General features: G+C 39.9%; 6 protein-coding genes and 1 long non-coding RNA gene across 12 annotated transcripts in view; 3 read left to right on the plus strand and 4 right to left on the minus strand.

The window, feature by feature from the left end:
• The first annotated feature begins 5,630 nt into the window (after positions 1 to 5,630).
• On the plus strand, positions 5,631 to 8,734 carry LOC124202628. The gene is made up of 6 exons (XM_046598974.1): positions 5,631 to 5,776; positions 5,855 to 6,485; positions 6,546 to 6,774; positions 6,836 to 8,231; positions 8,291 to 8,446; positions 8,544 to 8,734. The coding sequence occupies exons 2-4, from the start codon at positions 6,022 to 6,024 to the stop codon at positions 6,935 to 6,937; spliced, it is 795 nt and encodes a 264-aa protein (XP_046454930.1). The 5' UTR covers positions 5,631 to 5,776; positions 5,855 to 6,021; the 3' UTR covers positions 6,938 to 8,231; positions 8,291 to 8,446; positions 8,544 to 8,734.
• Positions 8,735 to 15,852: 7,118 nt separating this feature from the next.
• On the minus strand, positions 15,853 to 38,740 carry LOC124202748 (filamin-C-like). 2 transcript variants are annotated; one of them, XM_046599151.1, is made up of 47 exons: positions 38,392 to 38,740; positions 35,789 to 35,913; positions 35,538 to 35,668; positions 35,250 to 35,463; positions 35,060 to 35,177; positions 34,802 to 34,989; positions 33,533 to 33,688; positions 33,166 to 33,294; positions 32,874 to 33,092; positions 31,542 to 31,764; positions 31,084 to 31,227; positions 30,872 to 30,973; positions 30,126 to 30,623; positions 29,943 to 30,050; positions 29,632 to 29,832; positions 28,685 to 28,823; positions 28,076 to 28,155; positions 27,840 to 27,979; positions 27,499 to 27,526; positions 24,907 to 25,308; positions 24,701 to 24,840; positions 24,486 to 24,513; positions 24,279 to 24,425; positions 23,949 to 24,167; positions 23,669 to 23,842; positions 23,455 to 23,604; positions 22,384 to 22,608; positions 22,114 to 22,281; positions 21,818 to 22,045; positions 21,606 to 21,743; positions 21,372 to 21,545; positions 21,079 to 21,309; positions 20,899 to 21,014; positions 20,632 to 20,830; positions 20,379 to 20,564; positions 20,081 to 20,302; positions 19,834 to 20,007; positions 19,384 to 19,767; positions 18,997 to 19,313; positions 18,646 to 18,925; positions 18,203 to 18,556; positions 17,999 to 18,137; positions 17,782 to 17,924; positions 17,472 to 17,606; positions 16,960 to 17,142; positions 16,643 to 16,824; positions 15,853 to 16,389 (listed from the first exon to the last, which is right to left on the minus strand). In XM_046599151.1, exons 1-47 carry the CDS (start codon positions 38,738 to 38,740, stop codon positions 16,258 to 16,260), a joined length of 8,862 nt encoding a protein of 2,953 aa, XP_046455107.1. In that variant the 3' UTR covers positions 15,853 to 16,257. The 2 variants fall into 2 exon arrangements, with proteins under 2 accessions (XP_046455107.1, XP_046455108.1); XM_046599152.1 differs by lacking the exon at positions 30,872 to 30,973.
• A 2,631-nt stretch (positions 38,741 to 41,371) lies between these two features.
• On the plus strand, positions 41,372 to 44,536 carry LOC124202749. Of its 4 annotated transcripts, none has more exons than XR_006878326.1 (8): positions 41,372 to 42,408; positions 42,479 to 42,534; positions 42,660 to 42,802; positions 42,875 to 43,098; positions 43,528 to 43,607; positions 43,720 to 43,860; positions 43,944 to 44,053; positions 44,333 to 44,536. XR_006878326.1 is itself a non-coding variant. In XM_046599155.1 (8 exons), the coding sequence occupies exons 1-7, from the start codon at positions 42,336 to 42,338 to the stop codon at positions 43,983 to 43,985; spliced, it is 759 nt and encodes a 252-aa protein (XP_046455111.1). In that variant the 5' UTR covers positions 41,372 to 42,335; the 3' UTR covers positions 43,986 to 43,995; positions 44,399 to 44,536. The 4 variants fall into 4 exon arrangements, 3 of the variants coding, with proteins under 3 accessions (XP_046455111.1, XP_046455110.1, XP_046455109.1); XM_046599155.1 differs by having other exon boundaries at positions 43,944 to 43,995; positions 44,399 to 44,536; XM_046599154.1 differs by having other exon boundaries at positions 41,372 to 41,805; positions 41,923 to 42,408; positions 43,944 to 44,536.
• Positions 44,537 to 47,259: 2,723 nt separating this feature from the next.
• On the minus strand, positions 47,260 to 48,571 carry LOC124201717 (eukaryotic translation initiation factor 6-like). The gene is made up of 6 exons (XM_046597901.1): positions 48,347 to 48,571; positions 48,172 to 48,257; positions 47,953 to 48,077; positions 47,659 to 47,886; positions 47,406 to 47,590; positions 47,260 to 47,340 (listed from the first exon to the last, which is right to left on the minus strand). The coding sequence occupies exons 1-6, from the start codon at positions 48,451 to 48,453 to the stop codon at positions 47,331 to 47,333; spliced, it is 741 nt and encodes a 246-aa protein (XP_046453857.1). The 5' UTR covers positions 48,454 to 48,571; the 3' UTR covers positions 47,260 to 47,330.
• A 218-nt stretch (positions 48,572 to 48,789) lies between these two features.
• On the minus strand, positions 48,790 to 53,285 carry LOC124201716 (integrator complex subunit 4-like). Its single transcript, XM_046597900.1, has 18 exons — positions 53,020 to 53,285; positions 52,794 to 52,952; positions 52,550 to 52,678; positions 52,399 to 52,482; positions 52,249 to 52,311; positions 52,012 to 52,170; positions 51,769 to 51,908; positions 51,513 to 51,705; positions 51,226 to 51,400; positions 51,026 to 51,113; positions 50,841 to 50,958; positions 50,654 to 50,776; positions 50,455 to 50,590; positions 50,246 to 50,379; positions 49,838 to 50,166; positions 49,608 to 49,772; positions 49,399 to 49,543; positions 48,790 to 49,321 (listed from the first exon to the last, which is right to left on the minus strand). The coding sequence occupies exons 1-18, from the start codon at positions 53,068 to 53,070 to the stop codon at positions 48,857 to 48,859; spliced, it is 2,856 nt and encodes a 951-aa protein (XP_046453856.1). The 5' UTR covers positions 53,071 to 53,285; the 3' UTR covers positions 48,790 to 48,856.
• A 4,768-nt stretch (positions 53,286 to 58,053) lies between these two features.
• LOC124201884 lies at positions 58,054 to 59,158 on the plus strand. Of its 2 annotated transcripts, XR_006877737.1 has the most exons (4): positions 58,083 to 58,101; positions 58,164 to 58,272; positions 58,335 to 58,431; positions 58,499 to 59,157. It is a non-coding gene; the product is annotated as an uncharacterized LOC124201884 (long non-coding RNA). The 2 variants fall into 2 exon arrangements; XR_006877735.1 differs by having other exon boundaries at positions 58,054 to 58,272; positions 58,499 to 59,158.
• Positions 59,159 to 67,307: 8,149 nt separating this feature from the next.
• The window catches only part of LOC124202956, a 3,014-nt gene continuing 1,274 nt past the window's right edge, over positions 67,308 to 69,047 (minus strand). The window contains exon 3 of the mRNA XM_046599478.1: positions 67,308 to 69,047. This exon is cut by the window's right edge and continues 333 nt beyond it. Coding sequence (XP_046455434.1) covers positions 67,308 to 69,047 — 1,740 coding nt within the window.

Raw genomic sequence — 69,047 nt, forward strand, 5'->3', positions numbered from 1 at the left:
AATATCTAGTTTTTTACGCTTTTCAATTTGGTTCGATCTACGGTGACGAGCATATGGTTTATAATGTTCATTGCCTAATTCACCTTGCTGATGATTGTATCTATTTCAAATGCTCTCTTCACGAATTGGCCTCATTTCCATTTGAAACCCTGCTTGGTAAACTAAAGCGCATGATAAAAAAAAGAGGAAAGGATCTTGCATAACTCTAAAAAAGAATGGGAGAATTAAACAGCAACCCTGCTATGTTAAGGAAATCCAAATTTGATAATGTCAATGCAAATCAATTTTGGATTAATACTGTGAATCATTGTATTTATCCAAAATCTACCCGTGATATTCCGATATCATTTGTATGATATCCGAAAATTGTATTGTTGAAGTAAAATCTACACACATTCAGTTGTTGGATATGAATGTGCTCTCGAAGAAGAGGATTCCCAATTAACTTGTTTTTATAATCGATTTTCAATACTTCCTTAAAGCCACAGTGTTGGTGTGTTTGTTTCCCTTGGTGTTTCACGGCAGGAAAAAGGCCAAAAACATGATGAAATTTTGATTTTTAAGATGAAAGGGTTGACACTATCTTTAAGCATGCACTATTGTAAATTTTGGCTGCAATGGAGCAACCGAATCAACAAGGGCTCCAACCGGGATGGTGAATAAACACACTTTGAAATAGATACAAGTCAAATAATTGCACGAATTTACCTGATGTAAAATAAATTGCACAATAATCTGAGTCATTTATGCTCTCACTCGAGTTTACTCTCAGAAATGCTGACATAAAATCTATTCGTGCATGCCAAAAATTTACTTAACATCAATTGGCCACAAAGTCCAAATCTGAATGTTCACGATGCACAGTATTAATTATTTTGCAAAAATAGAGCAATTTAACTAAAGGGTGCGTACTTTTAACACAAAAAGCGTCGTAATTTTATACTTCCTTACGACGCCTCGATTTGTTCCTCGTTGTCGCCTTGTCCTTAAGTACAGTTGTACTTCATGACATCTATACAAGTATACAATCTGTACTTCATGGCCTTGTCGTCTGATATGACTTGCAGCTGTTTACGCTAACTATATTAACCGCCGTTACTAATGCGATATTTTCGAAATGCTGTTAAATTCTATTGGACCATTTTACTACTGTCACATTTATTTTTTAGACACGAAGATTACTGTAACGAGCATCATTAACAGTTAAAAAATTATGGCCTAATGTCTGGAAGTTTCGGAACTGTTAATAGGGAAGGGCAGACGCCTTTCATTTCTAGTTGCTTCTTTTTAATTGCTGGTATGCCTGTAGTTGAGGGCGTAATTGAGCTTCTTCCGGTTGTTGTTTCTGGTCGGAAAACAATATACGGTCGTTTGACCCCTTTTTCAAACTGTTCCTGGACCACAGCATTTTGTATTGGTTTATCTAGTATTAGAAAATGTAACGAAATATTCATGTGCGAGATGTAATTAAATTTGTTCTTACCAAAAGAGTTTTGTGATTTCCAACGCCATAACTCATGGATGTGGAAACCTTTTAATTTCGTTCTGTGCTGGGTGTCGTTTCTTCTTCAGAATCAATTAGACTAAGTAAAGAAGAAATTTGTGATTCTAGGACACCAAATCTGATCCGGAATTTGGATTTGAAGAAACTGTAAATCCTGGTCCAACAGAGCAATGTTCAACACTGTAGTTGGATGAAACAGCTTTAGTGATGGTTGGTAGTACGTCTGAATCAAGTACTGAGAAGCGATTCAAAGAAATGTTTGATTCTGCAGCTTCAAATATATTGTCATCTGTCGAGTAAAATTTCTCTTTTTCGCTTTCTGACACGCGATTTTCTGTTTGTAAAAGTTGCATTATAAATTATTGGTTAATGCAATTAAATGAAATATATCCCGTTATACTTTTTTCGATAATTTTTCTTGAAATCACATTAGAAGTTGATGTATTTACACCAGCAATGACTTCGTCAATGGTTTCGCCTACTGTGTCATTTCCCGCGTCTTGAGAGCAATCATCTGTAGAATAGTCATCTGCAAGACATTAGTCAATGTGTTCAAGGATATGTTTTTCATTTATGCCCCCACTCCATCAGCTACAGTGAGACGATAGCCAATGAGTTTTAGCTTTGTTGTTGGATCCTCATCTGTCACTTTTGCGTTACGTAATACACGACTAAACATGCGAAAGTTGACAGCTTTGGCACGGGCATAGGGAAGAGGGATTTCTAACATTCCCCCCTTTCCATTAAAGAAAGCCAGGTAGTCTACAAGAGGAGTCCAACATTGAAGTTCCTGACCTAATTTTCCGCTTTAGTTTGCTGTTTTACCAATATCAATAAAAAAATTATAAATACCTTTGTGGCAAAGGTATATCATTTCACTGTCATCTTCTGTATCAACCTTTTGTTTGACAATTTGGTATGTGTCATCTTTTCTTTAATTACAATTTTTTTTCTTCTCTTCTCCAGCAAGGAAGAAGTCGTGTTGATCAGGAGCTATGGTGCATTTCAGATATTCTCTGTATTTTTGCGTTATTCCACTATTGTTGGTGATTGATTTTTGCTTTGAATTCCGAATAGATGTCCTACAAAAATTTCAAATTTAAACAACTTAGAAATTGTAAACTTATAAATTTATTCTTAATATTTTGACTCACCAAAAATGCGGAGAAGTTCTACCTACAATGGCGCGGTCCTGAACCAATGTATGATTTGTGCGTTGATTACTCACTGCATGAATAATTTTTTTTTGCAAATCAACGTAACTTTTCAGATTTCCACGTTCCATTAATTTATATAAGGTAATTAATTTTGTCATTACAGGAAAATCATCATTGTCATCGCGTAAATACGAAAACCACATCTAAATTGATTTCAACTTTTAAAAGTGATCACAAACAGAAATGTTTTTCAAAAAGAATTACCTTTGCGACTACTTTAGTACCAGGACTGTGTACTCCAGCAATGGAAGGTCCCACAACTAAGTCTGTATCATTACGTTTTTTAATTGAAACGTAGTTGTCGAGTAAGAGTTCCGTAAATACACCAGCTATTGTTTGGCATTTCAGGTTTTCAATTTGAATAAACAAAAAATTTTGTCTTCTCTTGCTGTCCTTTCCGCTTCCTCCTCCATTTCCCTTTTAATAATCCAATTATGTTTTTGTTAAATGTTAAAAATATTAATATTATTTGAATTTAGGCCTACATGTATTCATAAATTAATAATGCTGTCAAAAGTCTTGAATCGATATCATATTCAATGTGCGCATTCGCTTTTAACCTAAACAGAGTAAACTTTTGCAAGGTGGGAATAGACATTTGTTCAAGACATAAACAATGCGAAAAAAAAGCACCGAAAACTTCATTTCGCCAAAGGTATAATAGGGAGCTATATAACTTTGAGCATTGATAAATGAGTTAAAGGGTGGGAGTCTTTAAATTAATAATTCTGTCAAAAGTCTTGAATCGATATCGATACGGTTCCGACTGGGTCGCGTCAACCAGCGGCATTTTTTTTTCGATGAGGAGAAAAGATGCCTAAAACGGAAAAAGCCTGTGCCTACTGCATCTCAGTTAGCCACCCTAACTCCGGTTTTGGATACCTTCGGCATCATTCGAGTAGGGGGCAAACTGCAACATTCGTCACTTCCTGAAGACGTAAAACACCCGATTGTTTTATCATCAGACAGTCAACTGGCTATAATGGTAATCAGCGACATTCATAAACTTGACCTTCATTACCTTCATACCGAACCAACTCTACACTATATACGCGCCCAATACAATGTTCTTCACCCGAGAGCTACCATCAACAAAGTCATCTGCCATAGTTTTTCGTGCAAACTCAAAACAAGCCAACCAGATCCTTCTCTGATTGGCGCCTTCACCTCCAGGGAGTCGTCTGAAGTCTCACCTTCCGCCTTTCACCAATGTCGGAATTGATTTTTTGGCCCTTTATCATTCGTCATGTTCCGGAGAACTGTCATGCGTTATGGTGTTATGTCTAACTGCTTGGAATACCGTGCAGTTCATCTCGAGATCGGAGATTGGCTCGACTTGGAATCATTCGTCAACGTATTTTCTCACAGATCGCCGTTGTTTTTCCAAGTTGTGCTACAGATAATGGCACTAATTTGGTAGCAGGAGAACAAGAAATCAACATAGCACTATCATGATGGAAACCGCAAGAACTGGTTCGAAAAATTACAAATTGAAAAAACCAGTTGACTGGCATTTTAGCCCCCCCCCCCCCCGCAGCAGCTCCACGTTTGGGAGGCTCCTGGGAGCTTTCAATAAAATCTGCGAAAACCGCTCTACGTGGCATCCTTTGGCTAGAGAGCCACAGGCATTGCGCCCGCTTTGTCTGACCCATCCGATCCGACCCCCCACCTCACCCCACCTCACCCCCCCCCCGCCCAGCTAAAACCCACAACGGACAAAGCGAGGCCCAATACCTTAGGCTCTCTAGCACATAAAACCTTCCAACGACTGCTGCGTTGCCGCGATGGACACAAATGTGAAAAAGCATGTCAAACAGCCCTATCCTATCAGAGTCATCAAACCTATGGTTACTGCGCTCAACTTTGAATCCTTCCATAAGCCTTAGATGACCAATCAAGCAAAATCTAGCTATTTAGCCTACACGGGGGTCGGTGGCTGTGTCATTTACTAGCTGGTAGGGGCTTTTCTACGAATTTTTTCTAAGTCCTTTTGTCTGTCGCTCTTTTCCTTTTTCCATAGTATTAAAATTATCTACGTTAAGAACGATGGGTTTGCTTATAAAAATATTTTCATTTTGTATTGATTAATCAATTTTTTTTTAAATTAAATAAAACAAAAACAAAAATAGACGGTGCGCGAACAACGTATCTCCCCGTACCCCTATCGTTATAATCCAATGCTCTATCCATTTAGCTACCGATTCCGGATGTATCCTTAAAAAAGAACAAAGTGATGTCCCTATGTGGTAACACAGACTAAGAATAGAAAGACGACTATCTCCTATACAGCCAATGAGGATCATGCTCGTGGCTCCCGCTGCGGCGCTGCGATCAATTTAGAGGAGACTTTTCGGTGAATTTTCCTTTATCCCTACTGATTAGAGTCTTCACACACCTTAATTTTAAAAATTGACTTTTTGTGCTAAGTTTTTACTTTTTTACTTTGTTATTTTGTTCGTGATTTCTTGATTATGCAATAAAAATGTCAAATAGATTGGTTTATTTATTTGTGCCGTAATAAATTGGTTTTATAGACACCCTTTCTCGCTTAATTTGTGACGAATTATTTATGAATCGTGAAACGCTGGATTCTTGTGTCATTTGGAATTCAGGAAAATTTAGGCTCCAAATAGTCTTATAAGTAGTGGTGGTCTTAGTCTTAGTATGCCGTACCATGGCAAAGCAGCTAAAATAGAATAATAGTTTTTACAAATGTGTCGTGATTTAAGGACAAGAGATGCCGGAATATTGTTTCATTCAAGGTTGTCCTAATCATTATCGTGGGAAGAAAACCTTGGGTGCTACTACTAATGTAACAGATCCCAAAAAATCACGATTGTTTTATGTACCAAAAGACTACATTTTAAAGAATATCTGGTCTGAGAAAATTCCTATCAATGGCACTGACTTAAAAAAACTTCTAGGTTGTGTGAATTTCACTTTAAAGAAGAAGACATCGTAAAAGAAGATAAATTTATCATTGATGGACAAGTGAAATGTATTCCACGACAAAATTGGACATTAAAAAAGGATGCTTATCCACAGATTTTCCCATGTAAGAAATAATAACCATTGCTAATTATTATAACTTTTTTGTACATAAACCTTACATATGTTTTGTTGCAACATACAGTCACAGATACAGTGCAGAGAAAACCACCAGCTGAAAGAAAGCCACTCAACGACACAACCAATACTTACAAGGGACTAACCCCTTCCAGATCAAGAACGAGTAAAGAAAAATTAAGAAATGAAGCTGGCTTCAAACCAACCAAGAAAGTGGTAACACACATACAAGAAATGATTCCCAAAGAACCAAATGAAGAAGCAGTTGATGTAGACCCATCTTTTGAAGCTATTACTTGTCGTACTGTAGAAGAGAATCCCCCACTCATACAGCAGGAAATTGATAGCATTATTCTACCATCATCATCTTGGAGAAGAGGAGATTTTTCTGTCGAAGGTTGTATTAATTATTTTGAAATCCAAGAAAAAGAAAAAAGTGTTGCTATACAAAAAATAGCATCTGTTGATTTTAAAAAACGGACATTCTCGCACACTATACTCAATCGTGACATCACCGAAATTGAGGGGAAAAACGGCGGTACTTTCACGTCAGTGGCAGAAGTAGAAGACATGCTAAGAAAACTACATGAAGCAAGAATCTGCCCAGGAATAGTAAACAATCCTGAAAAGTATCCCCAACAAAATTCTGGATTGGTTCGTAATGGGAAATTGGTTGATGGAATTTGGAGAGCTTATAAGTAGGTTAATTCCTTGTTCATATCAATAACTATAAACTCATAATTTTTTTAATTTCACAGTTGTAGTCTTCTTCTATCTGATACTGACACAACCAACAAATGCACCTGTTGCAAATTTCTACATAAGGCTTTGCAGATGCAAATGAAAAGGATGAAGACGCTGAAGATGCATACAAAAGTTAATCACAAGTATTTAACCATGAAGCAGCTGTCCCACAAAGTAGCTGCTAAAGCCGAAAATGAAGCAAGGCGAAAATCTATACTGAAAAAGAAAAAAGAAGAGATAGCAGTAAATTTTAGACTGCAATTTTTGGTTATCTTAAAATACATTTTATATTCGTGTATTGTAGGCACTGAAAGCAGAGATAAAAGACATGCGCATGCAGGTTGCAACATTGAAGAACGACGAAATAAATGTTATATTAGACAAGATTAATGATGAAAAGGTATAAGATTTGTTGAATTCTTCCCATTTTAACTAGTGAAGTCTATTGCTTCTATTTGTCTTATGCCTTCGTTTTTACATTTTCTATTAATTTTACGGTAGTAACAAAACAACCAGTAACTACTAACAACCTAAACATGTTACGGTTATTTCCATACAGCCCAAAACAATCCATGTTCCCCTATCCGACATTCCTTAAATCACCATGAGTTTGTATGTGAACATAGTGCTGTAGTGACCCCATAGTGACGCCTATATGACGAATTTTTCTTTTTTTATACTGAAAAAGTATGTAGTATATTCAACAATTCTGTATCCCCTAGCATTCACCTACACATTCCCAACATCTCCCATAAATAAGTATCGGAAGTACATCACCTATTTTACAAATTATACTTGCGTACTGATTAATTCAACTATTTTAGAAAGGTAAACTTAACTTTAACGCACTTTTTTGTCATTTATAGGAAAAATTGGTTGTGAAAACGATTATCGCTAAATCAAGATGTAAAGATAAGTACAATAAGGATATGCGTTTCGAGATGGAATGGCTCTTGGAATGTCTTTTGATAAGAGTGAAGAGTCCGGCAACGTACGAACATCTCAGAGTAAATAACATCCTTCCTCTTCCCTCGAAGGACACTTTAAGAAAGATGATAAGTAGTCTGTCACCGGAATTCGGTTTTAATGACTTCGCACTACAGTGCATAAGAAGAAATTTGAAGAATAAGTCGCTACCTGAACGATATGGATCACTCATGTGGGACGAGATGTCGATCACACAGGATTTGCATTTTGACAAACATACCTTTAAATTTAAAGGATTTACTTATCTACGTGCCGATCCTTCAGATATTGAGGAAGAAGATAGCAACATTTCTGCCCTGGACGATTCTTGGAAGGAAGAAGAAGAAAATTCCGTCCCCTTAGAGACCCCAGAGTTAGCCGACCACGCTTTAGTTATCATTTTTCGACCCTTCAAAGAAAGATGGATTCAACCGATAGGCGTTTTTGCGTCCAAAAATGCCGCATCTGGCACTCAATTGCATAAGCTAATATTAAAAGCAATTATTTTATTGGAAGAATGCGATGCACGAGTACTAACAACCGTATGTGATGGATCGCAACCAAATAATACGGCTTGGAAACTATTTGGAATTTTTGGATGTAACTCCGATACAGCTGCGTTAAATCACAAAATGAAGCATCCAAAGGCTGATGGTGATATTTATTTTTTGCGAGATGTTCCACATCTCTTTAAATGTATCCGGAACCACATTTTTAACCACAAGGAAGTCCAGGTATGCGTTTCATGGAAGGTAGTAATTATAAATTTATAACCAAAATATTACTATTTCAGGCTTCTGTGAAAACAATAAGATACTCTGATCTTTTGAATTTATTTCAAAACGACGTAAAAAGAGGAAGCACCGGATTAAGTGTAGTGCCAAAGTTAAGACCAGTGCATCTGTCCCCGAATAGTTTTCAAAAAATGAATGTCAAGCTGGCTGTACAGGTAGTCAATTTTGTTTATTTTTGCATCAATACTTACTAGAATCACGCTAGAATGATCATGTGTTTATTACTCATTTGCCTATTCCATGTAATTGTAGGTTCTTTCCAAATCAGTAGTTGATGCTCTTCAGCTATACCGGACACATGAGAACGAGGAATTGTCTGCCCAATTTTCTGGTACAGAACCATTGGAGAATCTTTTTAGACAACTGGATGAATCTTTTGACGTTATGAATGCAAGGTGTCCCATTGATGGAATTACACCGAGAAATTGGAATGGATGAGAATGTGGACGACGAGCAGTATATATACAACACCTGATAACAAATTATTAGTTCTTTTCTTCATTAATTCTGATTTGCATTATTTCTAGGTACTATCAAATTTATTCAAGTGTCTCGAGGAAACGGAAGAAGCCGCTTTCGGAATATTACCAGACAATTTATTGGAAGATGAAGTACTGCTGCAAGATACAACAAACGTTGGCCCTCAAGATATGAACATGGCGAAACCCGCTGAAGAAACTGTCATTGATTTAGAATGCTATACGTGGAGTTATGCAGTATGCAATGCGGATAGTGATCCTGTATTGAAGTCTACAGAAGGAAATTCTACGGAAGATGTGCCTATTATTTATGAGCCGTTTCTCTCCAAAGTAACTCTTGACATTCTCAGGGTTACGATACTAAGGACCATTGACGTTGTTGAACTTCTGTTCCAAGACAACTACAAATACGTCCCGACAGGAAAATTTAATCAGGATTGTATAGAGGTACGGAATATGGACAACATTTTTTTGTTCTTAACAGTCTATTATCAACTGTTGAGACACCTAAATTTTACAAGTTCTTACGTTCTCAATTTTTTACTTTTTTAGCGTTTCTTTGGCATCATTAGAATGAGTGGGAGATGTGGCGATAAACCAACAGCCACGTCCTTCTTGGAACTCTTTCGGCTTCTCTCGCTCTACTATCCAACTAAGCAGATTTTGCGTGGTTCAAATTGTGATGATAAAGAAGAGAAGCAAGTTTTGCTAACGTCTTACACTTCGTGGATGAAACAACAATTCAAATGCAACAAACAAAAACTATCAGAAAACAAAAAGTATTTCGATGACATTTTATTGAAGGGAATTGTTCGCGAAATTCAACTTAAAAACGATTCTTCCCATGAAGAACCTACCATATTAGATGATTCAGCAAAAGGAAAGAAGCTTGATGTCCTAGACTGTGATGTAATATACTATATCTGTGGATATATGGTACACTCGTACAGAAAGAAGGGAAAAAGACAGAATTCGTCATTCTGTCAAGATTGCCTAGTCACTGTCGACATAAGTCCAGAGGATTTACCCCCGAATTTCACAGCGTCAAAACCTACCAACATCAAGAAACGGGGAAGATTGATATTCAGTTCATACAATCTGTTTAAATTGATTTGTGTCGTAGAGGAGTCATTTTTGTCGTTGGCTGAGAAAAACAGAGTGTTTTTAAGAGATGCCTTTGAGTCAGTTTTGGTAGCAGTTGCTGAGAGAAACTTGCCATTGATGGAGTAGTTGGACATCCTGCGTTGTGCATTCTCCGCAAATGCGAAAATCTCATTTGTGTCCAACTCGGTCTGTGTCGCCTACAGCGTCTTATGGGAAAACCAACTTCTCCTCGGTAAAAAAATTGTTTTCTTATCTATGACTCTGATTTTCCCCCCTTTTCTTCCTAACAGTGAATACTTTATTCATTTCTCTATTACCTAATTTTTATTTCTATCCCCAATTCAATCTGGTTAATTTTTAATTAATTTTTGTTTGTGACTGGTTTTTTTGTTCGTCTCCTGTAGCAGACGTTTCTAGACGTTTCTAGACAGAATCGACCACGCTACGAACGAAATTCTTCTGCTACAGGAGACAACAAAAAAACCAGTCACAAACAAAAATTAATTAAAAATTAACCAGATTGAATTGGGGATAGAAATAAAAATTAGGTAATAGAGAAATGAATAAAGTATTCACTGTTAGGAAGAAAAGAGGGGAAATCAAAGTTATAGGTAAGAAAACAACTGTTTTAACGGGAAGAAGTTGGTTTTTCCATAAGACGCTGTAGGCGACACAGATCAAGTTGGACACAAATGAGATTTTCGAATTTGCGGAGAATGCGCAACGCAGGATGTCCAACTACTCCATTGGGTGTATTAGTCACCAAAAAGAAATGATGACAGCTGCAATTTTCCAATATCCCATTTTACGTTTCAGGTGTTTTTCAAAAGCGAAATTCATTGAGATCGTCGAACAAAAAAAAACAGAATCACACGCTCAGATGAAAAAAAAAAACTTGCCAAATTTGTTCGGCGTTAAAATTATTTCATTTCTACGATACAATGTTGTGATAAAAGTTGATAACATATGCGATATGTAAAACAGTCAAAATAAATAAAGTCAATTTAATGATAAAATTCGTAACATATTGATTAATTTAATGAATAACATAATATTTCTGGGTGTTGTTACTTGATTCGTACAACATAAATATCATAATTCACACATCGCGCCTAAATTTTCCTGAATTCCAAACGACACAAGAATCCAGCGTTTCACGATTCATTATAAATCGTCACAAAATAAGCGGGAAAGGGTGTCCATAAAACCAATTTATTACGGCACAAATAAATAAACCAATCTATTTGACATTTTTATTGCATAATCAAGAAATCACGAACAAAATAACAAAGTAAAAAGTAAAAACTTAGCACAAAAAGTCAATTTTTAAAATTAAGGTGTGTGAAGACTCTAATCAGTAGGGATAAAGGAAAATTCACCGAAAAGTCTCCTCTAAATCGATCGCAGCGCCGCAGCGGGAGCCACGAGCATGATCCAAGACGGTTGCTCTCAGCCCTATAGGGACGATCGTGGTCTTTCCCCTCTTAGTCTGTGGTGGTAATAAAGTGGCAAAAATAGTCGAATGAAGTTTTTAGTTTACTCGCTAGATGGATAATTAGATCGCGGAAGTTGGAGGCGGAATAGAGTTTGCTGGAGGAGTGTACTCGCTAGATGGCTAATTAGATCGCGGAAGTAGGAGGCGGAATAGAGTTTGCTGGAGGGGTATGGCTTCCAGACCCCGTAAGAAAGTCATCGTCTCTGAGAGAATTCCCCGCCATATGGCTGCAGTAACCATAGGTTTGATGACTCTGATCCTATGTGATCTGATTTGTGTTTGCGCGGATACGATGATTTCATGGGATTTAGGTAAATTGTGTATTTTTCATTTTTTTATTTTTTTATTTTTCATATTTTTCAAGATCCGGCAGTGCAGAGGGGAATTTTTCCTTCCTGGGGTGCCGCCCCCAAAACATTTTGAAATAAATAGATAATGAAGTGAAATACTTCCAAAAGTCTAGCGGAAATTAACAAAAACTCCCTATTTTCCCTTTTTGCTGGGGAAAGTTCCAAAAAATGGTTCAGCAACCACACGTAGTTGTCGCACAACGCCTATAATAGTGTCAGACAACATACGGTTGTGTGAAACCGCGGGGCTTCGCCGCGCCATCTCATATCTCAATAGTTGAATTTTCCACCCACTAGATGTCATCACGCCAAGGACTGATTGTACAGGGTAGTTTTCACGGCTGACTTGCTTGCTAGTTTTTCCAAAAAATCGTTTTGATTAAGGGCGCTATCCGCGGCCTCTCTTAGCACTAATTAGCTAGTGGCTATAAAAGTAACATTCCATCTCTTCCTTTTGTTTTCCTCCCCCGTATAATTCTCCTTCTTTCCTTTCCCTTTCGTCTCTTTTTACCCCTCTTCAAACATTTTTCCCAAAAACAATAAAGATCTTCCCTTTTCTTTTTCCCTTTTCTGCTAGGGAAAGTTCCAAAAACGTTCCAATGCTGCACTGCCGGACCCTTGATATTTTTTTCGTATTTTTCATATTTTTTCGTATTTTTTCGTATTTTTTCGTATTTTTTCATGTTTTTCATGTTTTTTGTATTTTTTCATTAAAAATACAGATTGGGGGTGGGTGTACGAATATTTTTTTCGAGTCGACCACCCTCGATTTGTTTGGGGTAACTTCCTTTTTTGGTCCATTCTGACTATACCGTAACGAGTCTACTTGTGAGCCTAATTCAGATAGGGCAAGCGTTTGAGAATAAAATCTTGTGAGGAGTTGGCAAAGCATGTGTTAATACAGGATTAGAGTAAACGAAAAGTGGCAGCAGTTTGAAGGATCCGAAGGTCCTGAGGATAAGGAAGTATAGGTTAGATTGAAGAATGAGTGACTCCGTAGGAATAGTTTTGAAGGCGCTATCACACGGTAAATGGCACGAACATGTTATCGTCAAGGACGATTTAAAAAAAGGGATGATATGTGCCGAAAATGAAGTCAACAAGAGCAATGTTGTCGCGTCTAATCTAATTTAAAGTTTATAGCTATTCGAGGTATACCTTTAACCAGTTAGGAACTTTTATTGTCAATATGTGATAATTAATTTGTGTTTTGAACAAGGGCAATAATTTTCGCATTGAATTTTGAAATGGTAATTAAACTTGAGATGAAAACCGCATCAGTGACTAATGCATTGTCTACAGCATGGATTTCTTGTGATGATCAGTAATATTCTGGGTCATCCAGCTGAACGAAGTTAGCTCTTTGGTGTTGTATCTTTGCAAAAAGTTTGTCCAACAGCTTAGTATCGGCATTTGGAAGACGTAGATGATTGCTCGCCGCCTTCTCATAAGGAGGATGTTTGGTATCCTTAATCATTGACCTTTTTCTGCCGCAACCTACGGAAAATGTTATATATTATTGTAAAAAAGAATATACTGACAAACTTTGAATTCTTTGAAAATTATTAGTACGTTGAAGATTAAGGTAGAGAATGTTCACGGTTAGCAAAAAAAAATAAAATAATCTATGCCAGCCTTGCAAGGAAACTGCAACTTTCAGCTAGATTATATCTTTTCCCCTCGTAACCATATTTTAAGAATACTGCACCTGCAAAAGCATTGCAAAATGGCCTTTTCTCTTTAAACGACCACTGTTCTATCTCTTCCGCCGAATCAGAGTCGTTCTGGTTATTCTTTAGAGGCTGGGACGATGATGCGGAAATGTAAAGAGATATGATCATCCAAGCCAACATTAATAGACTGTAAAACAGCGGTCGCGTCATACCTGCTGCAGACACATGTTTGTTGTAGAATAAATTATTATTGCTGTCTAATATAAATAAATTAATGAACTAACAAATAAATAGGAACCAATTATAGCACATCTTTGTATAATTTTATGCGTTTTTAAACAAAAAAAAATGGTGATCACAATATTATTTCAAAGTTTCGCTATGTCAGCCACGAATCTTGCCGGACTAACCTGATTCAAATTGAACTACAGTAAGAAGAAATTGTGTATCGTCAGAAATCTGAATTCGTTCACTATCGAAAGCAGAATGTCCATCCAAATCACTTGAAGTGTGCTGAACTCGTATGGGTAGGAGCAATGGACTACCTTTCGTTTCGTGACTGGCGTTAATCTTGCTTCGTGAATCGGCAGTCTATAGACGTCCTAGATAGGGATTACGTCTGCTTTTATACGCGTTTGATGTAGCTCCGCCTTCTCGCCTCCTCCTTTCAGTCCAACCAAACAAAGTTTTCTTCTCAATTGTATCACAATGACATTGTTCCATTACTGACTGACATCCTTAGCGTTGTTGATGTCAACGCGTGAGGAAGACTATTGGAGAGAGAACTTTTCGCAGACATTTTTTCAGCTGGGAAAATGACTCACACAGTGCTCCGCGTGTTGTCATACGGCTTATCCAGTATCTATCAAGGTTTATGTAAATAATTATTTGCTAAAATCTTCAATTAGTCGTAATTCAGTAATTATATCTTTATGACTCGAACTACAAAGAACAATTTAATTATGTAATAAGGAAAGTGGTTTTTATTTAATGTATATCAAATAAGTAGGGTAATGTGCGAATAAATAAAACCAAAGTGAATAGCCAACAGAGTCGGGCGGAGCGCGCTCTGAGCTTGAGCGAAACAGGAGAGCGCTCGATTTTAAAAAACGCGAGCTTGAGCGGAGACCTACTGAGCGGCTCGCTCGAACGCGAACGCCATTTCTATTAGTCAGAAATAAAAAAATTTGGTCCAAACTTAGTGCGCTATCAATGAACACAATATTTTTTAATCTTTTCAGCACTACGGGACTCATTTTTGTTCCAAAACGTTCAAATTTATCGGACAGTAATTTTGACAAACTTGTGTTTTTGAAAAAAAAATGGAATATCTTCTCGAAACTGGTAACTTTGCCCATCAAAAACTAGCTAAAAGCTAGCAAGTTGAACCCTTTTAACTTTTTAAGTGTAGGAATTAGGAAGTTGTAATACCTATAACCTACTGTTATCGCTTTTAAGAGGAGTAAGAGGAGAAAATACAAGTTTTTGACAGAGATTTTTTTGTGTGAAGAGCGCGAGCGGAAAACGAGCGCGAGCGCGCTCGCTTTTTTTGGGGTGAGCTTGAGCTAGAGCGCGCTCACTTTGAGGAACTGAGCGGAAAGCTCAGAGCGCGCTCGCGTTTCAGTGAGCGATGCCCGACTCTGATAGCCAAAGTTTTAATAAAAGATTAATTAATAAAGTAGCTTAAGTTTTTATTGTAGTTTTCTTTATGCTTTATTTACTTTGTATGCGATATTTTTTCATTTCAAGTTTTGTTTTTAGATTCAGTTTGTATGTTATTATTACTCTTTAAAAAATACCGTGCACGGGGATCGGGGGGGGGATTCATTTACTGAAGCAAACAAAAACCCATTATAAACATAATGGGATAATCAGAAACCAACAAGAGTGCCTTTTCTTTTTGGAAACCAAAACGCAAGAACCACTTTAGCCACTATATGGAGCCAGCAACGTCACCCGTCGAGATGTATTTGATTTCTCCATTCAGTCCAGATGGATTCTCTCTGCTTATGAATTGTTAGACACGCTTGAACGCTAAGTAAAGGACTGAAACAATAGGTGATATTTCTTGTTTCTTTTTCCATTTTTAGACCATTATATACAGCACTTATAAAAAAGAACCATACTAGTATTTTCCCGACCCTTTTAACATATATCCCCCGCTTTTTTATTGTTTTAATTAATTTTGACGCAATCGATAATAGTAAGTCGACGTTGTTTAGTAGTGTAGACAGCGTATGGTAGGAGGAATGTTTAGTCTACCACTATGAATCATTTTCCTTTCCATGACTGTTAAAAATAAACATTCAATATTTGGAAAAACACATCTTTATCGGATTATTATAAACTCTGTTAGGCTACTATGTTATTATAATCCGTGTTAAAAGGGAAAAAAATTTAGGTTTCAACTAAGGTTCAAAAATAATAATAAAATAAAATAAAAAAGATAGACAAAAAGTGTTGCTGATTTTAGTCGATTTATTTCATTCCATTTTTTATTCACTAAACAGCGACGCAATGTTAGGGATAGCTAGAGACAACTAACCATGCTTTGGTTACGATTATATCTATTTCAACATGTGTACCAAAGTGCAAGTGACCTTATTTATAATTACGACAAAGTTTGGTAATGAACAACAAGTGGAGTTGAACCCAAAAAATAAAGAAACACATGATGAGAAACGGATCGATAAGCTTTTGTCATCAAATAGAGTTGAAAGGATAATTTGTGGAAAACACGTTGATTGGAGAGCTGTAGAAAAAGCAACGCACAAATAAAAGCTGCGTGATTGTAGAAATCATGATTAGCGACAGAATGATAATCATTAATCACCATACAATTGATTATTTCAACGATAGAACATTTTACAGTTGCGCCTGAGAACCTCGCCAAGAAACTGCGCTTAGATTCATCTGTCCGAATCCTGTAGAATATCCCATACTCCCGCCATAAAATTCGCTCCCAACATTGTTCCCTTGTTGAGGAGAGTAGCCACCCTGAAAAAAAAGGAAGTCAAAGTTAGCATGGTTAACTTGGCTCACGATTATTTTCGTAGCTTAATTTTGTTTTTGTTTTTTGCAATACTAGAAACGAAAAACATAGTCGTGCAAACAGTAAGTAATCTGGATTTTAAGCGAAACGTATCCAGTTTTAAAATGAACGGATTATCAATGTTTATTATCATGTTAATTGCTCAACGGCTCGCTAAGGAACGTGGAAAAATTTTCAACCATTTAATGATTTTACTACCTGAACAAATCGCCCGAGTTCTTCTTGCGTGTCAAAAATCATGACGTTGAAAGGAGAACCCGGGACATGTTCTCCGGACCAGCGCACTTCAATTCGGTAATCTCCCGGCTCCGTCGGATCGTATTTACATACTATCGAACGATCTTTCTGGTTTTCTCTTTGCATTTCAACTCGGAATGCACCTAGTAAAAGAAAAATGTAATTATTTTTGCAATCCTAAAATGATTGATTATGATGTTTTGTATACGAAAACTATTACAAAAACTACGCTAGAGCAACACCAACAGATAATATGGAATAAAAAAAGAAATTACTACCTTTAGGCCCGCGCACTCGAACCGTTAACTGACCAGCACCAGCTCCTCGGGTATCACACAAGAACCGGCTTTGAAAAGTCGCCAAAACACCATGCTCAATACCTGGGCCATGCACTCTCACTTTTGTTGCGTCTGGGGCACCCATTACACGCAAATTGAACGGACTTCCATTGACAGGTTGACCTTTAAACAAATACAAAAACAAATACAAAAAAAATGCAAAAAAAAAAAAAAAACATTAAGAATCACTACTACATCTTGAAACTTTTTTCGACGTTTTTTGTTGCTCGCAAATTAGGAAGATAGGCAAATTTTTACTTTAATCGGATTTTAGTCATTTTATAAAGGTTTACATTTTTATGCGGAATTTTTAATAAAATCGAAACTATTTTATTACTACGTGGACAAGTGTAATAACAAAATCTAGCATAATTTCTTAGGTTTTCAAAAAAGAATATTTAATTAAAAATAAGAAAAATACTGAATGGAATGGGGAAATGAGTAGTTAGTACCTCCGTATTTTATGTTTAGGGTGTGACGACCGTGCTCTTGTGGTTTGATAAGTAAACTGTAAGTTCCGTCGCAGTGGTCAAACAATTCACAAAAAGCCACTTTATGTGGGCCAACACACTGAGCGGCAAGTTCACCTGAAAATTAACATAAAAACACAAAACGTCAAAGAAAATAATAATTAACAAATTTAATAAGATTAAAAATGACTTCTTCAACCGCACTTAGAATCAGAATTTCCACTCGAATGTTTCCTACCTATTAATACTATAGCTAAAAGATAGTTTTAATGAAAGACTAGCAAAGACTTACCAGGGCCAGAGTTACGCGTGTCAATAAAACTCTTGATTTCTCGGCCCAAAATTCCCCATTTAAGTCCTTCGCCGGAGCAAATAACTTTAGAGGCATCCACAGTCGAATTGACAGTGACTTTCAGAGGGCACCCCTTGACCTGTCTATATTTCATAGTGTAAGTACTCAAATTAAACCCGCTGCACGATGAAAAAAATATAATAATCGCGTATAATACCTTTCCGCCCACATGACGTTCAACAGGTAGACACCAACAGTATCTGGCGTGTAACTAGCTCTATACATGTTGTTGCCAATCAAAGTTAGTGTCACGTTCAAATCCGTTTTGATACCAGTCATTGTTACTTCGGGAATTCCTTTTAAAAACCGAAATTCATTCATTGACATCGCGCAATAAAAACTATATCAATAATGTGAATACCTGGGCCGGCCCGTGATCCGTCGATAGTAAATTCAGCTTCGGTGTCTGTGATGGCTTTGGCTAGGCCTTGGCCCGTCAGAATCACCTTATGATCACCCCCACTACTCGAGCTGCTGATGCTGCTGGCCCGAGATTTGTTGTGCAAGGTGCGATTATTTTCCTCGGACGGGAGATCGATGCTGATCACTCCCACAACAGGGGAGTTGGGTAAAGGTACGCGGTTCCAGGTGAACTTGATGGAATATTCACCTACTTCCATCGGAGTAAAACCCACTCGCGTCCGATGAGGCATAGGTGTTTCGACATTTGTCTTAATTAGGCCTGACGGACTCCTGATCTCAGCCAATAACATGCCTATAGTAGCGTTTGAAAACAAAACAAATAGGAAATATCCGAGAGTAAAATAAAATACCCAAAATGATATTTGGATTTGTTTAAGCAACCTGGGCCAGCGTCCAACGTATCGAAACTAATTTTTTTTTCTTCGCCTAAAGTGAGAATCAATTTGTTTTTGCTATCTGTCAGCGACTCCCAGCCACCGATGACACGCACTTTTCGCGGATTGATTACTCTCGGATGAAAAGGTGAACCGTGAATATCTCGGCCGTTCCATAAAACCCGAACGTCAAAAATGCCGACTTCTTGAGGTGTATAACTCGCTCGAAACACACCGATGCTTTCTTGTAAAACTTGACATTTGCAGATGCTATCCGGTCCGTCGATCTTAAAATTTACGAAACGTTAGATATTTAGTTTGATCAATAGATTCATTTTTTTTTTTTTTGTTCACTCACCTGGATGGTTGGTTCGCCAACAAGTCCCCTGGCGTCAATCGTGAACTGAGAAGGCAATCCTTCGATACCATGAAGTAAACCTTCGCCGTGGGCTTTAGCCAATCCTTCTTCTTCGGCGACGAAAATGAAAGGTGATCCTGGAATGGCTTCGCCGCCACAAATGACGTTGAAACTATATTTTCCGGGAAGAGTTGGGTGGTACTCTACCAAATCCCCTTCGCCGTTTTGAAGCGATTTGACTTCAAGTGGCAACTCCTTCGATGTAGGTGTCACCACTGTTACGTCGATGGCAGTCATTCCGGCTTCTCGTTTGCGGACTAATTGAGGAGAATGAGACACATCCATTATCACTCTCACTCTACAAAATCTACACTAAATTGTCTTTACTTTGGAAAGATATGGGCTCGTGAACCGATACGTTAGCACTCCGCACATTGTCGACCGTTACTTTCTGGGCGTCATAAGCCTGAGCAGTGAAAGGCGATCCGCGAAGTGGTTTGCCATCATAGAGGACATCTATCCGATATCCTCCCGAAACGGGTGGTGTAAACTGGGCCAGTAGGTTGCCATCTTTCTGCTGATAACATCGAACTGGAACAGCCATGTCTTGAGGACCGGCTACGACCACGTCAAACAGTTTGGTGCTACTTCCACGCGTGTCGATAATGAAAGAGTTGATGTGACCGGTTCGACACTGGTACAAACCCGTTCCATGAGCCAGTATTTCTTTGCCCAAATATGGATTTTTCACTTTCAGTTCAAAAGGGCAGCCTGTTTGACACAAATGTAGTTGAACAGATATTTCAACATTTTTGTTGACGGTGTAACACTTTTTACCTGAAGCATGAACTCCGCTATATCTCAAATCCACTCGGTGTGGTATGGGCAGTTTTGGGAAATAGATTACTTTTAAAAGTCCATTGCCAAGATTTTGGACGTTGTGCTTGACGCTTTGATTCGCGGCTCGAAGAGCTACGTGCAATGTTCCACGACCCGCTTCCGAAGTGTCAACTGCGATTCACAAAATACGGAAATTTGAATGTTACTTACAATTGATGGCAGCTGAGAATTTTTAGATTTTTACGGATGAAATAGCTTTCTTTCCCAGCATAGGCTTCATGGACCTCAGAAATACGGACAGAGGCTGGATCGGTGACCTCAACGTAGAATGGGTGTTCGGTGATTGGCTTGCTCTGATGAGAGATCTCGACACGATATGTACCAACCACTTCGGGTTCGTACTCTACGCGATAGAAACCGTTTTTCATTCTGGTAATCTGGCTGCTGATTATGTTTCCACCAGGTCCTTTAAAATAAATCGCAATTCATCAACTAGCTCAATGGAGGACATTTGCGTCTATTTAAAAGAGTTGAACACTTACCAACGATTTTGACGTCGACCAGACCATCCATTCCGTTCGTGTCTATTTCAAAAAATGCCGGTGCTCCAAGAGCAACCTCTTTCAAACCATCTCCGTTGGCAGTTGCCTGCTTCGTTTCCTGTGGTGCTCGGATAGCCATTCCAACGGTTTCCCCATCATCGGAGATCTCACACTTGAAAGGGCTCCCTTGAAAATAAAAAATAAAAGTGAATCTCGGCCAAAGTAAAATGAAATGATTCAATTCGTTGTTTACCTGGAACGTCTTCATCGTTGAAGGTAATGTTGACGAAATGAGGAACGGCTTCCTGCGGGATGAAGGTGACGTCATAGAGACCACGACTTCGTGCCCGGACGTCGGCTTTAACCGAGGACTTTGTAGTTGTCACAACAAGTTCCAGAGTGCCTTCGCCAGCTTGAGATGCATCGACGGTAAAAGTAATTGACTGACAGATCTGCAACAAAGTTGCAATACAAATGTTGAGTCACATTTCAAATATTACAAACAAAAATCGATGAATACTTTTGCAGAACCCAATCCGGTGACTAAGACTTTCGACACATCGTAGATATTACAGACGAACGGACTTCCTCCAACCGGTTCATCCCCATTCATCATTACTGAAACTGTATGGGGACCTGGTAAGACCAAAATTCATAAAACTTATCCGTTGGAAAGTTGGTCGTCGAAGATTGCACTCACCAACTTCAAAAGGGAGGAAATCGGCTTTAAATTTGCCCCCTTCAATGACTTCTAGGTTGACAGGTATATCTTGGCCGCTAGTTGAAATGACGCTGACTTTACAGTCCGACATTTCAGCTCCGCGTGAGTCGATTAACAAAGAGGCGGGCTTATTTAGCGGCGACATTTTGACGCCAGCTCCCGACACCAGAATTTGATTAGCGTCTGTCACTCTGCAAGTGAACGGTGACCCTAGAAAATCAAACACGAGTTATAACAGTCACATTTTAGATAGAAAATAAATGTCAGTTCACCTGGAACAGCCTCTCCATTGAATCGCACACTCAGCGTGTGTGGAAGGGGCTCTTGAGGTTTGAAGCTAACTTTGAATTTTGCATTGCCTTCCGATTGAACGTAATTCGGAACGTGTCGGCCATTAACGGAAACAATAATCTCCAAGTTCCCGGCTCCCGCTTGACTGGCATCGACTGCAAAGAGAAGAATCGTTCAAAACTGTTTTTTTTTTTCAAGTGGCATTAAAAACTTACTACTGAAGAAAACAAATTTCCCAACAACTCCGTTGTTGACATCAGTGACACGGACTTTTGCCGAATCGTAAGCTTTGACGGTGAACGGACTTCCATGAATAGGAAGATCCGCGTATTTGATTTCAATATTGTGGTCACCTAATGGTTAAATATTTTGTCTGAAACAATAGTCTTCAGACCGAAGGTGAAATATTTACGATTTTGTGTCTTACCGACTTCGTTGGGCATGTAGGTCACCGAATAACGAGATTCTGTTACAGTGTCAATCGCCGAAGGAACTACACGGCGTGACGGTGAAAGGACGCGGACGTCCAGAGTGCTTGGCTGGCCTTGAATGTCAATAAGGAAGGAGGCTGGGCGGTTGACGGATGTTTTTTCTAGTCCATCACCAGTAACGCGGACCTGGCGTGAATCGATTACTTGGCAAATAAATGGACTCCCTATTGAAGTAAAATCAAGAAATATTAGCAACTTTCTTTTAACTTGCACAATTTCTTTTTCTTTTGACCTGGAACGTTTTCTCCGTTGAATTTAAGCTCTACTTCATGTGGCTTGGGATCTTTAGGCGTGAAAGAAATGGCGTAAGTATGTAGACCGTGTGCTTGAGCCGACGTAGGGACCTGGCCACCGTTCACGGTAACTTCCAAATTGCCGGGTCCGGCTTGGCTGGTTTCAACTTTAGCCCATACGTGGTAAGAATCGAATTGAATATTTAATGAAATATTCATCCAGTTGTAAAATTCTCATCATAAGAAAAAATATAAATGTTGGAATTTACCCAAGAAGGTGACCGGCTTTCCTACTACGCCTTTTGCAGCTTCTTTGACCTTAATGGCCGTCACATCGTACACCTTGCAACTAAAAGGTGATCCAGCTACAGGCTGTCCCTCATAAAGGACATGAATGCGATGCTCGCCGGCCACTTTGGGTGTGAATTCCGCCTGGAACGTTTGGTCTCCATTGTCTTTCACTTGAGCGGCCACCGTATTTCCCAAAGATGGCCCTGCATATAGTCGTGCACAAGCGTCGTACGTATTAACGTTGCATCTTTCATTAAAACGTAAATGTCTCGTTTCCACGTGGGGTTTAATAGCGGCAAATAGTTTGGTAATTTATAACACCACAATCTAAATCGACATCTGCGAAGTAGTTAATGCAAAAAGCGTTCAAGCACGTAAAAAAAAATTCAGGTCATATTTGTCAGTCTCTCTTTTTTTTTGGCCACGCGTCACTCGATATTCTTTTTAATAAAATAAAAAAGGATGCTGGGAAAGTCTTGGATTGCAAAATAACGATGAATATAAACTCGACAACAGTTAATTCCTGAAAGGGTAAAATATGGACAGACCACCAAGTTACATTGGTAAATAAAGGGAGTAAAAAGAATAAGAAAAAGGGAAAGTAATGCAAGAAAGGTTGTTTTATGCCTAATGAATATTTGGGGAGGGGGGGGATAAGTAGGAAATAAGAAAGTCACGTCAAGGTCTAATAGTCTCTCAGTCGGTACGGAGAGGATCCTGGAACAGAAAAGAGAAAGAAGATGCTAAAACTGGATTCTGTTCTTCTTCTCATCTCCTCTAATAATCAGAGATGAAGACTCTATAACGATAGTCAAATCAAGAAATCGGCTTTTCCATCCATTAATTATGAGCTGATGAAACACCTTTTCAGGTGGTGCAACTGACTAAAAAAGATTATAGACATTCAGCAATTGAGCGAATGAATTAGAAGATGTTGACGTCTTCTGAAATGGACAGTAACTTGAAGGATACATCAGCGATATTTCAAATTGAATTTGATATCAATCAAATATGCGTTGTGCATTTTTACTCGATGCAAAACCACAAACCTTCAACGTTAATTTCAATATCCTCGACGCTTCCCGTGACGTTGCTCAACTTGAAATACGAAGTTTTGCCAACAGCGGAAGAAGCTAGCGATTGGCCACTGACGACGATGCGGTCAGGTTCGGTGAAAACAGGTGCATTGAAAGGCGATCCTGTTGGAATTTTAATGTTAAATGATCATCCTATGAGTTAGCGAATGAATTGACGTCAGCTCACCTGGCACTGCTTCCTTATTAAATGTAATGGTGATGACGTGATCAATAGCCTCCAAAGGAACAAAGCTGACTGCAAAGCGAGCACTTCCCTGAGGATGGACTTTGGTTGGAATGTTGCGTCCACGCGCACTAATGGTGATCTCCAAATTGCCTTCTCCAGCTTGACTGGCGTCCACTGTTAAATAGATTTTAAGTCGGCTGAGCTTTTTCTTTCACTTAACTCAACACAAAGCGTATCCCCCCCTCCCACAGCGTAATTTGTCCAACCCAAATCTGTTTACCTGTGAATTGCAAATTCTTTCGAAGCACGCCGGTTGGCATTGGACTAACGTAGACCTTCTTTGAGTCGTAAACTTTGCATACAAATGGCGTGCCGGTGACCGGTAAGCCGTTGTAGTCAACGCTAATTGTGTGTGAGCCAACCTCGCGTGGGCTGAATTCGGCTGTGAAAGTATTGCGTGCACCACCCGATATTTTCACCGGTAAATTTGTAGTTGGACCTGGTCAAGAATTACCAAAATGATAAGATACGACGTGCAAGTTGAATTCATGTTTAATCCTTCGCTCGGATTCTTTTTTTGAGAAAGAGACATGTTCTTGTAAGGACTCACCTTTGACAGCCACAGCCAATTCGGAATTAGCAGTCCCATCAACGGTGATTTCAAACTGAGCGACTTCTCCCGCGGCCACTAGTTCCATGTTACGCAAAGAAACGGAAACTCTACTGGTGTCGGCTATCTTGCACACGAATGGACATCCTGCAAATGAAAAGTGATTATTATTTCATTCATTCAAAATCATCTCAACTTCTTTTCTACCTGGCACTGTCTCTCCATTGAATTTAATCTGTTAAGAAAATAAAAAAAATAAAAAAAAATAATAATAATAATAAATCAAAAAATCAATTTCCACAATTTCCACACAGGCACCACATACAAACACTAAGGAAATTATTTTCTCCCTTGCAGGCATACTGTTATTATTGGCTTTAATGAAATAGTGGGTAGGAATGTCGTGTGAATGATTGGCTTACCTCGATGGTGTGAATTTTGGCTATTTCAGGTGTGAAACTAACTAAGCACTTGCCACCTCCAAGCACCTGGACGTGATTAGGCACCTCTCCGTCGTTGATGGATATTTCCAACTGACCCTCGCCAGCTTGGCTGGCATCCACTAATGAATTCGAAATTTTCGATTAGAGTCAAGTGAGAAAAATGTGGAAATGCAATGAAGACGGACCTCTAAATTGGCATGGCTGACCGACGGCGCCATTGGTAACATCGGTGACACGAATGAGCGAGCTGTCGTAGGCTTTGGCCACAAAGGGGCTGCCCTGGATCTTGAGTCCGTCGACACTGATGTCTATTAAATAGCTGCCCACTTCGGAGGGATTGAATTCGACGCGGTGCACTTGGCTGGTGGGTCCGTCGACGAGACGGGACGAGAGTTGTCGCTTGGAGGGACTGGTGATGGAAACGGCGGCCGCGTCTCGGCTCTTGCCGTGCAAATCCAAATCGAACGAGGCGATGTTGCCCGCTGCGAAATGGCGCACTCCTTCACCTCCGATGACGGCTGGTTTGATGGCGGCGTTTGACAGCATCGTTGTAGATCCCTCCGACACTTCTACTTCCCATGGGCTCCCTGTTGGCGCAAACATCACATCGTCACAGACGGTTCCAATCAAAACCAAATCGGACGAGATCAAAACAAGCGGGATTTCTCCTAGATTAGATTCGGCCTAGATTTCTGTATGGGACTGCTGCTCTAGACCTGTTGGCTTCGTTCAACACTTCAGGGCCTGTCTGTTCCACAGAGTAAATGGAAGCAAACAGAGCGAAACCAATTTGGTCACGTTACCGTTTTAAGCAGTCTTCTCGAAATCGGAATGTACGTTGATTTGTGATGGACAGAAAGTGCATGGGAAAATTGGAACTGATTTTTTCTTGCCAAAGTGGAATAATAATTTGAGAAACCGAACTGTTTGCGGGTAAACACAGGTGAGTGAGTTGGTTCGTCTACTTCCCAGAAAAGGGCAGCCAGCTGGGGCGTGCGGCAAGTCACCATCGATCTCGAGCTGCGCTGCTACATAAGCGCATCCTGACCCACAAGAATCGCTGGAGAATGGAAGACATGAGAAGAAAAAAGAACCGTTGCTGCATACCCTCCGGCCATTCCAGCACACACACACACACACACACAGGTAGGCTTCACTCTTTTTCTGGTGCTGCCACAATCTTTCCCCTAGTCTTCACGTATATACTCCACACAGCAACTTTAGCTAACGGGTCGGGTGGGGCTTCTTCGTCCTTAGACGAGGTATAACAGTCCCCCAGGTTCACAATAGCAGGTCACTAGAAATACCTTCGCTCATTTTCTGAATGCAAACAATATTTTTTGTTTCCCTCCCACCGGTCCTTGATGATAAATAATAGTTGACAAAAATACATGTTTACCAGTATTTACCAGTGTTATCTGGTTGGATTAAGGAAAACAACTAACTGGAATAAATAAAAATCCCGGAAACGGTGGTTTTTCACGCAAATGCTTTCCATGCTCCGGCATGAGGAAAGAATTTTCGTTCAAAAAAGAAAAAAGAAATAAATAGCCGACGTGACTGGCATATCAAAATAAGTATAGCTCGCAGTCGGCAGAGCGGTCAACCGATTGATTTCCTCTTTTCAAAAAAATGTGTTTTTTTCCCTCTATTTCTTAAGCTTAAACTAACTGTCTGGTTAGCCTTTTTAAATAAAAAAAAGAGCACGTCCATATCCTCGAATAAAAAGGTCAATTCCAAAGACCTTTTAAATTCCAAAGTTCAGTGAATCATCGAGCCCCACACGAGCTACAGATTGATAGTCTGTCTGTTCCTGGTCCAGTAAAAAAAGATAGCTCGATTGTATAGTTGCATTATATGCTAGCAAACAAAGTTTTTTCCTACTGCCGCCATTGTCGAGTTCAGTGTGGGTTGAACAAAACGTGAGTGTACGTGCGTGGACAGAATTTGGGAGTTGTCAAAATCGTAACTTTATTACCTGTTGAAGAGAGAGAGTTATTCGTCTGCTCCCGACAGATCAAATAATTTGGATAAGTACGTAATCCGTTAGAAGAGTGCAGCACGATTTCACTGTGAGCAGCTCGCTCAAATTAAAGCCTTAATATCTAAACAAGTAAACAGCCGAAATTCACCAAACTATTTCCGTATGTCTTGTTGAACTCAATTTGGCATACGGGTCTTGGCTTCAGTGTAGCGGTGGCAGTAAGTCAACAGAGACTGGACTGGGTTGGAACGTCAAACGCTAGCTAGAAGCAATAGACTTTTTGCTAGAAAACCGGTGAGTGTGGGTGCAGCCCCTCTCTACTACTCCTCCTCCCCTCCCCCTCTCCCAAAACAGAGACAGGTACGTAGAAAGGTGGATGGAGGAACAGGAAGGAAAAGTGAGGGGGAAAAGAATAGATAAATAGGGCAAACCAAAGGGGATGATGAAAGCCGGTGTAAGCCAAACAACTAAAGAACTCTTTTTTTCCAAGAGAAGAGGTAGACTTGTGTAACAGCAACTGCAACCCAATTGGGATACCTCCTCTTGAGGCGTATTTTAAATTTACCAGAGGTATTATAGCCCCCCGAAACACTTGCAGTCTAAAAAAAGGGATTTTAATTGACTCATTTCAAAAACAAAAAACATGATCGCCAACATTCGATATTGTTGCGCCGTATTTGAAGAAAAAGAATGAATCAGAGGAAAAACTATTGTTCCATTCCAAAAACCTTTGTCTACCTCTCAACATCAATACAGTCTTTTAAGGTGTTGTGTGTTAACTGCTTTTACATACCTCGTACGGTTTCGCCGTTGAATTTCATCTGAAAAACAAAAGAGAAAAAGGAAATGCAAATTCAATTCTTCATTTGGAAACGCAGTGAACACGGTATTTTGAAATACATGATGGACTTGAAAAGAATTGTAATTTCATTGTAAATTCTTAACTCGGTTCAACCGAGACAAATGAGCTTTCCGTTTCAAATTAGGCTAGTACTGTAAGTACTCCTATGCATTTAGTCAGGCCATATCAAAGCAAGACATTTACGCAGAAAAATGTCTTGCACAGATTTAAAAGCCAGAAGCTATAAGGGAAAATTCGGAAAATGTGATTTAGATCGCTCTTAAAAAACATACCTCAATTGTGTGAACGGTGCTTTGATGAGGCACAAATGAGGCCAGGAAGCATTGATCTCCAAGTTCACGGACGTAACTCGTCACATGTCCTCCATTCACCAGAATCTCCAAATTTCCTGACCCGGCTGTCGAACCGTCAACTGTTTAAAAATTGGAAAAAAAAAGAGTACCAGTATCATTTTTTCTGTCACGTCATATGATCGGGGATATTGAAATGAGACAAAAAAGTCACATACTTTCAAATTCTACGGGCTTGCCAACGACGCCACTAGGGACTCGTCCGACGCGGATTTCTTCTGCGTTGTAGGCGAAACATCTAAAAACCAGAACACAAATGAAATCTTTTGGGATAGTCTCGATTGAGATGGCAGTATAGCTGCAACCTAAAAAGCGACACCGGAACTGAACGCCATTCCCACCGATAATGACGCTGGAAGCATGCCTCACCCAACAAGCACTTGTCAATGTTTTCTGGAGGAAATGCGACCGCCAGTAACCCAAATCATCTCAGCGGCGTGTGATCTATCCAAACCCGCTCTTTTCTTTTGTAAGCTAAGCGGATACTATGCACGAGACGTTTGGCTGCATTAACCATGAGAAGTTGAATTCGATCAAAACAAATTAACCATCAGCACAACATGCACTTGGGCTTGCACAATGTGGTAAACGTAGAAGCTCAGGATGCTAAAAACACCCAGAGGATATCCGTTTTCCGGGGAAATACAAATGAAATCCTTGAGCCTCAAGCGGTACCTAAATAACTTCTCGGTGTTCCTCACCTCTCCTCTCCCTTTTAGCAATACACAAAGTAAACAAATGAAGCTTCATTGTCACATGATACACACCTGAATGGAGCACCAGCGAGACGTTGATTCTTTACTTGAACGTCAATGGTGTACTCGCCAACTGAAGTGGAGCTGAAGGATACATTCACGCCACCAGGCGCCTTTTGAATCTGAACAGGAATGTTGCGCTGATTCGGACCTGTCATTTAATAATAATAAATCAATGTAGCTAGTTTGCCTTTGATAAATTCACGAACGGTTTTCATTGCTATGACAAAAGTATTTCATGCAATCACTCAAATTCTTTTCAGTTGCCCATGTCCTGTAAGGTACCCATCAAATATATTTGGTGTGTTTATACATTAAGTATTAAACAACTGGTGCCAAGTCTGCCAAGACCCAAGCTATACGCTTTTCAATCTATCCATCGGATCCATGGCCGCTAAACTCGATATGAACTGGTGCGTAACAGCAGAATTAACCGGTAAAATTGATACGGTACTTTCTACATCAAAGAAGAAGCTTTCCGCCAATTGTTTTCTGTAGGTTCTGTGGGTTCTCAGCTCGATTTATTTGTCTAAGAATGTAGAATAACTGATAAGCAGGGAGAATGGGATTCAACTGAAAATTCACCGAGTCCTTTTTTTTCAGAATCTCCTTTCCACTACATTAAATACAGTATTTATCTTTTGAGTTGTCGTCATTTACACCACACAATTCTTTCTGCTGTCAAATGTCCTATTTTTTTCCCAGGAGTTGAGCTAAATAACAAAACACGTAGGAGGAAAATATAACGTTAGATAAACGCTATATACCTACGTGACTAATCGAATCAAACTCAAAGCAATGGGGCAAAATTATTAAAATTCGAGATAGGGAAACGCCTCTTTGTGCGCTAACTATAGGCTGCACTGATCTGAATTGCGGTGGAAGTGGAAGTGCCGGAAAAGTAAAACGGCTGAACTATTTTCTGTTGATACAATAAAAATATGTGACGCTGCTCTGACCTGTGATTTTGACGTTGACATCATTGGCTTCCATGTCGCGTGACTGGATGGTGAACGTAGTGACGCGTCCAACTGGCGCCAAGTTCAAACCTTCGCCGGTTACCGTCACGTTGGCTACATCGAACTGGCGAATGGAAGTTAAACGTGAATGGACGGCGTCTGATTCATCGTGCACCGAGTCGACAAACAGGTTACGGGCAACTGTCAAATTCAATCAGTCAATGAGTCAGAGTCAACTCTCAAGTGGGTAATTTCAGGAAAAGATTAGACGATTGCAGCAGTGGATTAATTACAAAACGGGTTTGACTTACGAGATGAGCTGTTGAGTTTATCATCGGGACTGAAGCCGATTCCTGTTTTGGCCATTGCATCCCACGAGTCTCGACGATACGGCGTGGCACCCAACGCCATAGACGAAACTATTACACGTTGTCATTATTGAATTGTGTTTTCATTTGTATTTTAAAAGGAAGAAACGTGGTTATTCTACGTACCTTTGACGTTTGAAGCGCTGTCTATCCGGTTGCTTTCGCTTTTGTTTGTCAGGACGTGATTGATGGGAGAGCTGATTTCGTTGGAATTATATTCGTGTTTGTTGACGCTTGACAAGTGATTGGACGATCTTGACTCGAATGTCTCGTTGACGTAGCGCCTCGATTCGTTGGTCGTGAATTCACGCGACATTTTGGAGGTTGACCTTCCGTTGACTTCCTCTGCGTTGCTGGACTGGAAGAGGGAGCTCAACGGTTGTGTCGGGTGCGTGACAGCGTCGGCTCCTGTTCCGGCCGAATTTCGTCTCAACGACAAGACCTTCTCGGGCGACAGGAGCTTGTTTTCCCGCTCCACTGAACTCAGCCGCTTGTCCCGGCCCAAACTGGCGTAGAGTTTCTCTTGGTTCAACTCCGTTAGATGGCGACGGTCGCTGGTTAGAGTGCTGTAACCCTTGTCTACCAATGAGGAGACATTGGTATTCACCGATCGGTTGGTGACATCTATTGGAAATAATCTTATTAGGTATGTCAAGTTCAGTTTCATTTTTAAAAATTGGCTGCTGATGCAATTTCATGTCAGAAAAAGAATTTTCAAGGAAACTATTGTCACACATTGATTTGAATTTCAACGTACACACCATGCCAACCTTTTGCTTCCTGGAGCTCAGGGTTTAATTCAAGATTTCAAATAAAAAAGACATTAATAAGATGTGTTAGAGTTAAAATAGGTCAGGACTGTTATTAAGTACCTGAGCCGAATGAAACACCATGTCCGTGACTGTTTTGATGTTGATTGAATATCGAGTTAGCTTTGCTGCGTTGATGGTTAGCACTGATTTGCCTCAGAATCTCTGCAGTTAGTTTAGCACCAAGATTCAAAATCGTTGAAGTTTGTCAGGTTAGAGAAAAATAAAAGATATGGCCTATGGCTCGGTCGAAGAATGTAAATTTCTGTACTCACTTTCGGCCGAAATGTCAGTCGTTGTATCCTTCGTTTTGTTGAAACTGGCCGTGTTGCTGGCTCCGTACTTTGAATCTCTGGTGTGATTATGTTTATCAGCACTGCTACTGCTCCCGCTGCCCACACGTAAACTGAACGGCGAGCCTGTCATCGCCCATACAATATATAACAGTTGAATGAATTTCATTTGGATTGCATTGCAGCGCATATATTGGTTGGTCACAAGTTCACAAGCCTTAGGCATTGGACCGTGCGGCTTTTCTTTTTGTGTCTTCGCCGAAGGGAAACCGACGAATCAAGAAATTCCCATCGCCATCTATCAAAATGTTTTGCCTTGTGTTATGACATCTCAAAGCGCTCGGCCAAGTTTGTGAGTGCCGGCGGTTTCGCACGTGAATAAATTTGAAAAGCTAAAAGAGAGAGAGAGGCGGATGATTTGCATGAGCGTATTATTATACCTTTCACTTCAATGCCGTTGTAGTAGACGTAGACGCGATGCTTTCCGCGCTCTTGTGGCGTGAACGTGATCATGTAGATGCCCTTCTCCACCTCGCGGACAGTGTGTGGCAAGGAGCGGCCACGATGGACCAAGTCGAACTTGGCCTCGCCCCATCCGGCTTCCGACGCATCGCACGTGAACGTGAATTTCTCTCCGGGGATGGCTCCCGTAATGTCCAGCAACTGATCAAAATCAATCAAATTCAATTCATTAGCGTCTTTAGATCATTCAAAATTGTCAAGACCACTACATGGCTTGCTTTTCCGGGTTTTCCCTTAATTTTTGATTTTCACCAGGCTTCACTTTCGAGCTGGCGCCACATGTTTGTTGGCTATACGGAGAGTCTCGATAGTGGTAGGGTGTGCTAGCGTGGGAAAAGTGCAACTTTTTAACATTTCGTGTAGTCTGGCAGGTGTGTGGTCAGTGAGAGTCGTTTTGGGGGAAGACTTGTTCACACCCAAAATAATCTCGACCGTTGGAGAAAAAAAAGAGGAAAGTGTTGATCGATCCTCCACCGGTATTCACGCCGGTTATAAATATAATACACACCAGTGGCGTGATAAAACGTGCCCGTGTGTACTTTCAAGTTAGGCTAGCTTCGGCAACCGAGTCATTTTAGGGATAACAGCTTTTGTCTGGCTCTTTAAGCCGTATTGCTGTAGCAATAGAAACAATCAACAATGACAATTCTAGCGTGTTGACATAAAATAATGCGAGCCCTTAATGTTTGTATTTTTCCCTAAGATTTTCTGATTTTCTTTGGAAAATGCGAAGGCTTTAATCGGATTTATTGGGGCCTCCCAAACATTTATTGATATCGCTTTGGGATTCCAACGTCGGGTATTACTCATTGGTGGTTGAGGTAAATATTCCTTCTACATTTAGGATTTGCACTTTTCGACAATTTTTTTGTAATTTTTTTACCGATTAGCCGTATGAAATTCTACATGGTAGACTAATTATTCGACGAAAGATTAATTTCATCCTTAGAGATTTAAATAGGAAGGTTGAAAGTTTGGTATCCGGATATCGCCCTTCTGCGGGGTTTTCACTTTTTTTCGTTTAATTTTGTAATTGATCGATTCAGTATGTGATATTTTGTTTGGTGGTTTTCGCCATGAAATTGAATTCGTTTGTTTTTTATTGCATTGTATAGCCTACTCGACAAATGCGGGTAAAATTCGCGGAGTGTAGAAATGCGTATTTGACGGTGTTAAAGTGCGAGCTTGAAGTGCGCAGTGCGGGGACCCCGTACTTTATAGATTGAGTAAGAAATAATGAATTCGTTTACCTTAACGGCATGCGGATCGAAGACGAAACATGTGAATGGGCTGCCTTGGATGTGCTCTCCCTCGTAGGTGACGGAAATCTTCCATTCGCCAGCTTCATCCGGCTGGAAAGTGGCCGTGTAGACCCCGTTGTCATTGGAGACAGGACAGTTGAGTATGCGGTCGGTTGGCGATTTGGCCTCCACTTCAAGAGACCCTCCGCCGGCGCCATTTGAATTAATCTAATTTCCAGAAAACAGGTGTTGAAGCGATTCATCTCTAATCAAGCTGTAGTACCATATTGGCCAAACGTACCAACACTTCGACGATTGAGCCGAGCGCACACGGATCGATTCCCGAGAACATGATCTGCGATAAATCCGGTAGGGCACGGATGCGAACCGGGCAGCCGGTGACTACTTCTCCCTCACAGTAGACGGTCAACTAAAAAAAGAGGAAAGAAGACAACAAAAAAACACACGTCCAAATGAATAAACGAACAGCCTTTCAGTGAAGCTGCTGGTAATCAACTGGCATTTGACTAAAAACTCTCATCGTCGTTTCGAACGAATCGTAGGACGCCATCCGAGACGATCGACGAAGAGGTGGGTGCTGCTGTGGCTGCAGCGGACAACAGCTCGCTCGCTAGTATATCTACCACTCGTGAGAGAGTCATACGAACCTCATGCATCCCGACTTCTGTGGGAATAAACGAGCCACTTCCACCCGTGGGAGTCAAGTTAAGGCGACACTCAACTTCGCCGCTGGGCCCCCGCACCTCGGCTGTTATCTCCTTGATGTCAACGTCTGGAACCAGATATTCGATTTTGAAATTCGCCTAAAAAAAGTAATGGCCAGATTAATAAACATCCTGCCAACGTCAGAATCAATCGTTCAGCTTAACGTTACTAATAAAAATTGTATTGCAAATAGCTAGTGAAAACTAACAGACGGGAGAAAATGCAGAAAACAGCATTTACAACAGAAGAGTGAAGAAGTGGGATAATATAAATATAATATGCGATTTGCGATAATATGAAAAATCCCCGATTATTTGGATGGACTCAACCGGCCTTTTAAAAAAAGAGTTTGAAACTGAGCGTTAATAAGTGCGGGGCAACAGTTACCTCTCCCTTTGCTGCGAATGGTCACTATTGCGTTCACGGCTGCGTGAAATAGCCAAGTACTTTCTACATGAGAATTTTCAGTCGATTTGTTTTTCTTTCTTGAGGTTTCCTTTCCTTTCCTTTCTCTCTACTTTACCTCTACTTCTCCTCCTACCATTTACTATGTTGCATCAGGCTCTTGTTGGCTACTCTCCTCACCTGGGCTTCCGCTTCCCACCTGGCACGGAAGGCTTTGGCCGTTTCATTAATGCTACACTATTGGAACAAAGATTTCCGCACCAGTAAAAACCAAAACAGAAATAAACAAGAAATCCCCGTTGTCTTGATTTCGGCATGGAGAAAAGCCGCACATGACGGCAATCGTGTCATGCATCAGACGAACAATTTATTTTACAAATGATGCGGAGCTACCACATTTGCAAGCGGAATAATCCCACAACTCCTACAATGTACACAATTATCAGCTTCGCTTTCCTTCCACCAGATTTTGTCAATAATGACATATTTCAGACATATTGGCGCTGAATAATAAATGCCAACGAAAAAAAATGCAGCATAATAGTGCCGATGATTCAAAACATTCTTGTTTTGGGACTCTTGTGGAATTAAAGGCACTTCCACAAGAACGACACTGAGACGAGGATGTATCTTCATCCATCATTCTTCGCGATTTCACTAGGATATTTTGCTCGACACATTTGACTCAACCACAAAAACTCTCATAGCCCCCCTCCCCTACTACTTTCAGGGAAATTTCCTTTTAAAAGGAGTTAACATGAAGTGGTTGGCTGGTTGCTGAGTATAGTAGTGTTTCTTTTTCTTACCGGATTATGGACGCGAACAGTTTTGCCATCGGGAATGATTTTCAAGCGGTCGCATGGCTTTGGACGGGCTTTCACCCACTGGAAATAGGCAGCGTAGGCCATGACACCTAAATGTTCCACGTTGGGATCGGCCATATCGACAGCTTTGAGCACCGGCTCCACGTTCAGACGTTCACCTCCGTGGATTCCTGGTCCACGCACGGCAGAAAATATTAGTTTTTGTATCATTTGCCAATGAAACATTTCGATCTTACTAACCCAATTCAAGATTGCTCTCCCAGTTTTCAGGATCGCGCGAGAGATTATTAAATCCTGGAACAGGTCCTCCGAGCGAGTGGACCAACGAACAAACGGCGACGCCGTCATTCCAATTTGACTGCGATGAAATAGCAATACAATGAATTCACTAAATAGGAGTATCGTACTATATAGCCTAGTATGATGTTACCGTGAAATTATTAATTTTCATCTGAGGTATTTGACTGTTAACCCAGCGCAGCGTGGCGAAAAATCCAGGACTGTTCTCCTTCATGAAATAGGAGAGATAAGTCATTCCAGACAAGTCATCCAAATACGGCGAAGCCAAATATTCTGGCTCCAAAACCATCGGAATGTCAAAGACTTTTTGGGCCAATTCCATGGCACGTCGACAATTCTCCACACTAAACAATCAAACAGCAATTCGTTGAAAAAACGCTGGAATTAAAATTAAACATTTTTGATCATGTATCATCACCTATTCCTTGGGTCGAGCTCACGCCAATTGGGGAAAAGACCAGGTTTACAATAATCCAACAGGGCAGCTAATCGTATTCCGCTGTTCCAGTCGGTGGTGAAATTGTGGACACCCGTCTCTGGTAAAACGGCCTACAGCAAAACAGATTTAAATTCCTTAAACGGTTTGATCTTACTATACGAGACCAGCATTAACGGAACAAAAAAAAGGAGAAATCAAAGGAAAAAAACATATCTAAAACAAAAACTAACCTTGAGCCATGCTAACATCAACTTTTTGGGCGGGAATTTGGAACGCCCGATTTGGTAATGGACAATTAGTGACCAGATGAGGCCTAATATTAGTTTCAAATTCCCGTTGACAATGTCGACGTTACCTGTTAATGGTAGAGAAAAAACAAAGAGTTAAACAAAACTGGCTTTTTGGCCGAACGTTAAAATCACGAATCGTAGATGGATACGCCTCAAGAATATCAATTTCACCATTGACTTATTTGGTGCAGGTGGAGGACATTCTTTTGGTCAATTGACTATTGGGACTCTGTGACTAGCAACAGCTGTCAATAATACAGTTTGCTGGGCGGAAACGTGAATTCACGAAAAGAACACGCCATTAACAACGTAAAGGGGACGCCTAGAGTCCTCGAGAAGCCTTTTTGGTGCTACGCATATAGTGGCCCTCCCAAAAGAAAAAGCTCATTTTACTGCATTTTACGCTTCTTGTCTGGATAGTCTGGCCTTAAATCAAATCAAATGTGAATTTGGCCTTATCTAGTGTATATATTTGCATCCCTAGAAAGGCGAGAAGTAGGGCCCATTTTGGGGCGCACTGGGAGGAGTACGCCCGCCGTTGGTTCCGCTGACTGATGTCATTCCCAATCAAAGGAGTTGGGCCAGCTCCGTGATCATAACGAATTCCAATCATGCCTAAAGACGGAAAGTATTATTTGGCCAACGGCGATTCACGGCGGCCTTGAAATCGCTTGCCTTTTTAGCTTATTGCCAGGTATAGGTGATACTTTTGTGTTTAGCAGATGCCTCGTTCTACCTCCGCGAGGTAGCATAACATTTGGCCGATCAATCATTCAAATTCAACATCAAATGATGACGAGAGTTTCATTGCATATTTTTACTGTGACAATCTGGGATGCCTATCGAATGAATGGGACAATTGCATATGGTAACCATAGGCAATGAGTTAACTGCTAAGTGACAAAGTGTAAGTGGGGTTGGCGACCATTGGGCTCGTTGAAGTTACTCGTTGGCCTCAGCACTTTGGCGGACCCTTTTGGGAATGGCTAAAGGACAAACGATCAGGAGAGAAAGCTGCAAACTCGAAAGCTGTTGAATTGTTTTCTGGAAAGGTCGTTCTACATGCTATCATGTTGCTCTTTCTTAATCCTTAAACGGCGTTCCACTTTCACCCTCACTACCATATTATAGGCAGACTCCCGAAAGAACAGAGAACTCTTATGGCGAAAAACTTCTCTTTCCTTGTATAATCGGCCGGCTCTTTTCTCTATTATGCGGTTTCTCGAATAAAGCCCAGAAAACTTGTCCCGCACCTGATCCCGGTGAATGCAGTTTACACCACGCTTTTTTTTTCCCATGCAAAAGCAAAATAATTCAAAGAAAAAGGGCTGATTCGCAGATTCAGTCTTTGACGGCTAATAAATATACAAGAACAAGACAAACGTCTCGTGATGATCATTGGTCGTTATTCGAGCCTAATGGTGTGATATTCCTCTAGTTGTTATAGTGAAACATAAAAAACGTGTTTATTCTTCACAGCATTCTAAACGGTTGGCACGCGCAGGCACACATGCGGTACAAGCTATCTACTACTGTAAGGTAGTGCAGCATGCAATAATGACTTCATTGAACTACAATTTAGGAGGCAGCAGCTTTTGGCAAACCTGAAAAGATCTGGGCAACTAAATGGTTGGTGATTAGTGTGTTTTCAAGTTCAAATATTTCCTCCAAAGGGGAGTAGGGGAGTGCAAGAGGGAGTGAGCCAAGTAAGTCAATCAATCAATTACAAGAGCTTCTAAAGTCTCAAAGTCTTGGCCGCCCGACTTGAGTCAATTGACTGAAACTGGCAGCAGCGCAGTCAACAGCAGCACGCCCCTTGTGTGTAGTAGAACCAAAAAAGGCTCGGGCACACCACCATCAACGTGAACTTTCGCTTGGTATCACCTGAGAGAGCCCAGCAGCAGCGGACGAAAAAAGCTGGAAAAAAAGGGAAAAGGGAGAACGAGAATGTGTGTGAGCGCTGCTGCTGGCTGCTGCATAGACGTGAAAGTGAAGGTATATACGTGTAAAGAAAAAGAGGAGAAGGAAGAAGCAGAGATGAAACAAAGGAGAGAAAGGGAGTGTCGGAAATGGAAGAATCTACACAAACTATAACAACTCGACAAACAGAGAAGGATAGCTCATGTTGAGCAGCTCCAACCGAATATCGCTATTGTTTCTCAACTATTTTTTGCAGCACGTCCCTTCTCAAACAGTTGATTACGTCACTGTGCCTCGTGCAAGACGACGGTTAGAATGCGAGAGCATCAAGACAAGCCTTACCATATACGGTAAGAGAGTGAAAGTGGATTTTTGGGAAATTTTTTTTTTCTTTTGCTATCCACAGCGGATGGTGCGTCGTGCCACATCCACTGACTATTTTTTCTTTCTTTCTTTCTTTCTTTTTCTTTCTCAGACACAATCTCACGAATTTAGGTCGTGTGGATGTTCCGTGGGCGGGGCCTACAGTCCATTTTCTTGTCTAAAAGCCTAGCTACTCCACGTTTTTTTTTTAAACAATTGCCCCATCATTCTGGCCGAATATTGGAAATATGAGTGTATACCAATGTTGACAAGTTTGATGCCGTCAGCGGTGATAGCGTTGAGGGCGGTGGTTGCGTTTTCCAGCATCTGGTGCTGATTGACGGGCCGGAGAACGTTGCGCAGTTTTCGCTTTTGGAGGACCTCGATAAGGGCCACTAGGCGGACGCCATCGCAGAGGTCGGTGCTTAGATCGCGCACCTGGAAGCCCGTCTCCTTGAGCATGTCGTTTACCCAGTTGCGGAACGTGTGGGTCTGAATCTCCACCCAAATCTCTTCGTTGCCTTTGATGGGCATACTGGTGGCAGCGTGCCCTTGCGGGCTTCGAGCCACTAGGCCACTGTGCGAAATGTAAGCGCTTTCGTCTTCCATCTCCGACTCTTCGTTTCTTTCTCTCCAACGGGCACCACAGATAAACGGCGTTGATCAAATCAAATGTTTACTTCGTCAACAATCCATTTCTTCACTGACTTACACTCCTGCAAAGTTATCGTGCAGATGGCCGGCCTCACTCTCGACACACAAACCAACCAACCAAACAACTATAAACAAGAGATACACTTGACGTTGATTTGGCCAACTAATTTCGATGACACATCAAAAGGTTCCGTCTCTGTCCGATGTATCAACTCACTAGACACTGGCGTTCGTTCAGCAATGGCAACTGAGCTATCGACTCGTTCACTGCTTGGCCGTCACTCGACACAGGGACGGCCGAACCGCCGAATACAAGGAAGGCGGTAGGCCACGCAACCACGCAGGTTGAAATCGAAAGCGGTTTCTCTTTCGCCCTCTCCCAACTGCCTCACGCGCCACAACCAACCAAGCAGCGGCGTTTAGTTCCCAGCTAGTCGCTCCAGGGCTAGATTCACGTGTGTGCACTGTGTGCTGTGTGTGTGTGTGTGTGTGTGTGTGTGTTATAACGTTGAATTCGTGATACGGTCAGAAGCAAAGCCCCCCCAGCGCAGCTCAAGAGAAAATGAGAGACTCGCCTTCTGCTTCGGTTTACAACTTGCGGGAGGACGCACGACAGAGTCTGGTGAACACAGATTGCTTTTGACTAACTCTATTTCTCGATGAAAAAATATCGTGTTTCTTTTAATTATAAGCATTAGTTTTGCAAATGCCAGCCGATGTTTGTGTTTGGGGAGCCGCATACCAGGGTGAACGTACACAGATGATGGTTTGTCATCGCTCTTTTCGTCGTTTCTCATTGGTAGAAAGTTGACATTTTTGCTACGGACCGATTCTTTCCCGTGACGCGCGCTGTAATTAACCATCTGTAAAGAATTTCAGAACCGCGATGTTACGATCAAACCCAATGTTTACCTTATTTCAGTTTCATATTAACCTTGATTAACCTCTTATTACTGGTGATTATTACCGTAGTGGTAATCAGTTGTTCTCTGAAATAGTATACAATAGAAGAAATAATGATAAACATGCGCAAAAAAAAAGAAAAAAAAAATACTAAATAAACGTTACGTACTAGTCGGTACTAGTCATGTTTCCATTGTAAATCGTTGTTGGCCTAGCGTTCCGGAAACGGATGTTAATATGTTAAGGTATCACAAGGTGTTGGCTGAAAGGGTGAAACTCGCAATAGCTCTTGATTTCGTAACACGAAACAGAAATGTTTCACACGCGAAAGCAATGAATGATAAATAAAACGAACCGTGGCAGGGATGAAGCTAAAAGGCAAACGCCGCAAGTGATGTGGATGGAAGAAAGTGGCAAAAAGAGCATGCGATAAACAGTGTTAATTTGACTACAGATGGAACATTTATCGGTCCCAAATTTTTTTGCGCTACGTATTGAATTAGGCTAGTTATCCGCAGCAAAAATACACGCCGAGTAAAAGTAGAATTCAATGAATGGGAATTGGGACAGGAACTGGCTGCTATGTAGTGGATTGCATTAAACGATGTTACTATACAATACACAATACAACCATTACGCCCTCCTCTGATGTTGTTCAAAAACAGGTTCCACTTCAAAAAGCTTTAATAACAACCTTGCTTTTTCAGAATACATGTTACTGCAAGAGTTGTGATAAATTATTACAAAATTCAATCACATTGGGATTTCAAAGAGGAATTTTTATACTCTCTAAGAAATAATGTCGGTAAAAATTTGGTAAAAATATTGAAGATTACACCTCGGTAAAATTGTACCAAAATATTTGGCGCTCTTTTATTATGTTTCTTTTTTTATTAATTGTTGTACGTTTATCTCCGTCGTTTGATAACGCAAGACCAACATAGATTTAGGATTCTCATTGAACTTTTGTACTTTGATTCCAGTGTCCCCCCACTCCGGGTTCAATACCAGAGTGAGACAAATACAAAAGATCTATGTGTGAAAGGAAGCTAAAGAAAGAAAAGTTATTCATTTTTGGTGGGGTAAAATTCGGGATCGGTGGGAAAAATTTTTATTTGGGGGATTCTCTCCCCAAGTCCCCATCTTATAAAAAAAAACCCATGCCAGACCTTGCGAAAGAAAAAAAAAATGAAGGGGCAAGTATATCCGCTCTGAAGATGGGACAAACCAAAACAGGAAGGCGCAAAATCGACAGTGTACTGATGTTTGTAAAATCTCGGTAAAAGAAAACAAAAAAACCCGAAAATGTATAAATAGCTTCATGATAAGATTTAATTTTTGGGTGAATGTAAAATTTTGCAGTAGCAAAGTCTTAGTGTTGGACCAACTAGTGATAAAAAAAAAATTAAAACATCTATGCAGTAGGGTCCGATTAAATAATTTCAAGAACGATTCTGGAGCTTCCATAAATGTCAGGATTGTACCGAGCACACTCGATTTTCGTTCGCGATCGCCGACCGTTGACGAAATGATTTAGTCGAACCAGAGTCAAACCCGCTTCCCAAAAAATGACTGAAGTTAGGATCGGTATTCGTGGTCAAATTTTTTTAAATAAAAGAATTGCCATCAAACATCCGATCACTTTACGCCATCTAGTTGTGGTTAAATTAAAGACAACTGAAATACACAGTTGAAGGAAGGCAGAAAGCGCTGGGAGAGGAGTGAAAAGCGAGGGGTTGCCCACTCTTTTGCCAAGTGAACCTCCGGAAAAATGAGAAAATTGAGAATTTTTTCCCCCAAGCTTTTCCCAACAAACTCAGAGGGTATTTTCCAAAAATGTTTTTGTCTTCCTATATAGCCTACTCGATTTCTGGCCGATTTCCCGGCTATTTTGTCATTTTTCCTGACGAGTGAAATTAGTTAAGTGTATTTAATTACACCGAGGTGTTGGCACATTCTTTTTCCGTGGTTTCCAAGTTAAGTAGATGACCGAAACAAAATATTTCTGATAATTAGTAAACATAATGTGGTTGATCTTGAACGGATCGCGAAAAGCGGATATTGCATCGCGGACCAGAGCGGGAAGAAAAGAAACGGATGCGGAGCGATCTTAGACGGTAAGGATCAGTGCAGTTTCGTATTTGTTTTGATAAAAAGAAATATAAACTAAAACTAAAAACGATTATCCTGTTGATTGAACTCCAAATACGGATATCAACTTGAAAACGTCACAGAGCTGAAGTTGACACTCGTAAATCGTATCACGATTGCATCATTATTGAAATAATTCCAATAAAGAGGTGAGATATTCTTAATGAAATTTTCCCTTATCTTCTGTGTCTTGACATTCACGGCTCACAGGGGGCACGGCGATTGAAAAGATAAATAACTCCGATATAACCAATGTCGCAATGAAAGGCTGATCAATCCCAATTCAAGGGGGCATCAATTGCTTTCCTTGTGTGCAGTACTATATATCTCATATCAATAGATAGCAATCATTCTTATCTGCAGAAGAAGATCTACAAATAAGTGGCATCTTTAATGTTGGAGATATCAAACAAGAGTTGGAGATTTTCGTACTGGATGCGTGCTCCTTTTGCTAATTATAAATTTATCATTCGTTGGACACAAAGTAGTAGAGACGATGAATTTTAAGTTGATAACGGGTTTTCTTCTGATTGGGATTTTGGGTTCGATCGGTCGTACTAATGGAGTAGGTAAGAGTCTAAGAGAATTTTTGAATTTATAAGTTGTTGAATAGAATTTAATGGTTGGTAATTTTTTTAGCGCTGATGACCCGTATTCAAATGGCAAAAACTTCATTGGAGGAATATTTGGAACAAGTAAAATTATTTCTAATTTTAAAAAGTACCGTATTTGTTCTTGTAATTCTCGTTTTTGTTTAAATGGCCAGATATTCCTTACTGGTCCTTACTATTACCTTGTTTTTGTATGTTTATATGTCTAGTGCTGGAATGATTTTGTCGATTTAATGGACAACGGAATTCCTGGCCTCAATATCCCGACGTTTGATCCATGGTTCTCTAACGACAGTTTCCCATTCCGGATGCAAGATAGCGATATCGTTCTTCGTGCAGATGTCAATGCTACGTAAGCGTCAAATAGTAAATCTAGTTAGTTTTTTGTATGAAACACGATTAAATGAGATGTCCGTATAATAAGGAACGTTACGTCGCTTGGCTTTTCTTCAGTGGAGATTCCAGCAGTGTATGACAATGGAAACGGGCACTTTAACATTTCCCTGACTCTGTCAGACCTAAAAATTAATGGCCTCTACTCAGTCGTGGGTAGCCACCATTATTTTTATCCTATTGTCGGGAATGGACCATTTGATATGATGATGATGGATGTTTACTCAAGCGGGACTGCAACTCTCATGTATAATGGTAAGCACTAAGCGCAGATAAGCTTGGCTTATCGTGATTAATTCTCGTTTAATTGAGTTTTATTACTAGACTATGCTAATAAATAAATTCTGGAAAAAATAGCAACAGGTACGACGGCAGGACAATATTTCAAATGTAAAACTTAAATTGGTTCTGATTTCAGAAAGTCGACACAGTCCGACGCTCTCACCCGTAGTGACAGAATGTTTAATCACTATTGTACCTTAAGTTTTATTCCTTTGACATTGTACATAAAAATGTTGAATAATTTCGTGTTAAAAGTCATAGGAAAAAGAAATTAAATCATAGCACTAGAATAGTGTCGATATTAATGTCTATTAAACAATAGCACAAAGCTATGGTATATGGTATGCTAGTCTATCATAGGTGTGTAAATAACTAAAAACATATACATTTTTCTACATTTAGGTACGGTTTATAGTTTGACTAAGTTGGAATTAACTCCGCTTTTGTACGGATCGGCAACTGCCGAATTCTTCAGTCTATCGGTATTTTAAATTATATTTTAAAAAATTTTGTTTATTATTATTTTTTAAATATTATATTGCCTACAAGAAGTAGCGGGAACAAATTTTTAGTAGTTGGATTTTATTTATATAGATTTCCGGTACAGATAGTACATCCGTAACCTACACCCAAATCGTTAATTTGATGACGGAACTATTGTGGTTTCAAGTAGAAGAAGAGCTTCGCCTACAGTTAAGCGTGTCGATAACTGAATACCTGAACAACCAGCTCTTGGTATTTCTATGTCCGCTTGCTTTAGTTAAATTCAATCTATTAATACCGTCTAATTGATGTCCAAATATGATTGTCTATTACAGGAATTCAAACCAAGCAGTTTCCTTCAAAAACAAAAATCTTAAATAAATGTTATCTGCACCGTGAAGTGAAAGACAGGAGAAACAACGACGTACTAAGAGTTTGATATCATGCTGAAGCCGGCTGAAGCCTGGCTGGAACTAAACCGCTTGGCGGCGCTGTGCGGTGGTAGGGCAGTTTTATTTTTGTGTTTACAACATTAGCAGAAGTTAGCTACTGTAGCAAAGTTTTATTGAATTTTCAACATAGCTTAAGTGAATTTCTTTTATGAAGAAGTGAATTTATGTTCTCGAAATGCCTATTTGAATCTTTTTTCCCTTCCCAATTCCCACTGCTTTGCAAAACTGCCCTACCACCGCACAGCGCCGCCAAGCGGTTTATTTCCAGTCAGGCTTCAGCATATCAGATTTTGGTCTGTTAGCCTATTCCGTTGTTTCTCCTGTCATTCTTCTTCATGTCTGCACTTTTCTCGAAGCATCAACTTACGATTTACTTATATTCAAATTTGGGTCTTATTATAACTGTTTTTTGTGGAAAATTTTATTCATATGGTACGCATGAAAATCTAAAGAATAAATAGCAGAAACTAAACGAATTGAGTACCTAATGTCATTTTTTAAAAAAGGTGAACTAGAAAAAAAGGATAGAAGATATTGACGCCTTGCAAAAAATGAATCTACACGAAAGTATGCTACACAAAGGAGGAATACTGGAATAGCCATAGTAGTTTGGTCATTTTAGCTTTTCTACCTCAAACAATTAGTCATTAGAAATTTTTTAATGAGCACTATTTCTACTTACTTTTTAAGGAAGTGTATGAAATAATTTAAAAATCGTACTGTGGGATCCCATATAAATTTTCAATTAAAAATTCGAAAATAAGAAATGGGGGACTAATTTTGATTTTTTTATTATTTTTAGAACATGTTATCAAACTTTATACGTCAATAAACGTGTGTTGCAAATTTAAATGTTTTTGGTGTAGATTTACTATTTTTTATTTAATTTAAAAGTTACTGAAATTGGTTGCCGCGTCGAAATTTTTTCGCCGTATTTAACACGGCGCTTATGGCGCTACGAGTTTTCTTAAAATTAATGCTACAAAACAACTAAATAACCTAAAAATCCCCAAATAGTCTAGTTTTGTAGCCAATATAACCTAGTTTACTTTTTATTAATTAGATGTTATGAAAATAGCACAGCAGAAAAGTTATTCACATTAAAAAAAACTACCCTTTTTCCCAATTCCGCAAAATTCAAGTAGGTTTTACAACACACCCGCCAGGGTGACATTTCTTGGGGGGCCGCTGCAACTTTTACTGTTGGACACATATTTTATGTTGGACACATATTTTTTTCGACACTTTAACATTTTGAATATTTTGATAACAATAACAAGACGTTTTACTTATAGTCGAGCAAAATTTACAGCGGCCTCACAAAAAATGTCACCCTGGCGGGTGTGTTGTAAAAACTATTGGAATTTTGTGGAATTTGGAACCAGGCCAAAAGGAATATTTTTTTTTATAATGTGAATAACTTTCCTGCTGTGCTATTTTCATAGCATCAAATTAATAAAAAGTAAACTAGGTTTTATGGGCTACAAAACTAGACTATTTGGTTATTTTTAGGTTATTTAGTTGTTATGTAGCATTAATTTTAAGAAGATGCGTAGCGCCATAAGCGCCGTGTTAAATACGGCGAAAAAATTTCGACGCGGAAACCAATTTCAGTAACTTTTAAATTAAATAAAAAATAGTAAATCTACACCAAAAACATTTGAATTCGCAACACACGTTTATTGACGTATAAAGTTTGATAACATGTACTAAAAATAATAAAATATTCAAATTTAGTCCCCCATTTCTTATTTTCTAATTTTTAATTGAAAATTTATATAGGATCCCACAGTACGATTTTTAAATTATTTCATACACTTCCTTAAAAAGTAAGTAGAAATAGTGCTCATTAAAAAATTTCTAATGACTAATTGTTTGAGCTACACCCCCCTTTTTCGGCTAAAATGACCAAACTATAGCAGCAAAGGGCTAATACGTTGTAGCACAGACTAAGAGGGTAAAGACTACGATCGGGGATAGGGCTGAGAGGAATGCTTGAAGCTATGCTCGTCCTATGCCGTATGGTGGCGCGTCGAGCACACAAAACGAAAGCCATTATTTTTCCTCTTTCCCTACTGATTTGATTCTTCACACACCGTAAGTTTATAATTAAACCATTAACATTTCAATAGTGATGTTTTGTGTAAATATAGCTTAGATATCCCCCAGGTTGTGTGAATTTTTTAAAATTTCTATGTGATCTCTAGATACAATCTATAAATTATTTTATTAAACCCCCTTTTTGCCCATTTTCAGGCCCAGGAAACAGCGTTTCACGATTTTCAGCCCAGTTCGTGGTCTTTACCCTCTTAGTCTGTGGTTGTAGTAAAGTCACGTGGTAAGGGTGACGATACTAACATGAAGAATAACTTACGTTGTCGAGAAATCATTTATTTACCCTTGTGCTCCGCTCATCTTGGGAGATACAGTCGAAAGGTCTGGTCAAACAAGGGCGTTCAGGAAAGGTCTGGTCAAACAAGGCGTCAAGGGAACAGGGAAGGTCTGGTCAAACCACGTCGCTCGGTCTCTCACTGTAACTTCCACTTCAACGGCTAAAACTCAACTGTCGCGTCCCCCTTTACTCTTCTATTTATTTAATGCCTTTCTCATCTGCCAGTTGGGGGGGGGGGGGGGGGGGGCGCCGTGGTATTTCAGGTCGACCTCGCATGGAGGTCAAGCTTGGGTTTTTCCCTGTTGAGAGATAGCAACTGCTTTCTCCTCTATACTCCTCCCTGGCTTGACCTTGCTGAATCGATGGCAACGAAGGTCGCTGATTTCCGTCAGTCAATGACCAGTGCTGCTATCGCTCTAGCCGATTCTTTACACGTCGAATCGGTACATCACTAAACTTAAGTTCTATTATAATTTCACTCTGGTATTTTTTTAAGCTTAAGTTATTCTTAGAATTTGATTTTCAAATTAAGCAATCTTGGTAATGCTCCATTCTAACCCTGTATCAAGGTTAGGATTATTGTACTTATAAATAAACAATATCGAGCAATTACGCAAAGTTCATTTGTTTAAACTAGGAACTACTTAAAGCCTGTATTAATTTACCAGTTATATTTCTAGTTACAACAGATTTTCAAATAATATGCAACTTTTATTTCTGTAGTCTACATCAACTTATTTCTGTAGCTACATCATCAGCACAGTAAAAAAGAACTTGTGGGTATTTTCAGTAAATATAAAAATGACATTTTCCAAAACTTGTTTATTCAACCGTTCTGATACATAATTTTTGGGTATCCCTTTTGCAATTTTTCCGAATTATGTCAGCCTATCAAAATTGAAAAAATTAATTCAACTGTTCCAATAAAAAACATTATATAGAATTAGTCTTACGTCTCAATTAGCGACTCTCTCATGTCTGTGGTAATGACGCTGGGTTGATTTGCTTCATTCAAACGGAAAACATTTTCAATAACGGAAATCTCCGTGGCTGTGGTGTCGAATCCGCAAAAAGCCGACCAATCATTCACTACTAAGCCGGCACCAATTACATCACTACCTCTGTTAACTGTCCCTGCCTGTAAAATGAAAAACACCTTATTGTTTATATGTGAACTTTGTCTTCTTTACATGTTCTAATGCTTACCACTAGAGGCACCTGCAGAAGAGAGCTGAGTTCATCTTGATCTGCCACAGTTGTTTTTGGATGGACAATACCACCCTGGTTAGAAAAAGCGCAATATGAACCAGTAAGGACAGAGCCAGCAATTGTATGACGGAAGACTTCAACATTTAAGGTATCTGCAAGAACTTCCTCTGTTTCTTTATCTAAATCTGGATGTACCAATGCAACATAATCATTGCATGCAATAACCTGTGAAATGCACAAATGATGAATTAGTAATCTTCATTAATTGATTGGCTAATGGGATTGACTAACATTTCCTAAAGCAGACAGACGTTCTTCAACACGCTGGATTTTGACAGAATCTGGTAAAGAGTTGCGAATATGTTGCAATTCCTGATCTGTAGTACTGTTTGGCAGCAGTAGACCATGCCTGTTAGCTGTTGAAAAGTAATATTTACGAAAATAACATAATTTATTTTTCAATATCTTCAAGAGACCCACTGTCAACTTTTGTATGAAGGGAAAACTCACCAACTGTCAACCGTCCAATTATCCTGCAGCCAGCAACTGATGTGTGAATTACTGGAATAGTGTCAGACAACTCTGATTCGAAAACACTGTAACATGAATCAAATGCAGCATGATAAATCACGAGAAATCCTATTGAAGATTTTTTAGAAAAAGACGCATGACACGTATATTTTACCTGTAGAAATTTTCTGATCCACCGATGGCAACCAAGCAATAAGCGTTGGTCAGTTTTGCAAAAACACCGACTTCATTGTTATTTTCAAATTGAACGCGAACTGCCATGATGAAAGTATTTCGTCAAACTAAACGATAAAGTAGTAGCGATGTGCGTGAGAGAAGTAATAGACGAACACTTAGTTTCACACGTGGGACGAGCGGGTACGAGAAGCAAGAGAGACGGATCTTAAATATCGATACATGTACGAACTGTGTAACTATCGATATAAACGTTTTTGTCGGTAGGGGATTTTTTTTAAAAAAAAGCACAACATTTTGAAAATCACAAAGCTCGATTGTCGATTCTTACTTGATTTTGTACTATACCTAAAAATTAAATAAAGGGTGAAAGAATTGACACTGACAATTTTGAGAATAGAAGGAACAAACCAAATTCAGTAGTTAATTGTAGTAATATGTATTTTCCGTACAATTTCGTTCATGGTTCCAACAATCTCACATTTAAAATTCATATTCCTCGCTTGATTGGCTTAGGAGATACAAGAACTCGTACAGGTTTACATAGTTCAATAATAAATGAGTCTTCTGAGAAACCTCGCCATCTTTTTAAAGCAGAAGGAACCTCGGGATCAGTAACATCCAAAACCAAAGAAAGTTCAATATGCGATGATTCTGTCCACACTTGATGTGATACCAAAACAGATGTTCGCAAACGGTGATCAGGAACGGAAATAATATTCTCACTCGAATCATTTTTAGGATAGTGTTTGATCATCTTCAGATGCGACTCTTGTGGTATAATTAGCTGAGCATTAAGATCGGGATATTTCACACGGACTCGCAAATACTCTGAATGAGCAAGTCCTTGAATTTCGGCGTCTAAAACCACTCCCAATACGAAGCCTGCCAGGAACTTCTGCGGATTATCCGATTCACCAGACGGTTCTAAAATGTCAGCGCTCAATTTAAAAGCCTAACAAGCAATAATAAATTGAAAATATTACCAAGTAAGGTACATTGATATTTCATAAATATATTTAAATAAATTACCTTGGCAGGCAGGCAGAATGGGGCAACATAAATATGAGCTTGAAGGATTGGAAGCAATATTCGCGACAATACACCTGGTTTAGTATCATCTACTCGTGCAATTTCCTTCACAATCGCTCCAGCAAAAGAAGGTAAATTTCCATATCTACAACAACTTGATTAATTAAATCTTATTTTTTTTAATCGAAGTTAAACGAAAAAGAAATTACCCTTTCAATGCTTCGACACGGGAAACGAAATGGTCTGATAAAGCCAACGCGGATGTGTTACTAGCTCTTACAATGTATACCAGCTGAATCGCCATAGCTTGTAGACGTGTGCTCTGAATGAGTAGCATTTCTTCAGTGGATAAATTACTGAACATGTACTGGAGTCTAAAATGAGAAAATGAGTAAATTTTGTTTACTCCTTCAATTAATGTAACATTAAATCTAATTACCTAAGACTTCGTCTCTGTAACTGGTCAATTAGATTTTTCACTACATCACCGTCTTGTACGTTTAAACTCGAAGAATCAATCCACGCTGGACTATTCATAACTTTTGCAATTAGAATATGGCATTCTAACTGTGTGGCTAACAGTTCTACACCATGTGCCAAGCTGCTATCGATTTGAGCCAAGCGAATCAAATCATGACATGCCGCATCCCACACTTTGATCTGATTTGTACTGATCGGCTGATTCAAACGGGACATAACATTTTGAAGAAAATAATTGGTGTTCGTTTCAAATTCTATCTGCCCCTCCATTTCTTCAACGCCAGTAAGCTATAAACAGTTAAAAGTATTTTGAAAGTACTTAGTTTACTTTCAATTGTTAGTATTACAGAAAGACCAGAATTTTTACCTGAAGATGAGGCACAAAATTCGAAATTGTGTCTCGGAGGTACCGATAGTGTCTGCGGATGTGCTCTTCGAATAAACTAAGAATTTGAGGGCAAAACTGTGCGGCGTTGAAAACGAGCAACAACACGCAAACGTCTGCAAAAACACCACGAAAAACAAATGCATAGAAAAAAACAAAAAACGTTGACTTAAACAATTAAGTGCTCTTACATGAGGGGTCTTCGACGTCAGCTTCCGGCATATCAAAAAAAGGGTGAACGGTTAATAATTCAGGAACAAGGAGAAGTGTCAAATCTGGATGGCGGGGTCCTAGCAACTGCAGACAACGCCATATCGAACGTTTATCCTAAACAGATTTTAAATTACGCATGAGATACCTTCAATTAGGCGAAGCATTCAGAAAACATACTTGAGAATAACGTTTTAGATTATCAAGCAAAGCCTGAACACACAGCTTAAGACAAGCCTTTGTAGAGAGACGACACGCTCCCAACATTCGATGTAATCCTTCGCGGATTTCAACATTAGAATCCTACGATTTGCAACTTTTAATAAAGTAACTCTGAATTTTGTACTAAAAAATAGATACGCCATACCTCCAGCACTCCTAGGATGATTTCCAATTGATCTTCACGTAACACAATAAGTTGGCTAATCTTGGTCATACAGTCTATGGCTTTCAGACGCACCTCCTCAATCTCGTCATTAAACATACTGCCGGGTGCCGGAAAATTATTAAATGATCAAGCATAATACAACAGCATTTTAATGCATTACTTACTCTACAAGGAAATCCAAAGAAAGTGTTGCAAACCTTGGATTGGAAAGCGCCAATTGGCATAGCGAATCGAGAGAAGCACTTCGAACCTCTATAAAGTAAGATAAACACCATTTGAAAGGGTTAAGGTTTGTAGAGGATAATATTTGAATGAACTGAAGTCGAATTAATCAAAAGCAGGGGGAATATAAAATCACATTTACCCATAAACTCATCTTCGAGACCATGAACGAATGCTCCACAAGCCCCACTATGTATAAGAGAAACGGATTCGGCATCTAAATTTTCTCTAGGTTTATCATCTGCCCAACGTGCACCACTAGCCCATTCTCCTGATGTAACAGTTTCCCAATGCCTTTCGTGGGCGGATCGTTTGCGCTATTTTGGGAGAAAAAACAAAATTAATAATAATAAAAATAAATTTTAAAATTACTCGCTCATAATAAGAAAAGTCGAGTGTATATGTAAAAAAAAGTCGATAAATATGTACCCTCATATCAGACATCAACTTTTTGTCCAAGGTTTGTTCCAAGAAATGTGGATTTACATTGACCATGGATCCTAGTAACTCTGCAGCTAATGTTCTTACATTAACTGATAAATCACCTATAGCTTGACAAATCTTAGCGAAAGCATCATCGACTAAGTGCACTTCATCTTGGCATCCAGGAATAACAACGCAACTACAGAAAAAATTATTATTAGTTATTGAGTTTTGCTTTAAATATTCAGAGCATTGGTTTTACCTTTCAGGATATGTATGAGATAAAACCCAGATAATTCGCATTGCTGACTGTCTCACATTTTCGTTGTCATCTTGTAAGGCTGAGCACACATCTGAATATATGCACAGCTCTAATTTTTGCCCCCGGTCATGCAATTGGAGCTATATAAATAATAATAAGACCAATATATATTGATGTATAAAGAAGCGGAGTCATTGAAGAGAATAGTGATAGAAAAAAAGAGTACAAATAGGATATTCTTACCAGTGCATCATAAGCAGCCGTACGCACTCGAGGATCTTGAGATTTCGTAAATTTACAGATGAGTTTTACATTTTCACCTTGAAGATTATTAAGACTTCTCAAGCCTCCAAGTAAAGAAAGACAGTGGCATTTCACCAGGTGATTGGAATTGTTAAGTAACTGCAAATTCATTTAAATATATTACAATAATATATAGACTGATAAAATGCTTAAATGTTAAGCTGATAGCCTACATACCTTAGTGCCAATGGCAATAATTTTTCCAAGCACTGGGCTATCAGATGAAAGCAAACTGCCTAGCTATTTGTAACACAAAAAAATCACAGACAATTAATTATTATCTAGGTAACAGTTATAGTATATTACGACTAGTTGTTATATAGATACCTTTTTCAATGTGCATATCATTGAAGCACATACTTTATGTGAAGTCTCAGTTGAAATAAGTTTTATTATTTCATTGATTATAATCTATAATAAAAAAACAAATAATGCATCACAAACAAATAATGGAAATTTATTTAACAAAGCATATTACCTGAACATCAAATTTTGGAACTTTCCTAAAGTCACCTAAAATGCAAACAATTTTCAGGCGTACATAAGACTGTTCACTATGATGGTAAGTGTCAATAAGCTTTCTCAAAAGAACAACTTTGTCATCAGTCTAAAGAATGAAATAAATTAAAACAATTTGATTAGTGATGACGGCAATATTTGTATGACCTACAGTAAAGTAAAAACAACACATAAACATATCTTCTAACAGTCTTTAATCTTACTTGGAATGAAAGATTGAGCTGGATATGGTTTAAATAGGCCACCAATGCTTCACTTGTTTCTAGTTTTTCAAATGTATTGACGGTTACATGTTCATCCTCTACTGCACTTGAAAGGTGAGGTTTCTTCATTAACTGTAAAGGCTTACTACATGCTTCCTCCTAAACATTTAGTTTAAATATAGATTACAAATGTATATTCAAATTATTCATTTGCTTCTGCTTGTACCTGTACAACTTGACTATATTCAGCTAAAGCTCTTTTTTTCAATACCGCCATAGTAGGCTATTTGATTTTGTTCTCTGTTCTACAGATTTCGATCAGCAAGCAGCGGCACTTTTTTTTGTCTTTTTGGAATATTTCGTTTCTTACTTCTTGTAAATTTTGTAAACAATGTATGATTTACAGCTGTGGCTGTCTCCCTGTCTGCCACATTTAGTATGTGCTAAACAGTAACTTTTCCAGTGCTTCCACTTCTGTTGTTTCTGGGATACGCCGTGGCGTTGCCAGAAAACCTTATTTAAAGTTTTCTGTTTTCGAGGGAAAACCCCCCCAAAAAACCCTGTTCATTTCAATGAAAAAAAAAGAAAAAGAAAAGAAATTGAAAAAACAAAACGAATTTCTTTATTGCTTTTTGACAAGTGTTTGACTGGACATTTCCGAATAACATTCTCACATTGAAAAAGTTTTCACATTTTTTGGGAGGTTGTTGGAAGTTAACGGTAAGAACATATAAAAGGTTAAAAACCCGGCAGTGGCCTAGAGTGGCACGGAATCTCCAATAATAATAATAATAATAATCAAACTTAATGCCATTCGATAGAGCTCGTTAAGCCGATTCGAATGGTATATGGGAAAGTTTGTGCAAATGAACGCATCCCTGAGTAAATCGACTTTAAAGTTTTTGGTTTACCGGGCTTCCGTAGCGTCCTTGGCCGCCCCTTTGCGCACCCCTGAGCCCACCCCTCGTCCCTTGAGGGATCACCCCTATTTTATTTTGCGGTACCTGAGAGCCTTTTTAGTGTTTTTATGTATTTGAAGTCCGTCTTTCCATAATTGTGGCCACCCTATGCGACTCCATCAGTCATCGGCTTACCCTGACGGTTGTTATTGGTATTGCGACCCCTCAACATTCCATTTGCAATGGAGACATTAGCCTTAACGGACTTAACTTTATCGACAAGTGTTTTAGGGATAAGGACACTAGAAGCAGAATGATCTTCGTAAGACCCCCAATGCTTGATTCGAAGGAGAGAACAAACAGTTAGATTGTGAAGCGGATTACGATGGTCCGTTTTGATCAGTTTAAAAGCACTAAATTCCCGTTCAGCTATAACATTGCTGAACGGCATGGAAAACAGAAAGTCAATACAAATGCTGAGATTGGGAAATCTAGGCTTCCCGTCGATCTTTAAAGACAGCACTCTGTTCCAATACGTTTCGGTGTCAAGAACTCTAACCTCATGACAACATTGTCGTCTGGGGAATTGGAACAAGCTTCAGCGATTTGAAAGTGGAAGCACTGAACTTTTTCCATAATTGCCATCGTGAATCGTGATTTTATCAGAGCACAGTGATAGAGAGTATGGTGAAGCAATGTTGTAAATTTAGAAATAGAAATTTTTTTATTGCACATTTAATGTAAATTTTATGAAATTATACAGAAGTCTCTGTCCCCTGCTTTGTTCCGCTGCTGGTTGTGATTCCAAGAGTACTCTCAGCCTGGAACCATCGAAAGAAATGTCAGTGATTGTGTGTTTTCTAGAAGGTAAAAAAACATTATGTTTTCTGTATAATTTAATTAAACAGTAAAATTCACTTATATTTTAAAATGCAGATTGGTTTGATCTCAGTGCTCCCTCATTGTGATGCCTCAACCCTAACTGCAATTATCATAAAGAACCTGTTCTGTCGTTAGGAGAATATTTTTTTTATAAAGGCGTACTCGTATAGCGAGTGTTTCCTGTGTATTACAGTAGAAATATTTACAATTCCAGCGTTAAGCTTTATAATAACGAAAACAATAACACACATCGTTACTTCAATCCGGAGGAAGGGAGGTAAAAAGAAAAGGAGGAAAGAAGAAAAGTTAAGCATGGTCAATGGGGCGGTATCGATTGTCTCTTAGTCTTCAAATCGAGCCATCTTTTGGGGATGGCCCGACTTCAGTCAGAGCCGCCCGACTTTTGCTATGTTTCCTATCTCTTTAGTCTGAGGGACGAAAAATGACATGAACCCCACCATTGGTAGAGTCTAGTCACAAGATTTGAAGGTACTCTGGCCAAGCGACAGAGTCCGGACTGGCTCCTCGTCCTCGAGTCTGGTCGGTCATTTAAGAACGGCCTTACTCTTGTCGGAGTTACCCGGCTCATTTCCAAAATTAGCGTGTGGGATTTATCGGCTTATTCGATACAGAAACGATGGGAAACGGTTATGAAGTTTACCATTTCGTCCCAGAGGATTTTATTTTGTGGGATAAGAGATAGATCGGGTGGCCAAGCGGCTTATAATGATAAGGTTTGATTTATGAAGGCTGATCTGGATGTGTGATGGAGGCTGCAGTGGAATAGAAAATGGGGTACTGTTTCACCATCCATTTGGCAGTCGCAAAGCGTTGACGCCCGTTTGCCTATTTTGGCCAGGTAGCCATTTAGTATTGAGTGGCCCGTTAGTATTTGGACAGTGGCTGCTCTCAGTCGTCGTTTGGTCAGCACCACTGAGTGTGTAATGGTGGAAAAGAATAATCTGGTTATCGGGGCAATTGATGACGTTACCCACTCGTTGTTCCAATCCAGCGTTAGCTTATCCCGTAGCGCGCTGCGACAGAAATACAGAAATGGGTGTAGTTGCAATTTTGTGGAGGCGGGTTAGATTACGGATTGATGCGACTATGTTGTTGACTACAGCCGAGAATGAGAGGGCTATCGGGAAGTCGTCTTGCAACAATACTTTTAGGCCGATCCGTTCCTTGATAGAATAGTCGAGCGGTGAAATATTGGCAAGAAAAAGGGCTGACAGTGTCGAATTTGTTCTGAAGGACCTGGAAATAGCAATTATTAATGGTCGCTGAGCGGCCCGGAGTAGTTTAATGCACCAATTTTGTCTCAATGCACCACCCCAGACGATACAGCCATACAATAATTTGGGGAGGAATATGAATTTGTAAATTGTGATTAGTTTCTCTCGAGAAATGCCCCATGTGAGCCGGCAGCATTTGTTTACAATAAAAAATAAACGCTTGTTGCTAGTGTATTTCTTCATTGCGTGCTTACGCCAGTTCAACTTTGTGTCGATGGTGAGCCCGAGGTAAGTGCAGCTACTGGAGGGGTTAACTGGTGTGTTGTTTACATGGATTGGAGGGAGGCCTAATTGATTCCGTCGTCTACGAGAGAAAAATATGTACACAGTTTTAACCGCATTGAATGCCAGCTTTGCCGCTGCACCCCACGAAATGGCGTGGTTGATCGAAGACTGCAGGTTCTTACGAGCTATCTTCGGGCCGTAATGTCACGTACAGAGAACCAGATCGTCAGTATAGGCTATGACTTTGTTGGCGAAAGAGAAATGCGTGTCTAGCAGGCTGTCTACCAGAACGTTCCAGAGAAATCGCGACAGTATACTGCCTCGTGGGCAGCCTAGGTCAACTGTAGTTAATAGGGTGGTGTCTGCGCATGACAGCTCTGCTTTGCTTGAATAGAGAAAACTGCTAATAATTTTAATTAGGTAGAGGGGACAACCCTTTTTAGTAACCCGTTTAAGATCGTGGGCTGCCAAGCGGCGTCGAACGCGCTTTTGATGTCGAGGAACGCGCAGCAAGTGATTAGCTTCTTCTTAAGATTGCCTTCAATAAGTTGGACATGTGTCGATCCGGCTGACTCAGTCGATCGACCGACTCGAAAACCAATTTGGCTGTCGTTGAGAGAATATGTGTTATCTGGATTCTGGCCAGGTTCTCCAACTAGAAGTTGTACTCTTTTCACCAAGTCAGTTCTGATCCAATGGTTCCATTTAAAACACAAAACTCCTTCAACCGCTGCTATGAAATATATAGAAATGCTTGAAAAAATGTCGGCTGAATCAGTACGGGTAAGGACTCTAATGGTCTAATGTTTAAATAATTAATGAAACAAAAACATTTCATCGATCTAATTTATATTTCTGCATATTTGAGATGTCTACAATAAACCCCGTGATGTTGAAAATAGCTAGTACGTCTTTCTCGCATTTTCGTCACAGGACCCATGGCGCACTCGCTCTCTTTTCTCTAGACGTAAGATTGGAAGTAAGAACAATTCCAGCATGAGTAACAAGGCGAGAAGGCTAAGTGGAATACGCAACATCAACAAGGTACCACCAAGATCACGTTATTTGTGATGGCCTATTTGAACTGGAAGGGGACATGGTACAAAACAATACCCCCACTGAACGAGAGGAACCAGTACAAGAGGCCACAGAAGAACTGAAACGAATAGATCGCCGACCAATCCAGCTCCGAAGACGAGGAAGCAGACCAACACGAGAATCCATCAGGAGAACCCACGTCAGAGGATGGCGATGCCACCGAGGTCAACGAGGATTTACCGTATTCGCCAGAGGATCGCCCACCACCATACTCCCGATCGACACAGCGAGATTTGCCTTCCCCAACACCACCAGGGTCAAGCCAGATCCAAGACTCTTACGCAACACCGTTAGTCCTCCGGAGAGAGGAAGATTACCAACGTCATCGTCAGAAGCTGATTAGAAAATACACTCGCGCTTGCATGAACTTGTACTATAAGTACGAGTTCCATGCTGGAAAATTGCGGCGCGCGAGAAGACAACATTATTAAACTAACACGTTTGTTTTGACCACACCAAGGCAAGAAGACAATATTTTTAAACAAATTCACATTTATTGTACGTAACAAATCACTTTACAATGGGTAATGGTCTACTATTTTACTTTAAATAACTTAGAGTAGCAGCAATAATAAAAAAAACGACTTGTACTTACTAAGTGTGACCACCTTCTGATACCTGTTGCATATCCTGATTCGAAATCTTCACCGAGAAGGGAAAGAGTGTGAAGATCCCAGTCTTTATATCCTCATACCGGATGTCATGGTTCACCACACACGACCTTCACTACATCCCGGACATCCTGTGATTGTCTAGTACTACTAGACCAAGACACTTCCTTCCTGTGCTTTCTCTCTCTCTCTCTCTTGCACCATCACTACAAGTGATGAACAATCAGTTTCTCCCAATATATAAGCCCGACCTCTGCCTGTTCCCGGCAGAATCGTCACTGGCAGCTGTAAAACCCAGGTAATAATAAACGCAGTTACAAGTTTTCCTTTTTCTCATGTTTTGTATCATCACAATTGAAGTTGATATAAAAAAACGAGAAAAGATGAAATGTAAATGTTGCGTAGAACCTTGCTTGTACACGCATTTTGATGTCGTGATGAAGCAATACCGATACGAGTCTGCCGGAAGGTAAAAGAACACGACAAAAAAATATAAATTATTTCATGTGAAACTTTTTGTGTCTCTCACAGTGGCTACATGGATTTTCTGTATGGCAATGAAGCGATGGAATTGGACGGAGACTTTGAAACGCATATTAAAATGATCACTTCGATCCAGCCGCAATAAGTACCCTATATTTTTATTAGATTTACAGGCCTGGTGCACACTAACATATGCTTATGCGGTCATGTAGAAAAGAGGACACGATTCGTGTGGAAACATCACCTTCAAAGCAGGACGAGAAAGTAGATCTCGCTTTCGTACTCAAGATCACAAGATGAAACCGGTCTTGGCTCTGCTTGTTGTCGGCATTTAAACATTCTTGTTACAAGAAATTTAAAAACTGGAGAAAGCTACCATTTCGTGCATTACTTCCATTTAATTTTTTGGGCACTAAGAAATAGGATACTTACAGTACCTACACAAAGTTTGGAAACACGGCGAGTGTTTCCGCGCTTCTAACACGGCGGCTTACGGCCAAAGTGTCTCCCTTTTTTACGCGATAACTCACGTTTGAGTTATCGCAAAGCAAATTTAAAAAAATCTTCTTGGTGAGATCTTTTAAATTTTTTAAAATAAACGCTGATTTTTGCCGATTTTTTCATTAAATGTTGATTTTTCTTCTCTCGTCGCGTGGAGCGTATCCTGCCCCGAGGGAAGAATAGAAGAGGGAAAACCGTCGGACCCCTTTGTTCTCTCCTTTTTCCTTCCCTCTATTCTTCCCCCGGGCTAGGATTTCGTCCCTGCGCCACGAAAATTAATCAGAATTTTTCTTTAAAAAATCGGCAAAAATCAGCGTTTAATTAAAAAAATTTGAAACTTTGACCAAATGAAGGCGACTATGTCGTCTACCGTTGGTGCAAGTTTCAAGTCATAATTGATTAATTTCAATTTTTTATGATTTTTTAACTAGCATACACTTTAGCTTGGAAACATATGGCAAGCGCGCCGATGTTTCCAAACTTTATATCTAGTCTTTTGGGGTATAAACTTCAATTCACTAAAATCTACAAAAAATCATGGTGAAAGGAAATTCTTTCCTCACCAAGAAGATTTTTTTAAATTTGCTTTGCGATAACTCAAACGTGAGTTATTGCGAAAAAAGGGAGACACTTTGGCCGTAAGCCGCCGTGTTAGAAGCGCGGAAACACTCGCCGTGTTTCCAAACTTTGTGTAGGTACTGTATATTTCTGTTATGATGTGATCTGTAACTATTCAACATTTGCTAAGATGTTGCTAAGCTATCTGTGGGACATTCCAATCACGAAGAATTTGATCGAGTGTGACGAATAAATTCAGGAATAAACGCAAATTGTTGTCTAATTAAAAACGGATAAAAATGTCTTGTTCTTGTCTTCTTTGTCTTCTAACATATATATAGTTATTGTAGTCAAATTCAGCGGAGTAGACTGATAAAACAATATAATTGGGTGAATTAAATAAAATAAATAGTTGAAATTAAAAAATCCCTCTCTTTTTTCTCAAAACGGTGCCTAGTGCACCCTGATTGGCTGACATTTTTAAATTAAATTCTTTGGTTTCAATTAAATCAAAATCGATTCGATTGAACCGCTAGATGCACGATGAAAAGAGCTTTTTTGCCGTTTGGGAAATAAGAGAGATTTTTGAATTTCAATTACTTATTTCGATTAATTTCACCCAAGTATATTGTTTTATCAGTCTACTGCGCTGAATTTGACTAAAATAACTGTTGTATGTTTTGTTGGAATAAAACGCAAGAGATTTTTAATTGTTTTGAATCAGGCAATAATTTGCGTTTATTCCTGAACTTATTCGTCACAATTACTATGAAAATTTTCAACTTCATCATCTATCTGTAAAAAAAGGTAAATAAAAAGAACTCGTGCTTGCCAAACTTGCTCTTGCCGATAAAGACACAAATCTTTTTGAGCTCACTTCGGTTGCCTCAAGCCGAGTCCCAAGTCACGTCCCATTGTCCTCTGCTCAGTTAACAAACGATAATCAGTCCTTCTCAATTGCGTCTGACCCGTTGGTTGCGCCTCCGAGTATAAAACTGCCTACTAACATACCGGTAAAACCATTTCTGATCGCTAGAGTCAGGGATACTGTCTCTGTCAAATCAATCACAGAAAGTACTGTGGATGGCTTGCTTGGTCTAGAGGAGGAGAAAGGGGGTCCAGTCGTACAACAGTTGATCCGACAAAGCGGAAAAAAATTAGTAAAGTTAATCTTTAGGGGCGAATCCAACCGCGACAAAGCCTGAGAACTCCTGGACAGTCCAGCAGCAGAGAAGTTCTTCCAGAATGTCCATGCCCCGACGAAAAGCTACCCGGCCATTCTCAGGCTAAATGGTGTGTCCAGGATTAGTATGATTAGAGACGATGGTTCCATCGACAGCGCAGAACTATTTAACGCTAGAACCAAGCAATGTTGTAACCTCATAGACAAGCTACATTCCGAAAATCCATTACTGAAAGGTAAAATTTCTAGTGTCAGAATCATTTTTAATCGCGCCGACTTCTCGTTAGTCAGATTAAGCCTTCTCTGCAAAGTCAGCCGAGATCAATATCTGAAACAGGGACGCTTAGAATTTAGATGCCGTCATTGAAGTAGACCATAATAAAGAGGTCAGATCCTGAAATCGCTGCCAAGGCTATGGGCACTTAGCCAGGTTATCTATCAAACCAGTTGCATGCGGCAAATGCAGCCAAGCGCACGCCACGTAGTCTTGCAATTTCTCCCACCCGAGCCTAAATTGCGCTTCTTGTTTTCCGAGTTGGGCATCTGGTTCTTATGTGTGTGTGGCACATAAAAGTGTGGTAGCGAATTTCGTAAAGCACAATACATCTAACCAACCATGAGCTACCCCAAACCCTCTTTACGTCACCATTCTCTACAAAGATTCAAGTGCCTTCAAAAAAGCCTACGAAATTCCAAGCTAGCCGGTGTCTCCCTGTCTGATGTGATCCCAGAGAACAGTATCGATGTCATTTTGATTCAAGAGCCTTATGCGCTCTTCTCACCCACCCCACTCTGTCTGATATGACTCAGGGTTACATAGCGTTCCACGCTATCGGCTCTGACCATGCTTATGGTGCGCCCATATTGGTGAAACTCTCTTTGGCTACTTCTTGCCGTGCAGTGTAAAGATGTGTCAGTAATCACATTTCAGTGGTGGACCTGCAGTCACCTAAATGTTCTGTCCGCTTCGTCTCGGTCTATCTTCGCCCATCTATCCCTGATTTCATGGCTTCTCTTCAAACGGAATTGACCCCGCTGATTACTACTCTCACAGTGTTGTCTGCCGACTCCAATGTCAAGAACAGACTCTGGAATTCTCCGTCAACTGATCAAAAAGGTGTTCGTTTGATTTGTTCTTGTCAGAAACAAGTTTAAGATTGGCTAATTGCAGCTTAGTGGATCTAAACTTTGTCCTTTTGGAAAAGAAAAGAAAAGGAATGCTGGCAATTTTGTGAGTCTAATCACATTAGAGCAAAATGCGAGCCTGCAAGCGCCGCCTGGAAGAAGAACAGGAAGAACGGGACCGTAAACGGAGAAGATACGATGAAAAGTATCAGAGACATGACAACGGATCCAGGAGGACTGACAACAACGATCGGAGGCGTGATGACAGATATAAAAAAAAGATAACAGATCCCGGCGAAAGACAACAAGGACCGTAGAGGATTCAGCTACAAATCATCGACGAGCGATAATGCTAATAAGTATGTTTAACCAAAGCCTAGTCATTATTCTCTGCCCTGTGTCCTATAATTTTTTTTTAAAGACCAACAGAGTGGTACGCAGACAGTGGAGCGAGTCAGCACATGACAGATAACAGATCTCTCCTCACCAACTTCGTACCTGTTGACAGCAGACAAATGGACTGTGTGTGGGATAGGAGAGGCATAGCTCGCTGTTGCGGGTCAAGGAGACGTCACAGTGGCCGCCACAGGAAAGACTATCTTTGGTATAAATGAACAACTCTCTCCATGTAGGAAGACTGACTTCTTATTAACCAATGACCCAATTACAGGAACGATGAGGGGTGTGCTTTATGTTCCAGGACTAGGCATCAACCAATACTCAATTGGCCATGCTACTGCTGTGAGTCTTGATGTAATCTTCACCAACAACAGCGTCTCTTTCTCAAGAGATGAAGTCGTCATTATGGAAGGGAGGAGATCCGAGGAGAAGGCACTCTACCACTTGGATATTGAAGTCGAAGAGCATGATTCCAAAACTGAAAGAGCGCTAACTGCCACTCAGGGGTTCGTTAAGTGGCAACGCATATTGTGCTCTTTTGCGCGATTGCTATGTTGCCAAATTTACCAAAAAATCATTAAAATGCGACTCAACTCGGATTTCAGACGATATTGAAGTCTTATTCACTGTGATTGATGTATTCAATACAAAAATAATCGAAGAAATTATTTTGTTTTTGAACCAAGTTATTATCTTTTTCCAGTTAATTGGCGGTGAAGATGGTGATGCCAATGTTGTTCGAGAATTTCTTGCAAGGCGTAATTATGTTTTTGATGAACTTTTACAACACCAAAGAAGAGCTCGACAACGAGTAAATGCCAACAATGAAGTCTTCTTCACTAAATGCGTTGGTACGTGGTTTCAAGGATACCCTGAAGTTCAGTTTAAAAATGATTTTAGACTATAAAAATTGGTTTTTCAGGTTTGTTGACATACGAAGCTATTCACATTGTCAAATGTTTTTTATCATCTATGGCTTTGCGTTTTCAGAATCTTATTATTAAAGTTGGCCCAGTTATAAGAAGAGAAAACTTATACACTGGAATTCTGGTCACCGACGAGATGTTGATGACACTTTGGTGTCTCGCAAACAGAGAATCTTTCAGAGTACTATCACGACGTTTCGGTCTTAATCGTGGAAACGTTCATTACATCGTTTTGAAGACTTTTCGACAAATTTCTACAATAGCCAACGTCTTCATTAGGTGGCCGACAATAGATCAATATGGGCCTCTTTCAGAAAACCCTCTTGCTAACACCATTGGTAAGAAATAATATTTCTAATTGAAGAGCTGTTTAAAAATAGTACCTAAATCTATGTAGGTTATCTTGACAGTTTTGAGGTAGAGATAAGGCAACCCCTTCAAAAATTGCCAGTGTATACGAGCAGAAAGTGCAAGACTACAGTAAAAGTGCAAGTTGTTGCAACAAGACAACTTAGGTCCATTGATGTCAGTGTTGGGTGGCCTGGATCGATGCATGATCCAAAAAAATTTCGGAATAGTTCGTTGTCATAGTCATTACAAGTTAGATTAGGCGAAAGAAACTTTCACCTATTGGCAGATACTGCCCATCCACTCAGTGTGTACATCATGGTGCTATTTAAAATAAATTGGGAACTGGAAGAACATGAAAACGCCTTAAACGTAGTCCTCAAGGCTGATCGTCAAAGTGTTGAGAGTTGGGCCATCGGGTTAAAAAGAATGAAATGGCGTCGGCTTAAATTTCTCGATTTTTCCAAACTCGAAAACGCACATACAATGCTGATGGTTGCAGCGTGCTTGCACAACTTCAGTCTTGAATATGACGGTTGGATCAATGATGGGCCTATTGTTAACCTTGAACTTTATCTACACGAAGATGATGATTTTGAAAATGACGACGTTGAAGAAAATCTAATTGCAGGGATGGAAAAAAGAAGAGGAATGGCCGAAGATTTGATTGTTTGAGTTGAAACAACTTTTAGTTTGTATTGGTTTGACAATTATGTAATAAAGAAACGATACAAAATTAAATTGTTTTGTTACTTGCACAACTGAAACACGAGAACGGTAAACCAAAGAAATGTTTTTAGTAAGTGAAGAAACTAATCATGTTATACTTCTAACAATAAAGAAAATAATTTTAACATAAATTTTGTTTGGGACCTTCAGCCGATAAAAACCAGGTTACACTTGACTTATTTTAACCAAAAAATGACTGCTTAAACAATGGACTAATTTGTCAAATGAAATAAATGATTGCGAAAATGTGTTCTGTCCTGGCCAACCGTTGTAAAAATAATTTGTGTGGTCTGCTTGCTTCAATATTCAGTAATGAGATAAGAAATCCATCCAGAATAGAAAGATGTGTTGACGAGACCTATTACAAAAAAAAAATTTAATTCATATTTCTGCATTTTCTTTTTAAATATGTTACCTTGGAGCTTTCACTGTCTTTTCTCTTCAATCTTTCGAGAATCGCCAATGATACTTGTCCGATCGCCTGTGATGCAGCAATAATGGCGTTGTTCTTCGCAGCATTTGATTCACTTTTCGATTTCCATGTTTCTAAAAACTCCTTGTCTCTTGCGTTTCTTTCGTATTCTAGATCGGTTAACCGATTCAGTGTTTCACCCGCGTTAGTTCTTGTTTTCATTTTCTATTGGATGGTAGATGAAGTTGATGACTTTTCTTCACACGAACGTTTCAAGTCTTCGTTGGGCAACTTTGATTTCGAGCCGGCTCCTACCTCATGCATATACTGCAGTATAACCGTGTCTTCGAAGCCAAGGATAGCATTCATTCGCTCAAAGTAAGGCCACTGCGATCTTTTGACGCTCCCATCCTTCTGAAGTTTCTCATTGATGTTGTTGTAACGTTCCCGCAAAGATTTCCACTTCGCCATGCACCGTTCAACAGATACAGTAACTCCTTTCGTTTGCATTAAATCAGAAACCTATACTAGATATAAAGGCAAAAATTAAAAGTAATGATGAAAAAGTAAACAATTCAATCGTACTTCTGTCCGTATCCGTTTTTCCGGCTCTCGTTTCTTTTGAAAACGATGAAGGAACTTCTCGTAACAGGAGAGCAACATGAGAATTTCTTTGTCCTCCCAACGCTGACCAGATTTTGCAGTATCATATTGAGTAGATTGGGTTGGTTCTTCATTGCTTTCCACAACAACCTTCTCCGTATCTGCAATAAAACATATAATTATGGTTGAAAGTAGAAAACTATGAAAGAGAGAAAATATTTACTACCTTTTCTAGCTAACGGTACAAGAACTAATTGCTGCGAGTGAGGGTGTGTTGCCTTCTCAAACGGTGGTGCACCTTTCACAAAAATATTTTTATTAGTTTCACAGACATATTACGCAATGATTAAAAAAAGTGTGTTGGGTTTGAAATTTGATAAATGCCTTAAATTTATTTACGAACAAATCTAACACACCAAATCAATAAACTTACAAGGGGATGTAACTGGCAGTTGATTATGATGAAGAGATTTTGGAACAGATGGTAGGCATATAACATTTGGCACATTTCCTCTTGGTTCCAATACAAGCGGCAGTTGATTATGAGGAAGAGATTTAGGAACAGATGGTAGACGTATAACAGTTGGAACATTTCCTCGTGGTGCCACAGCCACTGGTGAAACCCCTATAGATTTTACAGATACAAACACACATCCCTATTAGGCTACGAATATTAATTATAATATTTTGATTAACTTACTTTGAACTGATGGAGTGTTATTTAACAGATATCGCACACCATTCACCGTAACATATCATGGCATGCGTGGTCTTGGTGGTGGAACAGACATTTTCACTTGTCGAGTTTTAACTTGTGTGAAAAGGAAAAATCGAAATTCGTCTACTCGCAAAGTATGAACTGTTCAGAGGTTCATACTCGTCGATGCATCGAATAAAGTTTAGAATAAGCCTACTGAAACTGAATTTGTTGGAACACACGAAAAAGATTTGTATTCCGGTTTTGCCACAATAGAAAAGATCTCGTTTAAATCAAAATGCTTATGAACACTAAAGAGGCGAGTGTCAATCGGCTCGATCGAGCCAAAGGAACAACGAGAACTCAGAAAAATTAGATAAGTTAGGGAAAATAGAAAAAGTGTGCGCGCGTATAAATCACAAGCTTTTGTCAGGATGACGTTGCCAAATGGCATCGAAATTAAGCATTGTGCATGATCAGCATTGTTGGAAACATCTGATGATGCGTCTTCTTCGAGGAGACAAAGCTTGTGAACGGGGCGCGTGTAGAGATGAGTGGTACAGTTGAGATCGGTCGGTCCATTGCCCTTTTTACTTGAAAGTGGAAGTGCACGGACGACTTTCACGTCGGCGGAACGAATAAATCCGTCTTGACCTTGGTGAACGTTGACTACTCGGCCTATTTGCCAATATCCTCGAGGAGAATTTGCAGTGACGACGAGGACCAAATCTCCGACGGCTAGATTTCGACGTTCACGCAGCCACTTCTGGCGCTCGATCCGATCGGGAACATATTCGCGTAGCCAGCGATTCCAAAAGTGAGTTATAAGCTGTTGGGCGTGTTGGTGTCGCTTATGACTGGATGGCTGGGCGTCCGGAGGAAAATCCAAATTGCACCCAGGATGAGCGCGAAGCAACAAGAAATGATTGGGTGTGAAAGCCTCCATATCGTCGGGGTTAACACTGACGTGTGTTAAGGGACGAGAATTGCGGAGCGCTTCTGCTCCCACCATCGCTGTGAACGGAGGAACGTCATCGTTGACAGACCGCTGGTTTAGAATGCCACGTAGAGCGGTTTTTGCAGATTTTATTAAGCTCTCCCAAGAGCCTCCGGAATGCGGAGCTGCTGGGGGGCTAAAATGCCATTCAACGGGTTGATTCTTCAATTTTTCAATTCTTTGCACCAGTTCTTGCGGCTTCCATCGTGACAGGGCATTGTTGATTTCTTGCTCTCCTGCTACCAAATTGGTGCCGTTGTCACTGTAGCACAACTTGGGCAAACCACGGCGGTCGGCGAAGCGAGAAAATGCGTTGACGAATGATTCCAAGTCAAGAGAATCTGCGATTTCGAGATGAACCGTACGGCAGTCCAAGCAGGTGAACATGACACCGTAGCGTTTGACAGTTCTCCGGAACATGACGACTGGAAAAGGCCCGAAAAAATCAATTCCGACATTGGTGAAAGACGGAAGGTGAGACTTCAGACGACTCGCTGGAAGGGGGCCCATCAAAGGAGGATCCGGTTGGCTATTTTTTAGCTTTCACGGAAAGCAATGGCGGATGACTTTATTGATGGTAGCTCTCGGGTGAAGAACATGGTACTGCGAGCATAGATAGTGTAGAGTTGGCTCGGTAGCCGAATGAATGTTGAGCTTATGAACGTCGCTGATGATCATAATAGCTAGTTGACTGTCCGATGAGAGAACAATCGGATGTTTGACATCTTCTGGAAGCGACGAATGTTGAATTCTGCCTTCGAATCGGATGATGCCGAAGGTGTCTAAAACTGGTGTGAGTGTGGCTAGCTGCGAGGCAGTAGGCACAGGTTTTTTCTGTTTTAAGCATCGCATCTCTTCATCGAAATAATGGCGCTGGTCCACCCGAATGATGAATCGTAAGGCATCTCGGAATTCCGGCGCCTTAAAAAACGGAGAGATGTTGCAAGAGTCGGGTTTGAGAGTTTGGTTGTTGACAAAGCGAAGCAGCCATGCTACATATCTTTTCAACTTGTGTAAATTAGACGAAGCTTTAAAAAGTTTAAAGGTGTGGTCGTCGGCCACTTGTACATAGCCGACCCACTTTGCTGGTGAAACTTCAGGATCATCGGAGGAGGGCTCAGTTATTGTGATGCTTGCTGGCCAGGAACTTTGAGGCAAATCCGGCCCGCGAAACCATCGATGTTGAGGTGATGAATGAGTGGCTGGAATCCCTCGAGAAAAATCATCTGCGGGATTCACTTCTCCTGGGATGTGCCTCCACTGGCTGCTGTCCAATATTTCCGTGACGCGATGGGCCACGAAGGCGTGGTACTTACAGGACTTGGAATGAATCCACTGTAAAACCATTTGTGAGTCGCACCAATAAAAAATCTTTGCCGCGATTGGACCAAGCCCTTTGCTGGCTGTAATAGAAAGGCGGAGGCCAAGCACAGCTCCTTGCAGCTCGAGTCTTGGCATTGAGAGCTGGCGAAGAGGTGACACTCTGGATTTCGCCAACAGGAGGGTGAGGCGAAAACTGGATTGATATTCTGCTCGTAGGTACACGCAAGCTCCAAAACCGAGTTCGGATGCATCCGTGCAGACGTGAAGCTCATAAGAAATTGGCTTTTCTTTTAATTGGAAGCACCGCGGGATTTTAATTGAATTAATCGCTTGGAGTTCGGTTGCCCATGAATTCCAAATGGATAAAAGACGTTGTGGAAGCGGATCTTCCCAATCACATCCGGATCTCCAAATGTCTTGGAGTAGAATTTTAGCGCTCATCACAATCGGCGCCAAAAAGCCCAAAGGGTCGAAAACTGAAGCAACTTGCTGGAGCACTTGTCGTTTTGTTTTGGCGGTGGATTCGATGGATGATTTGAAATTAAATGAATCGTTCTCGCAATTCCATAGCAGACCCAGCGTGCGTTCGATTGGCAATTGATCGGCGTCTAGATCAAGCGATCGAAGGAGGTCGGATTTATCTAAAGTTGCCAATACTGTGCGAGACGTGGAAAGCCACTGCGCCATATTAAAGCCGCCACATTTCAACAAGGCGGAAACGTTTTTTACGACGTCAGCAGCTTCTTCTTCCGTCTTGGTTGAGTCCAAGTAATCGTCGACATAGATGTTTGTGAGAACACGCTCGGCTACTGATGGGTAACGGGATCCAAAATCTTCTGCGGTTCTTCTCAAGGCATAAATGCAGTTTGTGGGAGAAGATACTGCGCCGAATACATGGACGGTCATCTGGAATGTTTTTGGTGATCCCACTTCGTCTGGATTTTTCCACAGGAACCGAAA

This window comes from Daphnia pulex, chromosome 9, assembly GCF_021134715.1.
Source record: "Daphnia pulex isolate KAP4 chromosome 9, ASM2113471v1".
Lineage (NCBI taxonomy): Eukaryota > Metazoa > Arthropoda > Branchiopoda > Diplostraca > Daphniidae > Daphnia > Daphnia pulex.

Bases quoted from the DNA above. Each gene is read 5' to 3' on its own strand.
- LOC124202748 (XM_046599151.1), bottom strand. From the start codon at position 38,740: ATGGAAGACGAAAGCGCTTACATTTCGCACAGTGGCCTAGTGGCTCGA. The intron at 22,282-22,383 runs GTAAATTCCAAC...TATGGGCTAAAG, and splicing joins AAAGCCGGTCACCTTCTTGG to TTGAAACCAGCCAAGCCGGA. The intron at 22,046-22,113 runs GTCAAAAGAAAA...TTACTTCAATAG, and splicing joins CAACGGAGAAAACGTTCCAG to GGAGTCCATTTATTTGCCAA.
- LOC124201717 (XM_046597901.1), bottom strand. From the start codon at position 48,453: ATGGCAGTTCGCGTTCAATTTGAAAATAACAATGAAGTCGGTGTTTTT. The intron at 48,258-48,346 runs GTAAAATATACG...TTCATGTTACAG, and splicing joins GGATCAGAAAATTTCTACAG to TGTTTTCGAATCAGAGTTGT. The intron at 48,078-48,171 runs GTGAGTTTTCCC...ACTTTTCAACAG, and splicing joins AATTGGACGGTTGACAGTTG to CTAACAGGCATGGTCTACTG.
- LOC124202749 (XM_046599153.1), top strand. From the start codon at position 42,336: ATGAATTTTAAGTTGATAACGGGTTTTCTTCTGATTGGGATTTTGGGT. The intron at 42,409-42,478 runs GTAAGAGTCTAA...TAATTTTTTTAG, and splicing joins CGGTCGTACTAATGGAGTAG to CGCTGATGACCCGTATTCAA. The intron at 43,608-43,719 runs GTATTTTAAATT...TTATTTATATAG, and splicing joins CCGAATTCTTCAGTCTATCG to ATTTCCGGTACAGATAGTAC.
- LOC124202628 (XM_046598974.1), top strand. From the start codon at position 6,022: ATGATTCCCAAAGAACCAAATGAAGAAGCAGTTGATGTAGACCCATCT. The intron at 6,486-6,545 runs GTAGGTTAATTC...TTAATTTCACAG, and splicing joins GGAATTTGGAGAGCTTATAA to TTGTAGTCTTCTTCTATCTG. The intron at 6,775-6,835 runs GTAAATTTTAGA...CGTGTATTGTAG, and splicing joins AGAAAAAAGAAGAGATAGCA to GCACTGAAAGCAGAGATAAA.
- LOC124201716 (XM_046597900.1), bottom strand. From the start codon at position 53,070: ATGGCGGTATTGAAAAAAAGAGCTTTAGCTGAATATAGTCAAGTTGTA. The intron at 52,171-52,248 runs GTATGTAGGCTA...ATGAATTTGCAG, and splicing joins TTATTGCCATTGGCACTAAG to TTACTTAACAATTCCAATCA. The intron at 51,706-51,768 runs GTAAAACCAATG...TTTTTTCTGTAG, and splicing joins TCTCATACATATCCTGAAAG to TTGCGTTGTTATTCCTGGAT.